The sequence below is a fragment of the Anomaloglossus baeobatrachus genome, chromosome 12 (assembly GCF_048569485.1).
Source record: "Anomaloglossus baeobatrachus isolate aAnoBae1 chromosome 12, aAnoBae1.hap1, whole genome shotgun sequence".
NCBI lineage: Eukaryota > Metazoa > Chordata > Amphibia > Anura > Aromobatidae > Anomaloglossus > Anomaloglossus baeobatrachus.
The window spans coordinates 47,687,042-47,751,173 of NC_134364.1; the positions used below are offsets into that span (position 1 = coordinate 47,687,042).

At 48.8% G+C, this 64,132-nt stretch overlaps 1 protein-coding gene across 1 annotated transcript; it reads right to left on the reverse strand.

Annotated features, from left to right (window-relative positions):
• Window positions 1–18,111: 18,111 nt before the first annotated feature.
• On the reverse strand, window positions 18,112–56,785 carry PSMA3 (proteasome 20S subunit alpha 3). Its single transcript, XM_075329554.1, has 11 exons — window positions 56,659–56,785; window positions 54,585–54,667; window positions 46,581–46,704; window positions 37,414–37,515; window positions 37,258–37,331; window positions 21,489–21,561; window positions 20,761–20,826; window positions 19,496–19,542; window positions 18,844–18,911; window positions 18,364–18,428; window positions 18,112–18,282 (listed from the first exon to the last, which is right to left on the reverse strand). Exons 1-11 carry the CDS (start codon window positions 56,677–56,679, stop codon window positions 18,238–18,240), a joined length of 768 nt encoding a protein of 255 aa, XP_075185669.1. The 5' UTR covers window positions 56,680–56,785; the 3' UTR covers window positions 18,112–18,237.
• Between the last annotated feature and the right edge of the window lie 7,347 nt (window positions 56,786–64,132).

Consider the following 64,132-nt stretch of genomic DNA (forward strand, 5'->3'; position numbering starts at 1 on the left):
ACGCCACGTGGGTACATAGCCTTACACTGTACTGGAGTGTGACCAATCCGGCGAAATATCGGATGTGTGAAACTGTTCTAAGATGTCAACATGGCAGAGACCTCTATGGCTTCCTTACACTATATCTTGTCCTTCTACACGTCTGGATGGTTTCTTGGTGTACACGGGCATTGTGTCCTTTGCGTGTGTCAGCACGCTGCAGAAACACCCCATATGCTTACATAGAACAACTTCTCGCTCGCTATCGTTGGCGAATAGGAGTGTAAAACCTCAGATGACCACAATCACAGTAGGAGAAGATGCTAGACAATCACAAGTTTTCACTGTCAACACATTACCTTCATCTTTCTCCTCAAGGTTGTGATTTTGAGTCTATCAGAACAGCACACCGATGACCTGAAGTTCGGATCTTTGTTGCTTCCATTGCTCAAGTCATTGGTCCCAATTTATCAAGAAATGGGGCATTTTTTTCCCTAGATTCTCTGTATGTCCTACTTCATCAACTTGTGTTTATCAAATGTCACACCTTGATGATCAGTTTTGGTGTAAACGACAGCAGCACAGCTATTTAAGCACAGTAGTATGCGTCCTAGTGAGAAGAGCTGGAGGACAGGGTGTCTTATCTTAACATACAATTTTGAATACATGACTTTGTTTGATAAAGGAACTCTTTAACCCTTTAGTGACGGAGCTAATTTTCACCCTAATGACCAGACCAAATTTTGCAATTCTGACCAGTGTCACTTCATGAGGTTATAACTCTGGAACGCTTCAACGGATCACGGTGATTCTGAGAATGTTTTTTCGTCACATTGGACTTCATGTTAGTACCAAATTTAGGACAATATTTTTTGCGTTTATTTATGAAAAAAATTAAATTGTCAAAAATTTAGAAAATTTAGCAATTTTCAACTTTTGAATTTTTATACCATTTTAAACCAGAGATTTCTGTGACACAAAATAGTTAATAAATAACATTTCCCACTTGTCTATTTTACATCAGCACAATTTTGGAAACAAATTTTTTTTTTTTTGTTAGAAAGTTAGAAGAGTTCAAAGTTTATCAGCGATTTCTCATTTTTACATCAAAATTTACAAAACCATTTTTTTAGGGACCACATCACATTTGAAGTGACTTCGATAGGCTTAGATGACAGAAAATACCCAAACGTGACCCCATTTTAAAAACGGCACCCCCCAAAGTACTCAAAACCACATTCAAGAAGTTTATTAACCCTTCAGGTGCTTCACATGAACAAAAGCAATGTGGAATGAAAAAAGAAAAAATTAAATTTTACCTAAAAATGCTGCTCTAACCCAAATTTATTCACTTTTAGAAGAAATAACCCAACAAAATAGACCCCAAAACTTGTTCCCCACTTTCTTATGAATGCACCAATCCCTCACATGTGGTCAGAAACCTCTGTTTGGACAAATGGGAGGGCTCGGAACAGAAGGAGCAATATTTGAATTTTGGAAAGCAAATTTGGCTGAAATAGATTGCGGGCACCATGTTGCATTTACAGGTCCGCTAAGGTACCTAAACAAAAGAAACCCCTCACAAGTGATGCCATTTTGGAAACTAGACCCCTCAAGGCTTCTATCTAAGGGTATAGTGAGCATTTTGGATCCACAGGTACTTCACAGATTTTGTTAACGTTACGTTGTCATATTGAAAATTTTAATAATTTTCTCAAATGTTGCTTTAACATCAATTTTCTCACTTTTTCAAGAGGTAATTCCAAAAATTTGACCTCAATGTTTGTTACCCACTTTTTTATGAGCGCAGTGATACGTCACATGTGGTCTGAAACCTTTGTTTGGACAAATGGGAGGGCTTGGAACGGAAGGAGCAATATTTGAATTTTGAAAAGGAAATTTGGCTGAAAAAGATTGTGGGCACCATGTCGCATTTGGAGGTCCCCTAAGGTACGTAAACAGCAGAAACCCCGCACAAGTGACCCTATTTTGGAAACTAGGCCCCTCAAGGAATTTATCTAGAACTTTGGGGAGTACCCTGAACCCCCAGGTGCTTCACAGAATTTTATAACGTTGAGCCATGAAAATAAAAAAATAAAATTTTACCACAAAATTGTTATTTCAACCAGGTAGCTTTTTTTTTTTTTTTACCAGTGTAAAAGGAAAAAATTCAGCATAATATTTATTGTCCAATTTCTCCTGAGTATGCTGATACTTTATGTGTGATGAAAATCAACTGTTTGGGTGCACAGCAGGGCTCGGAAGGGAAGGAGCGCCATTTGACTGCACAATTAGCTGGAATCATTAGCGGACGCTAAGTTGCATTTGGAAAGCCCCTAAGGTGCCTAAACAGTGGAGGTCCCCCACAAGTGACCCCATTCTGAAAACAAGACACCTCAAGGCTTTTATCTAGGTGTATAGTGAGCAGTTTGAATCCAAGAGTACTTCACAGGTTGCCATATTGAAAATTTTCATTTTTTTTCACAAAAATGTTGCTTCAGCATCAAATTTACTTTTTCAAGAGGCACCAACAAACCGTGGACCCAACAGGTTATCCAATGTCTTATGAGCACAGGGATACCCCACATGTGGCCAAAACCTCTGTTTGGATAAATGGGAGGGCTTGGAATGGAAGGAGCGCCATTTGAATTCTGGAAAAGTTGAAATAAATTGCGGGCACCATGTCACATTTGCAGGGCCCCTTGGGTACCTATACAGCAGAAACCCCCCACAAGTGACCCCATTTTGGAAACTGGATTTTATTCAGGAGTATAGTAAGCATTTCTTCAGCGCTCTATTGGGAGACCCAGACGATTGGGGTATAGCTACTGCCCTCTGGAGGCCACACAAAGCACTACATTAAAAGTGCAAGGCCCCTCCCCCTCTGGCTATACCCCCCCGTGGTATCACGGGTTCTCCAGTTTTAGCTTTGTGTGCGAAGGAGGTCAGACATTCCATGCATAGCTCCACAGATTTTAGTCAGCAGTAGCTGCTGACTGTTTCGGATGGAAGAAAAGAGGACACATATAGTGTCCCCAGCATGCTCCCTTCTCACCCCTGGATGGTGTTGTAAGGTTGAGGTACCTATTGCTGGTACAGGGCTGGAGCCTGACATGCTGTTTTCCTTCCACATCCCCTTGTAGGGCTCTGTGGAAGTGGGATCCTGCCGGCCTCTCAGCTCTGATGCCGGGCTCCATCCACAGACCCATTAGAACCTGATGGATTCGGAGCAGGAGTACGATCAGGGACAGGGCCCTGCATCATACAGGTACTCTGTGTCCCCGGCAGGCACAGACACACTCCGGGCTGGCTGGGTGTTATAGTGCGCCGGGGACCGCAACGTGGAGTTGGTGTCCCTACAGATTACTGGGGGATTGTTTGTGTTTGGGAACGCAGCGCCGACCCCCTCTGGACCGGGCGGCGCTGCTGTGACTTGTGGTGCGCCGGGGATCCGCCGTCCGCGCTTTTACGGCGGCGGCGGTTATAACTTTAGTCCCCGGCTTTTTGGGCCTAGGACGCCGGCAGCTCCGTTTCGTTCCCGCCCCCACCCTGTCATTCAGGGTAGGGGAGAGACGCTGTTCGCAAGCAGCGACGAGGGCTGGAGCCTGATTTACATGCTCCAGCCCTCACACTATGCACAGAGGGAAGCAGGCTTCCCGCTCTTGGCCAGGAACGCCCAGGGCCCGCCCCCCTTCCTCTCTCGAGACGCCGGCAGCCATTACATGCATGCCTGGCTGGAGGAAGGACGCAAGGCTCTGGGAGACCTGGACTAGGGGCTATCTGGCGACCACACACCCGCTTTTTAAGCGGGCGGTAAGCGATTTTTCTGTGCTGGTCCCTCTAGTGCCTCACTGTGTATCAGTGTACTGTACAGATATATAGATATTGTATTTCTTGCACTGTGAGGTGCGCTTCTGGCTGCATATCCCAGATCACTCTGTGGAAGCAGCAACATGTCATCCTCAAAACGCAAGGCGGCCAAGGCAAAAAGGGCTGTGTATACTGCGTGTGCTGCATGTGGGGCTAATCTACCAGCAGGCTCTGATGACCCCCATTGTGTGCAATGCTCCGACCCGGTGCTGCTTCGCCAGCTGGAGTCAGGAGAGGTGGCGACCCAGGCTGAGACGCTTGTAAGTTCTGCCCCGGTGACAGGGACAGACTTTGCAGTTTTTGCAGATAATATGTCTGTATCTATGGCAAAAATCCTTGAGACCTTGCAATCTATGCATGGGGCTCAGTCTCTGGGCACGGCGAGGCCTCTGTCCTCAGGTCCCCCTTACTTGGAAAGTATCCAGCCCACAGGGGGGTCCCCGGCTTCACAGGCCGAGGATTATGACTCAGATGATGGCCCCAGCCACCCTAAGCGAGCTCGCTGGGAAAGACCCTCGACGTCTTCACACTGCTCAGGGTCTCAGCGCAATCAGTCTCCCTGTGATGGGTCTGATGAGAGTGATCAGGAATCCACTCCTGGAACCCCTCTCAACCTGGATACCCCGGATGGGGATGCCATGGTAGACGACCTTATCTCAGCCATCAATAGGCTGTTGGATATTTCTCCCCCAGCCCCTTCAGCAGAAGAGGCGGCTGCGGAGCAGGAAAAGTTTCGTTTCCTTTATCCCAAGCGTAAATTGAGTGCTTTGTTAGATCACTCTGACTTCAGAGAATCAATCCAGAAGCACGACGCTCACCCAGAAAGGCGTTTCTCTAAACGATCTAAAGATACGCGTTTCCCTTTCCCCCCTGAGGTGGTCAAGCGCTGGACACAGTGTCCAAAGGTAGACCCCCCGATTTCCAAACTTGCAGCTAGATCCATAGTTGCAGTGGAGGATGGCGCTTCACTTAAAGATGCCAATGACAGACAGATGGACCTTTGGTTAAAATCTGTCTATGAAGCTATAGGCGCGTCGTTTGCTCCGGCATTCGCAGCCGTATGGGCACTCCAGGCTATTTCAGCTGGCTTAGCAAAAGTGGATGCTATCATGCATCCAGCAGTGCCGCAAGTGGCGCACCTTACCACGCAGATGTCGGCGTTTGCGTCTTACGCTATCAATGCGGTCCTAGAATCTACCAGTCGCACCTCAATGGCGTCCGCCAATTCGGTAGTTTTGCGCAGAGCCTTGTGGTTAAAGGACTGGAAAGCAGATGCTGGTTCCAAAAAATGTTTAACCAGTTTGCCTTTGTCTAGCGAGAGACTGTTTGGCGAGCCATTGGCTGACATCATTAAACAGTCCAAGGGTAAAGACTCCTCTTTACCACAACCCAGAACACCCAAACCTCAGCAGAAAAAGTGGCAGCAGAGGTTTCAGTCCTTTCGAGGTTCGGGCAAGACACCATTTACCTCGTCCAAAGGGACTCAGAGGACGCAAAGAAACTCAGATTCGTGGCGGACTCACACACGCCCCAAGAAAGCAAATGGAGGTACCGCTTCCAAAGCGGCTACCTCATGACTTCCAGCCCCCCCCCCCTCCGCATCGCCGGTCGGGGGCAGGCTCTCCCGCTTTTCCGGCATTTGGATGTCACAGGTCAAAGACCGGTGGGTGACGGACATTTTGTCTCGCGGGTACAGAATCGAGTTCAATTCTCGTCCTCCAGCTCGGTTCTTCAGAACCTCCCCACGGCCAGACCGAGCAGATGCTCTGCTGCAGGCGGTGGATTCCCTAAAAGCGGAAGGAGTGGTTATCCCAGTCCCTCCTCAGGAACAAGGGCAAGGGTTTTACTCCAATCTCTTTGTGGTTCCAAAAAAGGACGGCTCGTTCCGTCCTGTTCTGGACCTAAAACGGCTCAACAAACATGTGCACGCCAGGAGGTTCCGGATGGAAACCCTCCGCTCTGTCATTGCCTCAATGTCCAGAGGAGACTTCCTTGCCTCAATAGACATCAAGGATGCTTATCTCCACGTGCCAATTGCTACAGAACATCAACGTTTTCTACGTTTTGTGATAGGAGACGACCATTTTCAGTTCGTAGCTCTTCCATTTGGTCTGGCGACAGCCCCACGGGTCTTCACCAAGGTCATGGCGGCGGTGGTAGCAGTCTTGCACTCTCAGGGACACTCGGTGATTCCTTACCTAGACGACTTATTGGTCAAAACTCCCTCTCAGGAGGCATGCCAACTCAGTCTGAATGCTACGCTGGAGACTCTACAGTCTTTCGGATGGATCATCAACTTTCCAAAGTCGATCCTATCACCGACTCAGTCACTAACGTATCTTGGCATGGAGTTTCATACTCTAGCAGCGATAGTGAAGCTTCCGCTGGACAAGCAGCGGTCATTACAGACAGGGGTGCAATCTCTCCTGCAGGGCCAGTTGCATCCCTTGCGGCGCCTCATGCATTTCCTAGGGAAGATGGTGGCAGCCATGGAAGCAGTTCCCTTTGCGCAGTTTCATCTGCGCCCACTTCAATGGGACATTCTCCGCCAATGGGACGGGAAGTCAACGTCCCTGGACAGGAAAGTCTCGCTTTCCCAGACGGCCAAAGACTCTCTACAATGGTGGCTCCTTCCCACATCATTGTCTCAGGGAAGATCCTTCCTGCCCCCATCCTGGGCAGTAGTCACGACAGATGCGAGTCTGTTAGGGTGGGGAGCAGTATTTCTCCACCACAGGGCTCAGGGGACGTGGACTCCGCAGGAGTCCACCCTTCAGATCAATGTTCTGGAGATCAGAGCAGTGTATCTTGCTCTACTGGCCTTCCAACAGTGGCTGGAAGGAAAGCAGATCCGAATCCAATCGGACAACTCCACAGCGGTGGCATACATCAACCACCAAGGAGGGACGCGCAGTCGGCAAGCCTTCCAAGAAGTCCGGCGCATTCTAATGTGGGTGGAGGACAGAGCATCCACCATATCCGCGGTTCACATCCCAGGCGTAGAAAACTGGGAAGCAGACTTCCTCAGTCGCCAGGGCATGGACGCAGGGGAATGGTCCCTTCACCCGGACGTGTTTCAGGAAATCTGTCGCCGCTGGGGAGTGCCGGACGTCGACCTAATGGCATCCCGGCACAACAACAAGGTCCCGGCATTCATGGCGAGGTCGCGCGATCAAAGAGCTCTGGCGGCAGACGCCTTGGTTCAAGATTGGTCGCAGTTTCAGCTCCCATACGTGTTTCCGCCTCTGGCGCTCTTGCCCAGAGTGCTACGCAAGATCAGATCCGAGTGCAGCCGCGTCATACTCGTCGCTCCAGACTGGCCGAGGAGGTCGTGGTATCCGGATCTGTGGCATCTCACGATCGGTCGACCGTGGTCACTGCCAGACCGACCAGACTTACTGTCCCAAGGGCCGTTTTTCCATCAGAATTCTGCGGCCCTGAACCTGACTGTGTGGCCATTGAGTCCTGGATCCTAGCTTCTGCTGGATTATCTCAGGGAGTCATTGCCACAATGAGACAAGCTAGAAAGTCGAATTCGGCTAAGATCTACCACAGAACGTGGAAGATTTTCTTGTCCTGGTGCTCTGCTCAGGGAGTGTCTCCCTGGCCATTTGCATTGCCTAAGTTTCTTTCCTTCCTGCAATCGGGGTTAGAAAAGGGCTTGTCGCTCAGTTCCCTTAAAGGGCAAGTTTCGGCACTATCCGTGTTTTTTCAGAAGCGTCTAGCACGTCTTCCTAAGGTGCGCACGTTCCTGCAGGGGGTCTGTCATATTGTGCCCCCGTACAAGCGACCGTTAGATCCATGGGATCTGAACAGGGTACTAGTTGCTCTCCAGAAGCCGCCCTTCGAGCCTCTGAAGGAAGTTTCCTTTTCTCGGCTGTCGCAGAAAGTGGCGTTTCTTGTTGCAATCACATCGCTTCGGCGAGTGTCTGAGCTGGCAGCTCTGTCATCTAAGGCTCCCTTCCTGGTGTTCCACCAGGACAAGGTTGTGCTGCGCCCCATTCCGGAGTTTCTCCCTAAGGTCGTATCCTCTTTTCATCTTAATCAGGATATTTCCTTGCCTTCTTTTTGCCCTCATCCGGTTCACCGGTATGAAAAGGCCTTACGTTTGCTAGATCTGGTGAGAGCACTCAGAATCTACATTTCCCGCACGGCGCCCATACGCCGTGCCGATGCACTTTTCGTCCTTGTCGCTGGTCCGCGCAAGGGGTTGCAGGCTTCTAAAGCCACCCTGGCTCGTTGGATCAAAGAACCAATTCTAGAGGCCTACCGTTCTGCGGGGCTTCCGGTTCCTTCGGGGCTAAAAGCCCACTCCACCAGAGCCGTGGGTGCGTCCTGGGCATTACGTCACCAGGCTTCGGCTCAACAGGTGTGCCAGGCAGCTACCTGGTCCAGTCTGCACACTTTCACCAAGCATTATCAGGTGCATACCTATGCTTCGGCGGATGCCAGCTTAGGTAGAAGAGTCCTGCAGGCGGCAGTGACACCCCCGTAGGGGAGGGCTGTTTTGCAGCTCTGACATGAGGTATTTATTTACCCACCCAGGGACAGCTTTTGGACGTCCCAATCGTCTGGGTCTCCCAATAGAGCGCTGAAGAAGAAGGGAATTTTGTTACTTACCGTAAATTCCTTTTCTTCTAGCTCTTATTGGGAGACCCAGCACCCGCCCTGTTGTCCTTCGGGATGTTTTTTTGTTGTTTGCGGGTACACATGTTGTTCATGTTGAACGGTTTTTCAGTTCTCCGATGTTATTCGGAGTTAATTTGTTTAAACCAGTTATTGGCTTCCTCCTTCTTGCTTTGGCACTAAAACTGGAGAACCCGTGATACCACGGGGGGGTATAGCCAGAGGGGGAGGGGCCTTGCACTTTTAATGTAGTGCTTTGTGTGGCCTCCAGAGGGCAGTAGCTATACCCCAATCGTCTGGGTCTCCCAATAAGAGCTAGAAGAAAAGGAATTTACGGTAAGTAACAAAATTCCCTTCTTTGAATCCACAGGTACTTCACAAAAATGTTGCTGTAGCAACAAATTTCTCACTTTTAGGCTATGTGGCCATGAGCCAGCGACACGGCGTCTAGTACACAGTGTCAGCCTTCCTGCAGAGATGTGAGTGTTGTCCACGGGAGAACGCAGCTGCCATGCCCACGATTTGGGTTCAGGCTGCTGTGGAGCTCTAAGCTACCTGCAGAGAACACTCTTGTCTCCGCAGCATAAATGGACATGCTGAGGCTCGGGAAGCTGCGCCACAGGTCAGTGTATGCTGCGGAGAAAAGAAGCACATTGGGCACGGGATTTCTAAAAAAATCCTTTCACTGTGCTTCTACTGCACAACGCAGCGCTATGGATGCAGGGAAAACACTCTGCGCCCAAAACGCTGCAAATCCTGATTGTGGGCACATAGCCTAAAATGCTACAATGGATGAATGGATAGATGTTAAACAATTATAACGTCCCAGACCCTGCATATTCTAAGCTGGCGCCCTTTAGTGCCTTTCATGTGGCACTAATGGGTGCCTAGCCTTGTATTTAGCCCCCCCCAAAAAATAATTAAAATAAACGAGGTGGGGTCCCCCCTATTTTTGATAGCCAGCTAGGGTAAAGCAGACAGCTGTAGCCTGCAAACCACAGCTGACAGCTTTACCTTGGCTGGTGATCAATTTGGAGGGCTCCCCAGGCGTTTGTTTTAATAAAAAAAAGTGGGGTCCCCCCAAATTGGATCACCAGCCAAGGTGAAGCGGACAGCTGGGGTCTGGTATTCTCAGGGTGGGAAGAGCCATGGTTATTGGACTCTTCCCAGCCTAAAAATAGCAGGCCGCAGCCGCCCCAGAAGTGGCGCATCCATTAGATGCGCCAATCCTGGCGCTTCGCCCCAGCTCATCCCGCGCCCTGGTGCGGTGGCAAATGAGGTAATATACGGGTTTGATACCAGCTGTAATGTCACCTGGCATCAAGCCCTGGGGTTAGTGATGTCACGGCATCTAAACAGATACCAGACATCACTAACCCAGTCAGTAATAGAAAAAATAAAGACAAAAAAAATTTTGAAAACACTCCCCCGAAACATTCCTCTTTCTCCAATTTATTGAAAATAAACAAATTCCGGTCGCTGTAATCCATTTTGGAGGTTCCACGCCGACTCTGGACCTTCTAGAATATGGGGGGCACGTTCAGGGAACGTATCCCCCATTTTGTGGAAGAGCAAGCTCTCCATGAGCAGTGTGGGTGCAGTAATCTGAGAATACTGCACTCACACTGCCTCGGTCCAACCTAGGGCAGAGTGACCTGCAGTAACCTCATTCCAGAATATGAGGGGCACGCTCACAAAACGTACCCCCCATTTTCTAGAACAGCAGGCTCTCCATGTGAGGAGTGTGGCTGCAGATTACTGCACTCACTCTCCCCCGGTCCACAGTACAGCAGCATGTGCAGCAGCGAGGTCAGCGTCCCTGCTTGCAAGGATCCAGCTGACAGCCGCTGTGTGCACATGCGCCGCCAGCTTTCCAGAAGGAGGCAGCGTGATCGCGGGGACGGAGCAGAAGCCAGGTAACGGGGAAGACCGGGGGCTGACGCGGGGAGACCTGGCGGGAGAGCTGGGGACAACTTTTCTGTCGCATGTGACGTGTTGCATGCGGCAGAAAGAGCAGGATGAATGCGGCCGCGCGCTACTGTGCGCTGCTATCTTGCATGCTCTGGAGGGGGGAAGGGGGGCGGCTGTGGAGAACCGGAGGGCTCCGGTGGACCGGAGGAGGGCTCAGGGGGAGGACATTTCCCTGTGATCTGAAATGTTTGATCATTTCAGATTGGAGGGAAATTAATGCAGAGGCGGCGGCAGATTTCGGCGCCATTTTGGACGTTCCGGTGGGGGTGGTTGATATCTCCGGTACCGGGGGAGTTGGGGGCACTAGGGGCTTATTTCTTTCTCATCTGACATGTTTGATCATGTCAGATGAGAAAGAAACCAGTATTATTTGCCTTTTTTTTTTTTTATGTGTATTATGTGTTTTTATGTGCGCGGCTCTCTTTAGTTACTGCGTGGAACTGACGAGCGGCGGTGTCTGCTGCTTCTCCGGTCACCTCCATGCAGCAGAGCTGGAAGCGAAGCTGGACCATCCTGGATTACGCCGGACATGGAGGGCTTTGTCGGGCTTATTAAATGGGAGAACGAGGGAATGTTAGTGTTTTTTATTTCTAATAAAGGATTGTTCGGGTGTGTGTGTTTATTTACTGTCACTTACAGATTAATCATGGAAGGTATCTCGGGGAGACGCCTGACATGATTAATCTATGACTTATTGGCAGCTATGGGGCTGCCAATAACTCCTTATTACCCCGATTTGCCAACGCACCAGGGCAAATCGGGAAGAGCTGGGTACTGTCCCAGAACAGCTGCATCTAATGAATGCGGCCATTCTGGGCGGCTGCTGACTGATATTGTTAGGCTGGGGGGCTCCCCATAACGTTGAGCTCCCCATCCTGAGAATACCAGCCTTCAGCCGTATGGCTTTATCTGGCTGGCATTAAAATTGAGGGGGACCGCACGCCAGTTTTTTTAATTTTATTTCTAATTTTTTTTTTTTCAATTCAACAAGCTTTATGGGATTGTTTGAACTGAAAAATACATGAAACAATTGTTGACAAAACTGCAGTCAAAAACGCACCAAAAAAGCACCTACATTTTTGTTGACATTTCCAGGCTCTCTCTGACAAGGTGCAGTTTTGGCTGCAGTTTGTGAACACGAAAAAGAAGCAGTGTGCGCATGTAGCCTAAACCTGTAGTCTTAGATCCCTTTAAACATCTTAGAAAATTGGGGATTTGAGAATGAGATCTGTGAAAATCTGTCTCACTGATAGCACAGTATACTATCCAATTAAAAATATTATATATTTTATTTATTTAGCTCTATCTTTGCACTTCTGGAGATAAAGATTTATTAATCTCAAAATGCAATGTTTTAAGAAGGACTGGAGCAGCTTGGCAGGAGCAGGGTCACAGTATCCCCATGCCGCTTCTGATTTCTAGGCTCACCATGATGTCACTGATGTGGAAAGATGTGCCAGCGATTCTGGCAGGTAGGAGGAGGGCTCCCTGGCGGGGCCATTAATATGAGCTCTGGCTCAGAGTCCTGCCAGTTGCTTTGCTCTAGTAATATTACATGCATTGCAGAGCTGCTGACGTCTGCTTTTGGGTATATTCAGCACATGTCCAGTGTATACTGACTGTTCAGCTGCGTGCAGTTGTTTCTGTAGCATGTGCATGGATTTCTACAAGCCTCATCCAGAGAAGAGGCAGCCAGTGTCTGCAAGGGGTTTCGTCACAGGACGTTTAGTGTCTGCCAAACAGTCATGCGATTATCACTAACTTCCAACCATGATGATAACAAGCTCCATGTGACTTGGTGATTATGTAACACTAATACTTCATTTAAAAGCTCCAATCTAGTGGTTTTATTTTTATTACCACTGAACTGGTGCTTTTAATTCTAGCTCCCCAGACTTTTACTCCCTGTTGTGGAGTCTTTTGCCTTTTTATTAGCATCACTTTGGTACCATCTTGTCACAAGCCAGAATTCTGAGGTTACATCACAAGCACTCAATACAAGTCTATGAGGGCTGAAATTAGGCTCCTATAGACTTGTATTGGAGTTGTGACTGATGTGTTACATAAAAGACTGGAGCTGCCGGCAGGTCACAAGCTGGAGAAGACAGATGCATCTGCTTGATGGTGAGTATAACATGAGGGGCAGGGGCCTTAGATTACAAGCACCACTCCAGGGGTATATGCAGGAGAGGTGAAGTGGTTGATCTAGGATTCCAGTACAGACACAGCTGCTCTCTTGTAAAGAAGTGTCCGTACTCCTTGTGTGGTATCACACAAGCTCGAAAAACCACAAAGAACTATATCAAAAAAACGCCAAGACAAATGATATGTGCACACACAGAATGTGGTGAGCCTTCCTCATAAAGATGGCTGCAGCCAAGGTGCAAGATGCTGATGTCACAGCCACTCAACCTCCACACTAGAGGGGAGGGGCGGCTGCTTAGCATAAGGCTTGCACTGGGAGCCCATCATATAATGAGTGAAATGCGGCTGTGACATCAGCATCTTGCACCTCGGCTGCAGCCATCTTTATGAGGAAGGCTCACCACATTCTGTGTCCACATATCATCATTTGTCTTGGCTCCTTTTTGATGTTTTTTTGATATAGTTCTTTGTGGTTTTTCTAACTAATTCAGTGTAGGGACTCACAAGTCTGAGAATCCTTGAACGGATTGCGAGCTTACATATTTTGGGCCAAAATATAAACTAATATCTCACTTTCTTCAGCGCTCTATTGGGAGACCCAGACGATTGGAGTATAGCTACTGCCCTCCGGAGGCCACACAAAGCACTACACTAAAAAGTGCAAGGCCCCTCCCCTTCTGGCTATACCCCCCCCGTGACATCACGGGTTCTCCAGTTTTAGCTTTGTGTGCGAAGGAGGTCAGACATCCATGCATAGCTCCACAGATTTTAGTCAGCAGTAGCTGCTGACTATGTCGGATGGAAGAAAAGAGGGCCCATATAGGGCCCCCAGCATGCTCCCTTCTCACCCGTGGATGGTGTTGTAAGGTTGAGGTACTTATTGCTAGTACAGAGGCCGGAGCCCACATGCTGTTTTCCTTCCCCATCCCCATGAGGGGCTCTGGGTGAAGTGGGATCTTACCGGTCTCCAGGCACAGAGACCGAGCTCCATCCACAGACCCAAAAGAACCTGCTGGATATGGAGCTGAGTATCGTCAGGGACAGGGCCCTGCTACATCAAGGTACTCTGTGTCCCCGGGCAAGCGCGCACACACACACCAGCATTGCTGGGAGTGTTAGTGCGCCGGGGACAACAGCGCGGAGCGCTGGTGCTATTATTCACTGCAGCTTTGCTGAGTGAATTTATGTATTGAAAACGGCCGCGCCGGCCGCTGCTGATTGTTTTTTACATTGTGGCGCGGCTGGGACTTGTGGTGCGCCGGGGGACTTCGGCGTCGGCCGTGCACATAGACACTCTCTCAGCGATAGTGAAGCTTCCGCTGGACAAACAGCGTTCACTACAGACGAGGGGGCAGTCTCTCCTTCAAGGAGGCGCCTCATCCAGAGGCGAGCTTTTTTCACGCAGTTTCATCTGCGTCCGCCTCAATAGCACATTCTTCGCTTATGGGAGGGAAGTCGATGTCCCTACACAGGAACGTGTCACTTTTCCAGACGGTCAAAGACCGTCTTCAGAGGAGTCCACTCTTCAACTCAGTGGTCTGGAGCTCTGGGCAGTGTATCTTGCACTGCAAGCCTTCCTGCAGTGGCTGGAATGCAAATAGATCCGAATTCAGTCGGACTATCCACAGCGGTGGCATACACCAACCACCAAGGCGGACTACGCAGTCGACAAGCCTCCCAAGAGGTCCGGCGGATTCTGCTATGGGTAGAAGACAGAGCATACACCATATCAGCTGTTCATATCCCGGGCGTACAACACTAGGAAGCAGACTTCCTCAGTCGCCAGGGCGTGGACGCAGGGGAATGGGCTCTGCACCCGTTTGTTTTCAAGAAATCTGTAGCCGCAGGATGAAGACGGACGTCGACGTCATGGCTTCTCGGCAACAACAAGGCCCCGATTTTCATGACGCGGTCTTACGATCAAAGAGCTCTGGCGACAGGCGCCTTGGCTCAGGATTGGTCACAGTTCCAGCTACCGATTGCTGCCACACCATCCTCGTCGCCCCAAACTGGCCGGGGAGGTCGTGGTACCGAGATCTGTGGCACCTCACCGTCGGTCGACCGTGAGCACGACGTCATTGCCACCATGAGACGGGCTAGCCAGCCGCGGTCTGCCAAGATCTACCACAACTCGTGGAAGATATTCTTATCTTAGTGTTCTGCTCAGGGAGTGTCTCCCTGGCCATCGGCATTGCCTACTTTGCCTTCCCTCCTGCAATCTGGTTGGGAAAGAGGTTGGTCGCTCGGCTCCCTTTAAGGGCAAGTCTCGGCACTATCCGTGTTCTTTTCAGAAGCGTCTAGCACGTCTTCCTAAGGTGCGCACGTTACTACAGGGGGTTTGTCATATTGTGCCCCCGTACAAGCGGCCGTTAGATCCATGGGATCTGAGCAGGGTACTAGTTGCTCTCCAGAAGCCGCCTTTCGAGCCTCTGAGGGAAGTTTCCCTTTCGCGCCTGTCACAGAAAGTGGCCTTTCTGGTTGCGATCACGTCGCTTCGGCGAGTGTCTGAGCTGGCGGCTCTGTCATTCAAGGCTCCCTTCCTAGTATTCCACCAGGACAAGGTGGTGCTGCGCCCTATTCAGGAGTTTCTCCCTAAGGTTGTATCCGCGTTTCTTCTTAATCAGGATATATCCTTACCTTCCTTTTGTTCTCATCCGGTTCTCCGGTATGAAAAGGATTTACAGTTGTTAGTTCTGGGGAGAGCACTCAGAATCTACATTTCCCGCACGGCGCCCATGCGCCGCTCTGATGCATTTTTTGTCCTTGTCGCTGGTACGCGCAAGGGGTTGCAGGTTTCTAAAGCCACCATGGCTCGATGGATCAAAGAACCAATTCTTGAAGACTACCGTTCTGCGGGGCTTCCGGTTCCTTCAGGGCTGAAGGCCCATTCTACCAGAGCCGTAGGTGCGTCCTGGGCATTACGACACCAGGCTACGGCTCAACAGGTGTGCCAGGCAGCTACCTGGTCGAGCCTGCACATTTTTTCACCAAACATTATCAGGTGCATACCTATGCTTCGGCGGACGCCAGCCTAGGTAGAAGAGCCCTGCAGGCGGCAGTGGCTTCCCCATAGGGGAGGGCTGTCTTGCAGCTCTAACATGAGGTATTTCTTTACCCACCCAGGGACAGCTTTTGGACGTCCCAATCGTCTGGGTCTCCCAATAGAGCGCTGAAGAAGAAGGGAATTTTGTTACTTACCGTAAATTCCTTTTCTTCTAGCTCTTATTGGGAGACCCAGCACCCGCCCTGTTGTCCTTCGGGATTTTTTTGTTGTTTGCGGGTACACATGTTGTTCATGTTGAACGGTTTTTCAGTTCTCCGATGTTACTCGGAGTTAATTTGTTTAAACCAGTTATTGGCTTTCCCCCTTCTTGCTTTGGCACTAAAACTGGAGAACCCGTGATGTCACGGGGGGGGTATAGCCAGAAGGGGAGGGGCCTTGCACTTTTTAGTGTAGTGCTTTGTGTGGCCTCCGGAGGGCAGTAGCTATACCCCAATCGTCTGGGTCTCCCAATAAGAGCTAGAAGAAAAGGAATTTACGGTAAGTAACAAAATTCCCTTCATTTGAGGTATGGCACATTTTATCCATTTTTGCAGGATGTGTGTGGACCTTTGGCATTCAGGTGGTTAAATGGTGAGCCTGTCATGTGTTATGTACTCATATAGTGCTAACTAACCCGCCTGGACCTGGTGTTGTGCATCATTTATAGGCCTTAATTCAGACACTGTGCGTCTCGTGTATCCGTGCGAGATGCACCTATATAGTGCTGTTTAGCCCGCCTGACCTGGGTTTCTGGCGTCATTTATAGGTTACAGTTCAGACACTGCATTTCACTCATTATATGATGGGCTCCCAGTGCAAGCCTTATTAGTGTGCATGTCTTATGCTAAGCAGCCGCCCCTCCCCTCTAGTGTGGAGGTTGAGTGGCTGTGACATCAGCATCTTGCACCTCGGCTGCAGCCATCTTTTTGAGGAAGGCTCACCACATTCTGTGTGTGCACATATCATTTGTCTCGGCTCCTTTTTCGTGTTTTTGTGGTATCGCACAAGCTCTACTCACCTCCATAGAGCAGAGGACACATACAGCCTGTACACAGGTTTGGTGCTGGTTTTCGGCAGTTAGCAAGGTTTTCTATCCTTGTGGCTATTAGGACCTAGACAGTTTCTTGGGTCTATTATACTGATGCCCCACTTGGATTATGACTTTTGCCAAACAGGCTGGAAGCTAAAGTTTTACACCACGGAAATATAACAATGGCGATCCTTGTGCCGGAGCGGCTTTATCACGTGTGACTTATCTCGCAGGCGTCCTTCCAAGCCACATACAGGGGATTTATTTTTCCTCTTGCGTAGATATTTACAGTGTGAGTGGAGTAATGCTCGTTGGGTGGTGCTGGGGTCTTAAGCCTCCCAGTCGTCTAATGTAACAATAGTGGTTGTCATTGGTTTTCTGTAATGACCTGTGTCTCTACCCCTCCCCCACTAGTGCAGAACAAACGGCAACATTGGCCCTGAGCCAACTGGTTTTGACAGCAGTTTGAGCACTCGTCCACACCCACAGAACTGTGCTCTGCGCACAGGAGAGCACTGCCACCTAGTGGCTGATGGCAGGAAGTGGATTACTAGAGGGGGGAGGGAGGGAGAATCTGCCAACAAGGTGAATTAGGTTAGTTTCATACTTGCGTTGAATAGCATCCATTGCGTTGTGTGACGGATGCAACTGATGCGTTGCATATAGTGGCACAACAGTGGAATCTTTTTTTTTTTTTTTTTTTTTACAGTTTTACCGGCGGCAGACTATTGTGAACGATCAGCTAAGCGCTCTCAAAAGCCGACTGCCAGGCTATCAGCTGATTTGTCTCTCGGGGGCCGAACGATCAAAGTTTTTGATTTAAAGAAGAAAAGAAAACATAAAAAGGATTACGCTGCTCAAAAAAAAGCTACATGCTGCATTCCCTCCGCCCGACGGTCACTGACAATGGTGGATGCAACGCAAGACCATCTGTTGCAACCGCCCTTAATAGAAGCCTATGAAGGATAAACAGATTCCTGCAATGGTTACCGTAATTCCTCAAGGCGGCGGATTGTAACGGATGCCGCACAACGCAAGTGTGAAACTAGCCTAAAACTCTTAAATAAGACAACATCAAATGACTGAAGTAGCAAGCTATGCAGAGTTGATCCAACACCTCAGTAATAACTTATGACCGCATTAATGCCTGTTTTATTGAAACTAAATGGGTAGGAATAAAACATTCAACAAGGAACCCGTTTAATAAAGTGCACCAGATCTATCCAAAAAACACACATCACGTGTACAGAAAGCCTATCCAGCTATAACCTGGCATGATGCCAGTGCTGCAGTCACTGAACTAAAGGCCAGTCTGGGCAACTAGTATGGACCACCTTTTTAAAAGAGCATTATCATTTCAGTTACAAAACCCAATACCTTTACTTTCCAGTCCTGTGATAACAATGCCCATCTTCCCAGTAAGCAATAACAGTCCTAGTGCCACAAGTGGTGTAAACAGTGGGTTTTATTGCCAGTTGCCACATGTTTGACTCAGGTCCTTACATATAAAAACAGTAATCGTAGTCAAGTTCAAATCAATTAAGAAAAAAAAACTAAACAAAAAAACATTAAGTTACATGTTGTCATCATCAGAGTCGTCCTCTTCTTCTAAAGATTCCTGCCAAAGAGAAGACAAGATGCGTTTAGTACGAGCTCCGCTATAACCACAGCAGCAGACACAGTACAAGGCCAGTTTTACCTTTGCATATTTCTCCGCTTCTTCTCGGATCTCTTTTGGTACAATTTCATGTTTTCCATTAGTTACTGTCAGGAAATAAAGTGATTAGAAAAGTGATTTTACACTGCAGCGTGGTTATTTACAGGACATGGACAAACACTTAAGATGTTATTGGCATCATCAATGCAGTAATCAGAATGACCTGTAATATCAGGGTGTCTGGGAGAAAGTCCTGGATATGGCCACCGCAAGACCCACAATCTACATCCACTGTGCCAAAAATATCAATAATCAAATCAGATGGCTAAAAATTCACTAATTTGTGAAAAATAAGTTTGCAGCACAGAGTTGTGTGAGTATTGGTGCAGATCTCTTCAGGACATTAAACATGGAAGGGGCCACAACGCTACAATCAGCTGAGCCCAGGAGTTAGACCTGTGCTAAGGACATCACTAATGTCATTAATACTAGAGGTGAAAATCCAACCAGGCAAATTCTTACTTTCTCCAACCCAACTCAGCTCCAGCTCAAACGCTTTATCCTTTACTTCATCATGGACGATATAGATTCTGGGGAAATAAAAATAAGAACGGATATAGTATTGGATGATGTATGGTCCCTACAGCATTTTATCCCCTTTTTAAAAGGTTTTTCATTGCTCAAGACTAGAGTTGAGCGGATCGGTTATAATCCAGGTCCGGCGGATCCGGATCGGGTTGCCGCGGAAATCCGGATCCGATCCGGAATCCGCGTTAATGTAAATCAATGGGGAGCCGGATCCAGGGAGGAGAGAGCGCGAGCGAAACAAAAAAAAAAAAAAAAAAAAAAACAGATCCGGATCGTGCACTCCAAATCCCGGGTACTGGTCGGACTCTGATCGGGAACTCAAACCGTGCGGATCTGGATTTTGCCGATCCAGATCCACTCAACACTACTCAAGACCCATCAGCAGCAGCAAAGAACAGTGTTCAGCATGCCCAGGTTTTATATGTAAAGTGTTCAGCTCCCAGGCTGTAGAGAACTTTTGTTTCCCTCACCCTACGACTGCACCCTTATATTAGTGGTGCCGTCATGGGTTCGGAAAAAACACATCACCGGTAAGTAATTACGTATTTCCTGATGGAAAGCAGCAATCTCACAAATAAATACTTACATCTTTGCGACTTCTTTTACTACTTCCCGACATGTCATGTCCTTCATCTGTGGGGGGAACAAATAAAACCAATTAACCAGTAAAGGCCCATACACATTAGTTACGTATCCCAGCTTCCCCCTCACAGGGAACGTTCAGCCTAACCCTCCTAGGTGAGAGCTGACGCCGCTCCTCTTGTGGCAGCTCATCTAGAGAGCAAATGGATCAACTCTTTAGAATTGAACAGGTTAAATCCTTCCCTCCCACCAAATGATATAGCCAGAAGTCTCATACAAAAACTGTTGGCAGATAATGGCAGACTTCAGTCTTAATGTATATCAAGAACAACTGTTATTACAACTATCTGGCCCCTTTCACTTCTGCATGTGGGAAGTGAAACGGATGGGACAGGCATCAGCAGCTTGCCAGGCCTGGGGCACTATCTTAAAAGGGAACTTGTCAGGTCCTCTATGGACCCAGAACCACGTCAGTTCTGAGTGCATATTTCTATTCCCTGGCTAACCAGCCTATAGTAGCCTAGATAAAGAGATCTTTAGGAAACATATTTCTAAAGATACTATGTGATATGCTAATGAGGCCAGGGACTAGTTGCAAGGGCGTTAGTTCCCTTGGCTAATTGCCCCCCTCTGCATGTAAGCATTCCCCTGTGTGCGTGCTAACATGCTAATGAATGCGCAGCGTCAGAGGATGGTCATGCTCACCTCTCTGCTGCCATCACATCAGACACTGGCTTTCGGCTCAGTTCGCATGATTCCAGACTTACAGCAATGCGCACTACACAAGTTTGAAGCTAGGAAGCATGCACCCGGCTTCATAGTGGGCATGACTGAAAATCCCGGATCATGCGCACTGAGCTAAAATCCAGGAGTTGGATGCTATGGCAGCAGAGAGGTGAGAGCAACCATCTTCTGATGCTGTGCAATCATTAGCATAATAGCACAGGGTCCTGCTTACATGCTAAGGGGTCCGACTAGCCAAAGGAAATAACACCTTGCGACTAGTCCCTGTGCTCATTAGCATATCAAAGGATCTTTAGAAACACCTTTTCTAAAGATCTATTTATCTATGCTACTATAGGCAGGGACTGTTAGGCAGGGATTAGCAATATGCACAGAACTGTTTGTGGTTCTGGATGCATATTGCACCTGACAGGTTCCCTTTAAGAAGCTGGCGATTGACACACCTTCACCTCCAGATGTAGACAGAATGATGACCCCTAATCTTCTCGGTAGATTGATGCAGCCACATGTGCCAGTAACACAAACCTGAAGTTTTTCAATCTCTGTCTTGGCTGCTTGCTTTGCTTTCCCAATTGAACATCCCCAATAGCCCTGCAAGAGAAGTGAATCATTTAAAGAGCAAAAATGGACATATGAGATGACGGAGATCGAGGCCTAACTATAAAAGATCCTATTGGACAAAGTGTCAGCAGTGAAGCGCCACCTTTTATCATAAATCTGTCATTCACATTGGTGCAGAGAAGCCATCGAGTCATCATTATCCGATGGGAGGAAGCAAGCTGAGATTTTATAGACTGAGGTAAGTGCATTATTCGGTGCCATCAGCCCGTTCTGACAGCTCGCTGAGCGCTTCTGTTAATCACAGGGAATCCAGCGCTCACTCCCAAGTTTTAAGCCGAATCTTGACTCACCAGATTTGTCCACCACAGTCTGCTTTATTTGTACGTGAACTTAGTTTTACAAGGAAACTTGCATTCACTTGTATTTTTGTGTGAAAAATTGCATATAGCATTAAAGGATTTTGCAACCTACAATACTTCAAATGGACGCCTGGAATATTCTACCCTAGTTTGGGCAACAAATGATTTATAATACTGTGGAAGTCTATTCATTGTTACATTTTATGTCACAAGCAGCATAAAGGTCCAAGAACTCTATGGATAATGTGAATATTGGATAATTTGATGGGGAATGGACTGTCTAAAGAAGAGTAAAAATAGAAAGAAAAAAAATCTCAACTAGTTCACACTTACATAGGATACGCCTGATGGGTCCACCATGTACAACTGAGCGCCATCATCTTCATTGTAGGATCCCAACATAAAGCTGAAAAATAATGAATGGATTGTTAGAGTAGAAGGGGGGACTGAGAAATATAATAGAAATAAAGTACATTTAAATATTACAAATTTTACTAAAAAGTGTCTTTAGCAAAAATGTAGCAAGTATAGTAATATTTAGTTTGTGAACTATAATGATTTTAAATATATCAGCTCCCAACGTCCCTTGTCTTACAACAGGCTGCATAAAGACGTCTGCTGGAGACAGGACGCTGCCCTCACCCGATGTCTGCCAGGTATTGTGAACATATATTCCTCTGTTCACCAAACCTGACAGGACAAGAGGACAGTTTGTAGTTTATTCCACTAGCTCCATGACACCCTCCAATAAACCTGCCGGGCTGATGAGAGAAATATTCTGCACATGCTGGTCCTGCCCGCTTCGGTGAACAGAGGAATACACTGTCATGATAACTGACAGGACGCTGCCCTCACCTGATGTCTGTCTCCAGCCTGTCCTAAGACGAGGGACGGTTAGGAAACTGCAGTAACTAATGAATACCTTTTTGTTACAAGGTATTTAGTAAAATTTGTAATATTTAAATGTACTTTATTTTTAATTACATTTCTCGGAGTACCTCTTTAAAGATCAGATAATCTCGCTGTCCTACTGCTGAGACCCAAAGTTATAGAGAAAGCAAGAAGATTACGTGACACCCCAACTTAGAAAGAAAAACGAACAATCAAAAGAAGGGAATTTTGTTTACTTACCGTAAATTCCTTTTCTTCTAGCTCCAATTGGGAGACCCAGACAATTGGGTGTATAGCTATTGCCTCTGGAGGCCACACAAAGTATTACACTTAAAAGTGTAAGGCCCCTCCCCTTCTGGCTATACACCCCCAGTGGGATCACTGGCTCACCAGTTTTAGTGCCAAAGCAAGAAGGAGGAAAGCCAATAACTGGTTTAAAGACCAATTTAATCCGAGGAAACATCGGAGAACTGAACCATACCACATGAACAACATGTGTATTCGAAAAAAACAGAAAAACCCAGAGAAAACAGGGCGGGTGCTGGGTCTCCCAATTGGAGCTAGAAGAAAAGGAATTTACGGTAAGTAAACAAAATTCCCTTCTTTTTCGCTCCTAATTGGGAGACCCAGACAATTGGGACGTCCAAAAGCAGTCCCTGGGTGGGTAAAAGAATACCTCGTGATAGGGCCGTCAAACAGCCCTTTCCTACAGGTGGGCAATTGCCGCCTGAAGGACTTATCTACCTAGGCTGGCGTCTGCCGAAGCGTAGGTATGCACCTGAAAATGCTTGGTAAAAGTATGCAGACCCAATCAGGTAGGTGCCTGACACACCTGCTGAGCCGTAGCCTGGTGCCGTAATGTCCAGGATGCACCCACGGCTCTGATAGAATGGGCCTTCGGCCTTGAGAGAACCAGAAACCCAGTAGAACTGTAGGTTTCAAGAATTGGTTCCTCGATCCCCCGAGCAAGGGTGGATTTGGAAGCTTGCGACTGTTTACGCCGACCAGCGACAAGGACAAAGAGTGCATCCGGGTGGCGCAGGAGCGCCATGCGGGAAGTAGAACCTGAGTGCTCTCACCAGAACCAACAGATGCAAATCTTTCTGAAATTGGTGGACTGGACGAGGACACAAAGAAGGTGAGTTGATATCCTGATCGATATGAAAGTGGGATACCACCTTAGGGAGAAATTCCGGAACCGGACGCAGAACTACCCTGTCCTGGTGAAGGACCAGGAAGGGAGTTTGTATGAGAGCGTTGCTAGCTCGGACACTGTCCTAAGAGACGAGACCGTTACTAGAAGGCCACTTCCCGTGAAAAGCGGGAAGGGAGACATCTTTCAAAGGCTTGAAAGGCGGCATCTGGAGAGCAATTAGAACCTTGTTCAGATCTCAGGGCTCTAACGGCCGCTTGTACGGAGTGCTGAGAAGACAAACTCCCCGTAGGAACGTGCGTACCTGAGGAAGTCGTCGTTTCTGAAAAATACAGATAGCGCTGAGACTTGTCCCTAAAGGGAACTGAGCGACAACCCATTTTCCTACCTAGATTGCAGGAAGGAAGGAAACATAGACGATGCAACCGGCCAGGGAGAAACACCCTGCGCCGAGCACCGAGATAAGAATATCTTCCACGTCCTGTTCAAATGGAAGAATGGCCCTTGAGACAGCCAGTCTGATTGGTCTGGTAGTGCCCCCGGTTAGCCTACCGTGAGGCACCACAGAACCGAGTACCACAACATCCTCGGCCAATCTGTAGCGACGAGGATGGCGCGGCCGCAGTCGGTCTTGATCTAGCGCAGTACTCTGGGCAACAATGCCAGAGGTGGCACCTAAGGTAGCTGGAACTGCGACCAATGCTGAACTAAGGCGTTTGCCGCCAGAGCTCGATGATTGTGAAACCGTGCCATGAAGCTGGCACATTGTTGTTGTGCCGTGACGCCATTAGATCGACGTCCGGCCTCTGTCAGCGGCGCCAGATCTCCTGAAACCCGTCCGGGTGAGGAGACCATCCTCTTTCGGCCACACCTCAGCGACTTAGGAAGTCAGCTTCCTAGTTTCCACACTTGGGATGTGAATTGTGGATATGGTGGATGCCGTGTCTTCCACCCACATCAGAACCTGCCGGACTTCCTGGAAGGCTTGCCGGTTGCGCGTTCTTCCTTGGTGGTTGATGTATGCCACCGCTGTGGAGCTGTCCGACTGAAGTCGGATATGCTTGCTTTCCAGCCGCTGTTGGAAGGTTTGTAGGGCAAGATACACTGCTCTGTGTTCAAGAACATTGATCTGAAGGGTGGACTCTTGCTGAGTCCACGTACCCTGAGCGCTGTAGTGGAGAGAAACTGCTCCCCACCCTGATAGACTCGCGTCTGTCGTAACTATCGCCCAGGATGGGGATAGGAAGGACCTTCTTTTTTAACCAAGAGGTGGGAAGAAGCCACCACCGTAGAGATTCCTTGGCCGCCTGAGAAAGAACGACGACTCTGTTGAGGGACGTCGACTCCTCGTCCCATTGGCGGAGAATGTCCCATTGTAGTGGACGCAGTAAAACTGCGCGAAAGGAACTGCCTCCATTGCTACCATCTTACGTAGGAAGTGCATGAGGCGTCTCAATGTGTGCGACTGGTTCTTAAAGAAGAGCTTGCAGCCCGTAGTGAATGCTGTTTGTCTAGCGGAAGCTTCACTATCGCTGAGAGAGTAAGAAACTCTATGCCTAGATATGTTATCGATAGGGTCGGGGTCGGATCTGACTTTGAAAAGTTGATGATCCACCCAAAACTTTAGAGAGTCTCCAGCGCAACGTTCGGGCAGTGTTGGCATGTTTTCCAAGAGAGTGCCTTGACAAGTAGATCGTCTAAATACGGGATCACAGAGTGACTCTGAGAGTGCAGGACTGTGACTACTGCTGCCCTGACCTTGGCGAAGACCAGTGGGACTGTCGCTAGCCGGAAGGTAGAGCTACGAACAGAAGGTGTTCGTCTCCTATAACGAAGCGTAGACACGCTAGTGCTCTGGATCAATCGGCACGTGTGGATAAGCATCCTTGATGCCTAATGATGCTAGGAAATATCCTTGGGACCTTGAGGCGGAGTGATTCCATCCGGAACCGCCTGGTGTCCACGAGCTTGCTGAGCATTTTTAGATCCAGAACGGGATGGAACGGCCCGTTGTTATAGGTACCGCAAAGAATTTGGGGTAAAAACCGTGACCTTGTTCCTGAAGAGGAACGGGGGTCATCACTCTTTCTGCCTATAGAGTGCACCCTGTTTGCAGAAGAGCAGCGGCTCGGCCGGGAGGTGGAGAAATTCTGAAGAATCGAGTTGGAGGACGAGAAGTGAGCTCTATCCTGTACCCTTGAGACAGAATGTCTCACACTCAATGGTCATTGACCTATGGCAGCTAAATATCGCCAAGGCGGGAGAGCCTGCTACCGACCGAGGCCGCAAGTCATGAGGAAGCCGCCTTGGAAGCGGGTTTTCAGACTGTCGATTTTTTGGGCGTGACTGAGCCCGCTAAGAACCTAAGCTCCTCTGATCCTTTTGAGTCCACATTGGACGAGGAAAAATGGGATCTGCCCGAGCCTCGAAAGAAGGGAATTTTGTTTACTTACCGTAAATTCCTTTTCTTCTAGCTCCAATTGGGAGACCCAGACAATTGGGTGTATAGCTATTGCCTCTGGAGGCCACACAAAGTATTACACTTAAAAGTGTAAGGCCCCTCCCCTTCTGGCTATACACCCCCAGTGGGATCACTGGCTCACCAGTTTTAGTGCCAAAGCAAGAAGGAGGAAAGCCAATAACTGGTTTAAAGACCAATTCAATCCGAGGAAACATCGGAGAACTGAACCATACCACATGAACAACATGTGTACCCGAAAAAACAGAAAAACCCCGAGAAAACAGGGCGGGTGCTGGGTCTCCCAATTGGAGCTAGAAGAAAAGGAATTTACGGTAAGTAAACAAAATTCCCTTCTTCTTTGTCGCTCCATTGGGAGACCCAGACAATTGGGATGTCCAAAAGCAATCCCTGGGTGGGTAAAAGAATACCTCATGATAGGGCCGTCAAACGGCCCTCTCCTACAGGTGGCCAACCGCCGCCTGAATGACTTATCTACCTAGGCTGGCGTCTGCCGAAGCGTAGGTATGCATCTGATAATGCTTGGTAAAAGTAAGTAGACTCGACCAGGTGGGTGCCTGACACACCTGCTGAGCCGTAGCCTGGTGCCGTAATGCCCAGGATGCACCCACGGCTCTGGTAGAATGGGCCTTCGGCCTTGAGAGAACCAGAAGCCCAGTAGAACTGTAGGTTTCAAGAATTGGTTCCTCGAGCCCCCGAGCAAGGGTGGATCTGGAAGCTTGCGACTGTTTACGCCGACCAGCGACAAGGACAAAGAGTGCATCCGGGTGGCGCAGGAGCGCCATGCGGGAAGTAGAACCTGAGTGCTCTCACCAGAACCAACAGATGCAAATCTTTCTGAAATTGATGGACTGGACGAGGACACAAAGAAGGTGAGGTGATATCCTGATTGATATGAAAATGGGATACCACCTTAGGGAGAAATTCCGGAACCGGACGCAGAACTACCCTGTCCTGGTGAAGGACCAGGAAGGGAGTTTGTATGAGAGCGTTGCTAGCTCGGAAACTCTCCTAAGAGACGAGACCGTTACTAGAAGGCCACTTCCCGTGAAAAACGGGAAGGGAGACATCCTTCAAAGGCTCGAAAGGCGGCATCTGGAGAGCAATTAGAACCTTGTTCAGATCTCAGGGCTCTAACGGCCGCTTGTACGGAGTGCTGAGAAGACAAACTCCCCGTAGGAACGTGCGTACCTGAGGAAGTCGTCGTTTCTGAAAAAATACAGATAGCGCTGAGACTTGTCCCTAAAGGGAACTGAGCGACAACCCATTTTCCTACCTAGATTGCAGGAAGGAAGGAAACATAGACGATGCAACCGGCCAGGGAGAAACACCCTGCGCCGAGCACCGAGATAAGAACATCTTCCACGTCCTGTGGTCAATCTTGGCGGACGTTGGTATGCTAGCCTGTCTCATGGTGGCAACCACGTCCTGAGGTAATCCTGACGACACTAGGTTCCAGGACTCAATGCCACACCATCCGGTTGAGGGCCGTAGAATCCAAATGGAAGAATGGCCCTTGAGACAGCCAGTCTGATTGGTCTGGTAGTGCCCCCGGTTAGCCTACCGTGAGGCACCACAGAACCGAGTACCACAACATCCTCGGCCAATTTGTAGCGACGAGGATGGCGCGGCCGCAGTCGGTCTTGATCTAGCGCAGTACTCTGGGCAACAATGCCAGAGGTGGCACCTAAGGTAGCTGGAACTGCGACCAATGCTGAACTAAGGCGTTTGCCGCCAGAGCTCGATGATTGTGAAACCGTGCCATGAAGCTGGCACATTGTTGTTGTGCCGTGACGCCATTAGATCGACGTCCGGCCTCTGTCAGCGGCGCCAGATCTCCTGAAACCCGTCCGGGTGAGGAGACCATACTCTTTCGGCCACACCTCAGCGACTTAGGAAGTCAGCTTCCTAGTTTCCACACTTGGGATGTGAATTGTGGATATGGTGGATGCCGTGTCTTCCACCCACATCAGAACCTGCCGGACTTCCTGGAAGGCTTGCCGGTTGCGCGTTCTTCCTTGGTGGTTGATGTATGCCACCGCTGTGGAGCTGTCCGACTGAAGTCGGATATGCTTGCTTTCCAGCCGCTGTTGGAAGGATTGTAGGGCAAGATACACTGCTCTGTGTTCAAGAACATTGATCTGAAGAGTGGACTCTTGCTGAGTCCACGTACCCTGAGCGCTGTAGTGGAGAAAAACTGCTCCCCACCCTGATAGACTCGCGTCTGTCGTAACTATCGCCCAGGACGGGGATAGGAAGGACCTTCTTTTTGACCAAGAGGTGAGAAGAAGCCACCACCGTAGAGATTCCTTGGCCGCCTGAGAAGAACGACGACTCTGTTGAGGGACGTCGACTCCTCGTCCCATTGGCGGAGAATGTCCCATTGTAGTGGACGCAGTAAAACTGCGCGAAAGGAACTGCCTCCATTGCTACCCTATAGAGTGCACCCTGTTTGCAGAAGAGCAGCGGCCCGGCCGGGAGGTGGAGAAATTCTGAAGAATCGAGTTGGAGGACGAGAAGTGAGCTCTATCCTGTACCCGTGAGACAGAATGTCTCACACTCAATGGTCATTGACCTATGGCAGCTAAATATCGCCAAGGCGGGAGAGCCTGCTACCGACCGAGGCCGCAAGTCATGAGGAAGCCGCCTTGGAAGCGGGTTTTCCGACTGTCGCTTTTTTGGGCGAGACTGAGCCCGCTAAGAATCTTAGCTCCTCTGATCCTTTTGAGTCCACCTTGGACGAGGAAAAATGGGACCTGCCCGAGCCTCGAAAAGGCCGAAAACCCCGACTGCCTCTTGCTCTGTTGGGGTTTGTTGTGTCCGGGCTGAGGAAAGGATGAATCCTTACCCCTGGACTGTTTGATGGTTACATCCAACGCTCACCAAACAGTCGGTCAGCAGAAAAAGGCAACTGGTTAGGCAACCTTTTTTGGAAGCAGAATCTGCCTTCCATTCACTTAACGAGCAGACCAGGCTCTGCTTAAAAACACGGAGTAGCGGAGGCTACCGCCGCACGGTTCGCAGAGTCCAGGACAACCTGAATCGCGTAAGAAACAAATGCAGACATTTGAGAGGTTAAGGATGCCACCTGCGGCACAGATGTACGTGTAACCGTGTCAATCTGTGTAAGACAAGCTGAAATAGCTTGGAGTGCCCCAAGGGAGAGAATGCCGGAGCCAACGGTGCGCCGACAGCCTCATAGATGGCTTTCGACCAGAGATCCATCTGTCTGTCAGTGGCATCTTTGAGTTTGCAGTTCCATCTCCCACTGCAACTATGGATCTAGCTACAAGCCTGGAGATTGGAGGATGCCGCTCGGGACATTGGGTCCAGTCCTTGACCAAGTCAGGGGACAGGGATAGCGTGTATCCTAAGCCGTTTGGAGAAGCGCATATCTGGATAAGCGTGGTGTTCCTGGACTGCCTCTCTGAAGGCAGAGTGGTCCAGAAAAATACGTGAAGCTGACTCCTCCACTGGAGGAGTTGTGAGAAATAACCCACATTCTATAGATGGACGCTATAAGATTATTTACTATGGCGTCACCATCAGGTGTATCCAGATTGAGAGCGGTCTCAGGATCAGAATCCTGAGCCGCTACTTCCGCCTCATTACACAGCGAGTCCTTCTGTTAGGACCCTGATGAAACCGAGGCCGCTCATAGCGAGCCCACTTAGGCTGTCTGGGACTGACGTCCGTGCAGAGCCGTGACTCTGGGATGCGTGTGACATTCCCGGAGCTGTTAGTTATTCACACTGAGGGGGGCCATGGATCAATGATTCAACAGTGCCCATATTGTGAGAGACATGTCCGGACTGCTAGGCTTCTAGTATCATAGCCATAGTCTCAGAAAAACTGTCAGTAAATACTGCAGACACCGTCCTCATCCCCTGGCCATTAGTGCATACAATGGGAGTCTATGTACCTGCCGGCCGTATAGCCGTACATGCTGTACCAGCTGTATAGAAAAACATGTGGTTCTGCACCTTTGTTTTACACAGAGAATATGCTGATAACTCCTCCGCATAATCCAGGAGGGTATATACAACGTGCGACCAAACAGTGCAATGTATATAGTACAAGCATATCTATAAGTGCACTTCTGCACTAGTGGGGTTAGCACCACAGGTGCTGCTTAACGCCTGTTACAGCGATTGTGTGACTATCAGAATGCCAGGGTCTTCCACACTTGTCTCTGTATCGTACAGAAAACTGACACTAATGGCTGCCGGTGTCCTTGTAGAGAAGGAAGCCGTGGGCGTGCCTGAGAAAGTGCGGGAATCCGGATTCACAGTGCACACAGTGAGAGGGGTGGAGTATGCAAAACATACTCCAGCTCTCAGCTCTGCTCTATGCAGCGTCACGCCCCTACCCTGACTGTCAGGGCTGTGGGCGGTAACGAAGGGAGACTAGGCCCAGAAGCCGGGGACTCGAGTTAACAGCGCGGCCGCCGTAAAAGCGCGGGCCGCGCTGAAGTCCCCGGCGCACCACAAGTGCCAGCCGCGCCGCAGTCCCAGCGGCCGGCGCGACCGCCCTAGAAGTGGCCAGCGTCCCGCCCCTCTCCTGACTGGCAGGTCTGGGGGCGGGAACGAACTAAAGCAGGCCGCAAAAGCCGGGGACTCGAGTTATCAGCGCGGCCGCCGTAAAAGCGCGGGCCGCGCTGAAGTCCCCGGCGCACTACAAGTGCCAGCCGCGCCGCTGTTCCAGCGGCCGGCGCGCCCGAGTCCTAGACGTGGGCAGCGTCCCGCCCCTCTCCTGACTGGCAGGTCTGGGGGCGGGAACGAACGGAAGCAGGCCGCAAAAGCCGGGGACTGTAGTTATCAGCGCGGCCGCCGTAAAAGCGCAGGCCGCGCTGAAGTCCCCGGCGCACTACAAGTGCCAGCCGTGCCGCAGTCCCAGCGGCCGGCGCGGCCGAGTCCCATAAGTGTGCCTGCTTCAGCTAAGCTGAATGAGGCTATGGCACAGGCGCCGCAGCGCTGATGTCCCCCGGCGCACTACAACACCCAGCATGCTGCGGTGTGAGCGCCAAATGCACGGGGACACAGAGTACCTTGAGGAAGCAGGGCCATGTCCCTGATGTACTCCGCTCCATCCAGCATCTTCTCCAGGGGCTGTAGATGGAGCACGGTCTCAGTGCCTGGAGACCGGTAAATCCCACTTCACCCAGAGCCCTGTAAAAAGGGATGGGGAAGGAATCAGCATGTGGGCTCCTGCCGCCGTACCCGCAATGGGTACCTCAACCTTACAAACACCTCCGACATACAGTGGGGTGAGAAGGGAGCATGCTGGGGACACTATATGTGTCCTCTTTTCTTCCATCCGACATAGTCAGCAGCTGCTGCTGACTAAAAAGTGGAGCTATGCGTGGATGTGTTGCCTCCTTCGCACAAAGCACAAAACTGGTGAGCCAGTGATCCCACTGGGGGTGTATAGCCAGAAGGGGAGGGGCCTTACACTTTTAAGTGTAATACTTTGTGTGGCCTCCAGAGGCAATAGCTATACACCCAATTGTCTGGGTCTCCCAATGGAGCGACAAAGAAAGGCCGAAAACCCCGACTGCCTCTTGCTCTGTTGGGGTTTGTTGTGTCCGGGCTGAGGAAAGGATGAATCCTTACCCCTGGACTGTTTAATGGTTACATTCACCAAACAGTCGGTCAGCAGAAAAAGGCAACTGGTAGGCAACCTTTTTTGGAAGCCGAATCTGCCTTCCATTCACTTAACGAGCAGACCAGGCTCTGCTTAAAAACACGTAGTAGCGGAGGCTACCGCCGCACGGTTCGCAGAGTCCAGGACAATCTGAATCGCGTAAGAAGCAAATGCAGACATTTGAGAGGTTAAGGATGCCACCTGCGGCACAGATGTACGTGTAACCGTGTCAATCTGTGTAAGACAAGCTGAAATAGCTTGGAGTGCCCCAAGGGAGAGAATGCCGGAGCCAACAGCAGTTCCATCTCCCACTGCAACTATGGATCTAGCTACAAGCCTGGAGATTGGAGGATGCCGCTTGAGACACTGGGTCCAGTCCCTGACCAAGTCAGGGGACAGGGATAACGTGTATCCTAAGCCGTTTGGAGAAGCGCATATCTGGATAAGCGTGGTGTTCCTGGACTGCCTCTCTGAAGGCAGAGTGGTCCAGAAAAATACGTGAAGCTGACTCCTCCACTGGAGGAGCTGTGAGAAATAACCCACATTCTATAGATGGACGCTATAAGATTATTTACTATGGCGTCACGATCAGGTGTATCCAGATTGAGAGCGGTCTCAGGATCAGACTCCTGAGCCGCTACTTCCGCCTCATTACACAGCGAGTCCTTCTGCTAGGACCCTGATGAAACCGAGGCCGCTCATAGTGAGCCCGCTTAGGCTGTCTGGGACTGACGTCCGTGCAGAGCCGTGACTCTGGGATGCGTGTGACATTCCCGGAGCTGTTAGTTGTTCACACTGAGGGGGGCCATGGATCAATGATTCAACAGTGCCCATATTGTGAGAGACATGTCCGGACTGCTAGGCTTCTAGTATCATAGCCATAGTCTCAGAAAAACTGTCAGTAAATACTGCAGACACCGTCCTCATCCCCTGGCCATTAGTGCATACAATGGGAGTCTATGTAACCTGCCGGCCGTATAGCCGTACATGCTGTACCAGCTGTATAGAAAAACATGTGGTTCTGCACCTTTGTTTTACACAGAGAATATGCTGATAAGTCCTCCGCATAATCCAGGAGGGTATATACAACGTGCGACCAAACAGTGCAATGTATATAGTACAAGCATATCTATAAGTGCACTTCTGCAGTAGTGGGGTTAGCACCACAGGTGCTGCTTAACGCCTGTTGCAGCGATTGTGTGACTATCAGAATGCCAGGGTCTTCCACACTTGTCTCTGTTCGTACAGAAACTGACACTAATGGCTGCCGGCGTCCTTGTAGAGAAGGAAGCCGTGGGCGTGCCTGAGAAAGTGCGGGAATCCGGATTCACAGTGCACACAGTGAGAGGGGTGGAGTATGCAAAACATACTCCAGCTCTCAGCGCTGCTGTGCTATGCAGCGTCACGCCCCTACCCTGACTGTCAGGGCTGTGGGCGGTAACGAAGGGAGACTAGGCCCAGAAGCCGGGGACTCGAGTTAACAGCGCGGCCGCCGTAAAAGCGCGGGCCGCGCTGAAGTCCCCGGCGCACCACAAGTGCCAGCCGCGCCGCAGTCCCAGCGGCCGGCGCGACCGATTCCTAGAAGTGGCCAGCGTCCCGCCCCTCTCCTGACTGGCAGGTCTGGGGGCGGGAACGAACGGAAGCAGGCCGCAAAAAGCCGGGGACTCTAGTTATCAGCGCGGCCGCCGTAAAAGCGCGGGCCGCGCTGAAGTCCCCGGCGCACCACAAGTGCCAGCCGCGCCGCAGTCCCAGCGGTCGGCGCGACCGATGCTTAGAAGTGGCCAGCGTCCCGCCCCTCTCCTGACTGGCAGGTCTGGGGGCGGGAACGAACGGAAGCAGGCCGCAAAAGCCGGGGACTCTAGTTATCAGCGCGGCCGCCGTAAAAGCGCAGGCCGCGCTGAAGTCCCCGGCGCACTACAAGTGCCAGCCGCGCCGCAGTCCCAGCGGCCGGCGCGACCAATTCCCATAAGTGAGCCTGCTTCAGCGAAGCTGAATGAGGCCATGGCACAGGCGCCGCAGCGCTGATGTCCCCCGGCGCACTACAACACCCAGCATGCTGCGGTGTGAGCGCCAAATGCACGGGGACACAGAGTACCTTGAGGAAGCAGGGCCATGTCCCTGATGTACTCCGCTCCATCCAGCATCTTCTCCAGGGGCTGCAGATGGAGCACGGTCTCAGTGCCTGGAGACCGGTAAATCCCACTTCACCCAGAGCCCTGTAAAAAGGGATGGGGAAGGAATCAGCATGTGGGCTCCTGCCGCCGTACCCGCAATGGGTACCTCAACCTTACAAACACCTCCGACACAGTGGGGTGAGAAGGGAGCATGCTGGGGACACTATATGTGTCCTCTTTTCTTCCATCCGACATAGTCAGCAGCTGCTGCTGACTAAAAAGTGGAGCTATGCGTGGATGTGTTGCCTCCTTCGCACAAAGCACAAAACTGGTGAGCCAGTGATCCCACTGGGGGTGTATAGCCAGAAGGGGAGGGGCCTTACACTTTTAAGTGTAATACTTTGTGTGGCCTCCAGAGGCAATAGCTATACACCCAATTGTCTGGGTCTCCCAATTAGGAGCGAAAAAGAAAAGCTATTTAATAAATAAATAAAAAAAAAAGTAAAAAAAACTCATTTGTGTTCACCATGCATAGCAATATGTACTCGAATTGTGAATGTAATTGTGCCCCCCATTTAACTAAGGCTATCCCTATAATATCCTTATACTCTCAAAAATACAAAATCAGTGTCTCACTCCTCTTATATGATAATAGAAAGAAGGTCTTTATACAGATACTGAGCCATCTCAAAGGGAATGTCAGCAAACAATGACTGTTCAAAGTCTAGGTGCATCATGTGACCAATCATTGAATTTTACCTTTCCAACTATCTACCCCCTTCTCTACCAAAAATGTCAAAGAGAAGGTGGGGAAACAAGTAGGTGGGACGGTGCACTGAACTGTTTGGCCACACCAAGAGTGCACCTTAACTTGGTTTGAACAGTAATTCTGCACTAACAGAGTCCCTTTAATGACCAGTGGTCCCACTGGCCACCAAAAATCCATACATCCTTAGTACGAGGAGGACACAGATCACTAACCCACTTTTCTCCAACACATTGTAAGCCAGAATCACAGGGCACATGGGGACCACACAGAGCCGCAGAAGAAGGATCCCCTGTATATGGCATGACATCCATGCACAAGCGTGCAAGACAGGGCGTGATGTCAAAGCACGGTGACAGCACAGAGGACACTGCTAAGCTAGCCTAGTGCGGCATGTGAAAAAATAAAAGTGTTGCAATCACTGATTAAAATATGACTGAATAAAAAAAAAAAAAACACCCTGGAAAATTTAAGTTTTTGGCATACGTGAAAGAAAGAAAAAAAAAATTCACAGACCGATCAAAGTACTGTAATGCTTAGGTGCCAAAGGGCACCCACACAAAGCCCTGCCGAGGACAGAGAAAAGTGTGAGTGCCGGAGTGCAGTGGAGGACACTGGATGATGCAGGAGGCGCCATCCAAAGCAGTGACGGAAGACTGATTGCAAGAAGAGAGGAGGTGCCAGATCACGGTCAGCAACACACACATCAGATCGTACCACACCTTAAGTGAGTATAATATAAAAGGTCTGTGCTGTGCAGATTGGCTTGGGGGACATACAGTATATATACAGCTTTCTAGAATATAAAGGGGGGTGGCTGTACTTTATATGGGTAAGACCTGGTGACAGGTTCCCTTTAACTCCCTTTCTAAACATACAACCAGTCCTCTGCAGAGCATATTGCGATCCAACTAACTAAAATTTAAAGTGATAATTATCTGCCAAAGGCAGTTAGAGGCTTGCACATGTCTTGCTGGGAATAAAGGGGTATTCCTATCTGGGAGTGACACTGCTCAGATAGAGTGAATGGAAGCCGCACTACAGTCCATTTGCTGTGAAGATGTTTGGGTGTCTCAGATATATCATAACACAAGAGGAGAATACCTCTTCAGAGCAGATCTGGCACCAGAGGAGCCCCATAGACAACAGATGGCTGCTAGAAGAACAGATTGGCAATCATTCAGCTAGCAGCCATCTCTCCCATACGGGAACGCTCGCTTCTGTATTCTCTATGAGAAAGCTACTGTCGGATGGATCTGGCCTTGGCTTACTCTGTAGTTCAAAATTGGACGCAACAGATTCTTATTAGTGATGAGTGAGCATCAGGTGCACAGTACTCGTATCTAGTGACGAGCGGGCACAACCATGCTCGGGTGCTCAGTACTCGTATCTAGTGACGAGCGGGCACAACCATGCTCGGGTGCTCAGTACTCGTATCTAGTGATGAGCGGGCACTACCATGCTCGGGTGCTCAGTACTCGTATCTAGTGATGAGCGGGCACAACCATGCTCGGGTGCTCAGTACTCGTATCTAGTGACGAGCGGGCACAACCATGCTCGGGTGCTCAGTACTCGTATCTAGTGATGAGCGGGCACTACCATGCTCGGGTGCTCAGTACTCGTATCTAGTGACGAGCGGGCACAACCATGCTCGGGTGCTCAGTACTCGTATCTAGTGACGAGCGGGCACAACCATGCTCGGGTGCTCAGTACTCGTATCTAGTGATGAGCGGGCACTACCATGCTCGGGTGCTCAGTACTCGTATCTAGTGATGAGCGGGCACTACCATGCTCGGGTGCTCAGTACTCGTATCTAGTGATGAGCGGGCACTACCATGCTCGGGTGCTCTGTACTCGTATCTAGTGATGAGCGGGCACTACCATGCTCGGGTGCTCAGTACTCGTATCTAGTGATGAGCGGGCACTACCATGCTCGGGTGCTCAGTACTCGTATCTAGTGATGAGCGGGCACTACCATGCTCGGGTGCTCAGTACTCGTATCTAGTGATGAGCGGGCACTACCATGCTCGGGTGCTCTGTACTCGTATCTAGTGATGAGCGGGCACTACCATGCTCGGGTGCTCAGTACTCGTATCTAGTGATGAGCGGGCACTACCATGCTCGGGTGCTCAGTACTCGTATCTAGTGATGAGCGGGCACTACCATGCTCGGGTGCTCGGTACTCGTATCTAGTGATGAGCGGGCACTACCATGCTCGGGTGCTCAGTACTCGTATCTAGTGATGAGCGGGCACTACCATGCTCGGGTGCTCTGTACTCGTATCTAGTGATGAGCGGGCACTACCATGCTCGGGTGCTCAGTACTCGTATCTAGTGATGAGCGAGCACTACCATGCTCGGGTGCTCGGTACTCGTATCTAGTGATGAGCGGGCACTACCATGCTCGGGTGCTCTGTACTCGTATCTAGTGATGAGCGAGCACTACCATGCTCGGGTGCTCGGTACTCGTATCTAGTGATGAGCGGGCACTACCATGCTCAGGTACTCTACCTGTAATTAGTGATGAGTGGGCACTACCATGCTCGGGTGCTCTACCTGTAATTAGTGATGAGTGGGCACTACCATGCTCGGGTGCTCAGTACTCGTAACTAGTGATGAGTGAGCACTGCCATGCTCGAGTGCTCTGAACCAGCAGGCAATGCTTAGATGGGCACGACTCATGTACTGAGTATAATGAAAGTCAAAGGGGAACTTAAGCATTTTTCTGGCAAATTTTCCAATAAAATGCCTAGTTCCCTATTGACTTCCATTATGGTCTGTACTTGGGTCGCACCCATCTGAGCATTAACTCCTCATTAAGAGTACCTAAGTAAGGTAGTGCTCGCTTATTGCTAATCCTTATATCTCCCGACATCATTTGTCAGCTCCAATGAGCAATGCATACAGGGTCTAACGGATCTATAAGAGAATCCCCCAGGGGCTCCCATGTGCTGCTCTCCAGCAATGATGTGTGGACACTGACCGGTTCATAATATCTGCAGAAGTGATTGGTATTAATGCTTACACAGGGCCAGTGCTGCCAATGTCATTGCTCACCTGCATCCGAATGGCCTGACCGCGCTGTATAGGGTATAGGCATGTACATACATGGCCACTCTGTCTGCAAGATGCTGTGTAGAAACAAAGGGCTGCATTAGTTATAATGTGGACCCACCATGAAGTAGGATAGACTCTCGCTCTGGACTATCGTACCTTTAATGGAATGTCATAGCCGTAGTTTGATCTAAAGTTGGAAGCTTCCTCTCGAGCGATATCTGCCAAGGAACGAGCGTCGGCCAGGAGCCCAGCGACAGCCTGCAGGTCACACAAGACAGGGGCATTGGTAAGACAACAGACAACATGAGGTTTGGATGAAAAGTTAAAAAGCGGACTTTAAATCTGCTGTAATCAGAAGTTGAAGTCTGCTGTCACTTGTTACATCTGGAGGCTGAAACCCGTCATATCTGCATGTATAGTTCTAGAAAGTCTGCTATAGTGTGACATGTCACACACAAATAGTAATGCAGAGGGAGGAAAACTTCCCTTTATCCGATCAACAAATACTGGACACACGGCAACTTTCAGAAAAATTATTTAGGAGCGATCTATTCACTGACAGCAAGAGATTTGTTGAGGATTTGTAGAATCTAAACTTCATTTACATACATTTTCTTTGACAATTAGAAGCCACGCCTGACATGTTTAATAGACACGATGGCTGCAGCTAATCGGTGTGCAGCCATCATATACAGGGGGATGTGGAGCTTATGCCATACACATTCTACTACGTCGTACGCGGCTCAGTGGTTAGCACTACAGTCTTGCAGCGCTGGGGTCCTGGGTTCAAATCCCACCAACGACACCATCTGCAAGGAGTTTGTGTGGGTTTCCTCCGGGTTCTCCGGTATCCACACTCCAAAGACATACAGATAAGGACTCTGGATTGTGAGCCCCAATGGGGACAGTGTTGCCAATGTATGTAAAGCACTGTGGAATTAATAGTGCTATATAAATGAATATTATTATTATTTCCTCTCTGACGGATTATTCCCATCTTCATAGATATAATAGTGTGGTATGGTGCTTGTAAAAAGCAAGCAATTTTGCAATTTACTGCTCTTGAGATAACACTTTTCAGCACGTAGTCCAGGAGACCGACCACCACTCTTAGCATTATGCTTTTGCCGCCAGAATTAGGCAACGGTGCTCTGCAGCGATCTGGCCAGCTTAAAATAAATGGTCACAAGCACAACCGGAAAAAGCTTGTAGGCACTGCACACCCAGCAGCGGTGGTCGGTCTCCAAGACAAAAAACTAAAGAAAAATGGTAATATCGCAAGAACTAGTGAAAATGTAAGAAGTTGTAAAGTGCAAAATGGCTTGCATCTGCGATCACCAACCGACAACAGCCATAAATCAGCGAGTGTCTCCACTGTGACCATGAAACCTAGTCAAGAAGATACTGTCTGCACCAGGGAAACACTTAATGCAAGGTAGGAGCGTCCCATACAGTGCACCGCTGGGGTATACAAGGGTATGGATCAACTGAATGATTTTGGGGTTTTTTTGTTTTTTTTTAAGCAATTGATGGGAGTCTTAGGCTGGGTTCACACATAGCGACAGCGATAACGACGTCGCTGTTACATCACCATTTTCTGTGACGTAGCAGCGACCTAGTAAGTCGCTGTTATGATCGCTGCTTAGCTGTCAAACACTGCAGACGCAGCCGCGATCATAACGTCGCTACATGTGCAGGAGCAGGGAGCCGCGCACACTGCTTAGCGCTGGCTCCCTGCTCTCCTAGCTACAGTACACATCGGGTTAATTAGTTACCCGATGTTTACCCTGGTTACAGCTTACCGCAGCTGCCAGATGCCGGCTCCTGCTCTCTGCATTTCGTCGCTCTCTCGCTGTCACACACAGCGATCTGTGCGTCACAGCGGGAGAGCAACAATAAAAAAACGAACCAGGGCTGTGTGTAACGAGCAGCGATCTCACAGCAGGGGCCAGGTCGCTGCTCAGTGTCACACACAGCGAGATCGCTAATGAGGTCACTGCTGCGTCACAAAAACCGTGACTCAGCAGCGATCTCGCTGTGTGTGAAGCACCCCTTAGAATCTGGGACTAAACTTTGGACATGTAGCCAAGTGAAAACAAAAAACCTTTGATGTGTAAATTCAGTTCCTTCTTTGAAGCAGCAACAAAAAACATCCCAGGTGTTGGTGTCATCTTGCTCCAAGGATCCTCAGTCCTCCCCTATTGTAACAGGATACAAGGCTGCACAGAGGTTTGAAGCAGCTGTGCCTCAGCCATTAAGGTATCCATTACTTAAAGGGAATCTGTCAGCAGGATTTCTCCTCCCCCATCCAAACTATTTATATGCACATGTAACTGTTTCAAAAGACAATTCCAACATTCCTTTACATGGCCAGTCTGTTCCTCCGTTACTGAGAAGTTAGGGGTTGAATAGATACGCACATGAAGCTGAAGAGCTATGGTAGATCTGAAGCCTCCGTCACACCAAATTCTATTCCCACCCAGTGCCACCTCCTGCTTGACTGACATCTCCTTTTCCCGCAGTCACAGCATAAAGGCTGTCAGTGAAGCAGGAGGCGGCAGCAATGGGCGAGGAATAGAGCTGGAGTGACGGAGGTTTCAGATCTACCATAGCTCTTCAGTTTCATTTGCATAACAAATAAATGCTGATTTCTCAGTAATGGAGGAACAGACTGGTCATATAAAGCTATTGCTGGACTTGAACAAGCTGCATGTACATACAAAAAATTATTTTTTTTTTTATATATCCTGATGATTTTAAAGTATCTGTTAGCATTAGGTTTTCCCTTTACAAACTGCTGCCACCACCTAATATACATTGTAATGCACGTCCCTACATTCCCTTTATATCACCACAATAATCCAACATAGTTTCTGCATGCTAATCTATGCCACATAGTACAATGACCATCTCTGCACCACCCCTCTGCCCACAATCGCAGCTCCGCCATCTTTGATAGACATAGCTGACGTCTCCGTACCATCTATAGGTGATGTCAATCAAAGGCAGAGGAGCAGCCATTGTGGGCAGACAGGTGGTGCAGAGCGGACAGCTCGGCCATGATGTGCATGCAGGTCAGAACCGTTATACTATTTTCTACAGGTATGCGATTATGATGTATATAATGTGGTGCAGCAATATATAATGGAAAAACTCTGATTACTAATATTTATATACAACACAAACATTTTTGATAAAACGGACACAAGTCGAACCAGATTTCTGGTACAAAACTGCTCAAAACGAAGGGAATTTTGTTTACTTACCGTAAATTCCTTTTCTTCTAGCTCCTATTGGGAAACCCAGACAATTGGGTGTATAGCTACTGCCTCCGGAGGCCACACAAAGTATTACACTTTAAAAAGTGTAACCCCTCCCCTCTGCCTATACACCCTCCCGTGCATCACGGGCCCATCAGTTTTGGTGCCAAAGCAGGAAGGAGGAACTTATAAATTGGTCTAAGGTAAATTCAATCCGAAGGATGTTCGGAGAACTGAAACCATGAACCAAAAGAACCCTTCAACATGTGTACTCAAAAGAACAACAGCCCGAAGGGAACAGGGGCGGGTGCTGGGTCTCCCAATAGGAGCTAGAAGAAAAGGAATTTACGGTAAGTAAACAAAATTCCCTTCTTCTTTGTCGCTCCATTGGGAGACCCAGACAATTGGGACGTCCAAAAGCAGTCCCTGGGTGGGTAAAAGAATACCTCGATAAAAAGAGCCGAAAAAACGGCCCTCTCTTACAGGTGAGCAACCGCCTCCTGAAGGACTCGCCTACCTAGGCTGGCATCTGCCACAGCATAGGCATGAACCTGATAGTGTTTCGTGAAAATGTGCAGACTCGACCAGGTAGTGCTGACACACCTGCTGAGCCGTAGCCTGGTGACGCAATGCCCAGGATGCCTCTGCGGCTCTGGTAGAATTGGCTTTCAGCTCTAAAGGAATCGGAAGCCCAGAAGAACGGTAGGCTTCAAGGGTCAGTTCCTTGATCCACCGAGCCAAGGTTGACTTAGAAGCCTGCGACCCCTTACGCTGGCCAGTGACCAGGACAAAGAGCGCATCAGAACGGCGCGGGGGCGCAGTGCGCGAAAGAAGAGCCGGAGTGTTCTCCCGAGATCTAACAAGTGCAATCCTTTTCACAATTGTGAACTGGATGAGAGCCAAAAGAAGGTAAGGAGGTATCCTGATTGAGAAGAAAAGGAGGATACCACCTTAATTAGGAATTCCGGGACCGGACGCAGAACCACTTCATCCTGGCGAAACACCAGGAAGGGGACTAGCATGACAGCGCTGCTAGCTCAGACACTCTCCGAAGTGATGTGCCTGCCACTAGGAAGACCACCTTCTGCGAAAGGCGTGATAGAGAAAACTCTGAGAACGCTAAGAGCCAGAACTCAATGGCCACCCAGTCAGGTTGAAGACCGCAGAATTCAGATGGACAATGGCCCTTGAGACAGCAAGTCTGGTCGGTCCGGGAGTGCCCACGGTCGACCCGCCGTGAGGTGCCACAGATCCAGGTATCACGACCTCCTCGGCCAGTCTGGAGCGACGAGGATGGCGCGGCTGCAGTCGGACCCGATCTTGAGTAACACTCTGGGCAGCAGCGCCAGAGGAGGAAATACATAAGGCAGTCGAAATTGCGACTAGACCTGAACTGATGCGTCCGCCGCCAGCGCTCTGTGCTGGCGGTTGATGTACGCGACCGCCGTGGCGTCGTCCGACTGTATCCGGATCTGCCTGCCGTCCAGCCACCGCTGGAACGACTTTAGGGCTAGCTACACTGGCCTTATCTCCAGGACATTGATCTGAAGGGAGGACTCTGTCAGAGTCCAGGTTCCCTGAGCCCTGTGGTGGAGGAAGACCGCTATCCACCCTGACAAACTCTTGTCCGTCGTGACCATAGCCCAGGATGGGAGCAGGAAGGACATTTCTTTCGACCAAGAAGTGGGAAGAAGCCACCACTGAGGAGAGGTTTTGTCTGACAGTGAAAGAGAGACGTTCCTGTCTAGGGACGTCGATCTCCTGTCCCATTTGCGGAGAATGTGCCGTTGAGTGGACGCAGATGAAACTGCGCAAGGGGAACTGCCTCCATTGCTGCCACCATCTTCCCTAGGAAGCGCGTGAGGCGCCTCAAGGGGTGAGACTGGGCCCGAAGGAGAAAGTGCACCCCTGTCCGCAGCGAACGCTGTTTGTCCAGTGGTAGTTTCACTATCTCAGAGAGAGAATGAACTCCATCCCGAGGTAAGTCAGTGATTGGGTCGGTGTCAATTTTTACTTGGGAAATTGATGATCCACCCGAACCTCTGGAGAGTCTCCAAAACAATGTTCAGGCTGTGTTGACGTGGCACCCGGGAGGGTGCCTTGACTTAGGAGATCGTCTAAGTAAGGGATCACCGAGTGTCCCTGAGAGTGTAGGCCCATCGCCACTGATGCCATGACCTTGGTGAAGACCCGTGGGACTGTCGCCAGGCCGAAAGGCAGAGTCACGAGCTGAAAGCGTTCGACCCGGATGGCGACACACCGGGAGCGTTGATGCTCTGGTGTAATCTGATGCTAGGAAGACTCCCTGGGACATCGAAACGATGACTGAGCGGAGAGATTCCATCCGGAACCGTCTGGTTCTCACATGTCTGTTGAGCAGAATGAGGCCTGGAAACGGACCGGAATGATCCGTCCTTTTTTGGTACCTCGAACAAGTTGGAGTAAAAACCGCGACTACGTTCTTGAAGCGGAACGGGGATCACAACTCCATCTGCAGAAACGAGTCGGAGGACGAGAGCTGAGCTCTATCCTGTAACCGTGAGACGGAATGTCTCTCACCCATCGGTTTTTCATCCAATTGCACGCCAAACAAACGGTCGCCAGAAAATGGCAAACCGGTTAAGAACTTCTTGGAAGCAGAGTCTGCCTTCCATTCGCGTAGCCCCATAGCCCTGCGGACTGCCATCGAATTGGCGGATGCTACCGCTGTACGGCTCGCAGAGTCCAGGACGGTGTTCATGGCGTAGGACGAAAAAAACGACGCCTGAGAAGTCAAAGACACAACCTGCGGAGCAGAGGTACGTGCGACCACATTAGTCTCAGACAGACAAGCTGAGATAGCTTGGAGTGCCCGCTCGACTGCGAAGGCCGGAGCAAAGGACGCGCCTATGGCTTCATAGATGGAATTCCTCATGAGCTCTAGTTGCCTGTCAGTGGCATCCTTGAGCGATGAACCATCTGCCACTCATACTACGGAACTAGCCGCCAGTCTGGAGACTGGAGGATCCACCTTGGGACACTGAGCCCAACCCTTAACTACGTCAGGGGGGAAAGGGTAACGTGTGTCATTAAGGCGCTGAGTAAAGAGCTTGTCCGGAAGTGCTCTGTGCTTCTGGACAGCATCTCTGAAGTTAGAGTGATCGAAAAACGCACTCCGGGTACGTTTGGGAAACCTACACTGGTGTTTCTCCTACTGTGAAGCCAACTCCTCTATAGGTGGAGTTGGGGGAAAAGGACTAGCACCTGGTTGATGGACGTTATAAGGTCATTTACTATGGCGTCCCCTTCAGGTGTATCCAGATTGAGAGCAACGTCAGGATCAGAGCCCTGAGCTGCGACCTCCGCTTCATCCTCCAGAGGGTCCTCATGCTGAGACCCCGAACCGCGTGATGCCGCCGGGGAAGGTTCCCAGCAAGCCCGCTTAGCCTGTCTGAGGCTGCGGTCCGTGTCGGAGTTCTCACCGTGGGATCTGGGTGCCACCCCAGGAGCCCTTTGCTGTACCGACCGAGAGAGCCTGGGGACGATGAACTCACGGTGCCCTGGCCCTGTGTTACCGGTCTGGACTGCCAAGCTTCTAGTATCTTAGCAGACCATCTGTCCATGGACTGAGCCATGGAATGTGAAGCGACTCAGAGAGTTTCTCAGTCAAAATTGTAAACTCTGTCCCTTCCATCTGTGCAGTGGAAACCGGCGGTACCTCCTGAGCCGAGGGTCCCACCAGTGCCGGAGACTCCGGCTGAGGGAGCCAAAAGCAAATAATGCTGCCGAATAGAGAAAATATATAATATATATATATATATTATATATACACACACACACTAAGGGACCCAGAGGGGTCCAGCACCTGACAACTGGTGTGGCTTACCAACCGCCCCAAGCGGTGGTGTGTCCACCAGTTCCCTGCCAGGGACTCTCAGAGCTGCAGAGCTCCTTCTGAAATCCCCCACCGGCAGAAGTGACTGACTGGCAAGCCCGGGGGCGGGAGTACCTGTACTAGGCCGCAAAAGCCTGGGACTAAAGTTAAAAGCGCGGCCGGCCCACAGGCGCGGTCGGCGCGGTAGTCCCGGCTCACAAAACACACAGCAGCCGCTGCGGCGTCTGTAACACAGGCGCTGCATGCACCGTCCCTAAGGGGACACAGAGTACCTCATGGGTGCAGGGCTCTGTCCCTGATGATATCCAGCCTCCTGTCCGTCAGATTCCCCCAGGGGCTGCGGAGGGAGCCCGGTCCCAGTGACCGGCGACCGGTTAGGATCCCACTTTTCCCAGAACTGTGGAGCCCGTTCTGAAATCCCCCACCAGCAGAAATGATTCACAGTGCTCAGTGAGGGGGGAGGAGGATACCAAGCATGCTCCAGCCCTTACTGCCGACGTCCAGTCGGCCGTCCCGCTTTTACCCCTGACTGGCAGGCCTGGGGGCGGGAGTACATGTACTAGGCCGCAAAAGCCGGGGACTAAAGTTAAAAGCGCGGCCGGCCAGCAGGCGCGGTCGGCGCGGTAGTCCAGGCTCACAAACCACAGAGCGCTGCATGCGCCGTCCCTAAGGGGACACAGAGTACCTGATGGATGCAGGGCCCTGTCCCTGATGGTATCCAGCCTCCTGTCCGTCAGATTCCCCCAGGGGCTGCGGAAGGAGCCCGGTCCCAGTGACCGGCGACCGGTTAGGATCCCACTTCTGTCAGAACTGCGGAGCCCGTTCTGAAATCCCCCACCGGCAGTATTGATTATAACAATGGCTGCCAGCGTTCTGAGGGGAGGATGGAGCCGTGGGCGTGCCTAATAAAGTGCGGGAAACTGGTGCCCCACAGTGCTCAGTGAGGGGGGAGGAGGATACCAAAGTATGCTCCAGCCCTCACTGCCGACGTCCAATCGGCCGTCCCGCCCTTACCCCTGACTGGCAGGCCCGGGGGCGGGAGTATATGGTACTAGGCCGCAAAAGCCGGGGACTAAAGTTAAAAACGCGGCCGGCAAACAGGCGCGGTAGTCCCGGTCTCACAAACCACACAGGAGCCGCTGCGGCGTCTGTAACACAGGCGCTGCATGTACCGTCCCTAAGGGGACACAGAGTACCTTATGGATGCAGGGCCCTGTCCCTGATGATATCCAGTCTCCTGTCCGTCAGATTCCCCCAGGGGCTGCGGATGGAGCCCGGTCCCAGTGCCTGGATGACCGGTTAGGATCCCACTTCTCCCAGAGCCCCTAAGGGATGGAGAAGGAAAACGGCATGTGGGCTCCAGCCTCTGTACCCGCAATGGGTACCTCAACCTTAACAGCACCGCCGACTCAGTGGGGTGAGAAGGGAGCATGCCGGGGGCCCTGTGGGGGGCCCTCTTTTCTTCCATCCGATACAATCAGCAGCTGCTGCTGACTAAAATGTGGAGCTTGTGTGCATGTGTGCCTCCTTCAACACAAAGCATAAAAACTGATGGGCCCGTGATGCACGGGAGGGTGTATAGGCAGAGGGGAGGGGTTACACTTTTTAAAGTGTAATACTTTGTGTGGCCTCCGGAGGCAGTAGCTATACACCCAATTGTCTGGGTCTCCCAATGGAGCGACAAAGAAATTGCTACATTTTTGTGCAACTCGTTGTTGCCTCTTTTGGCGTTTCACACCGGCTCCAGCAACTTTTTGAAATGTTTTTGGAAGGAGCGTGGTCAAGTGACGCAGACATTAATTGGAATTTACACCACAGAAGTGGCGCAAATCACAACAGGAAGGTTCTCAAGTCAACATCTTACTGCAACAGACAATACATATATATTTATGTCAGATTTCCCCTGTAACAGGCTGCCATATCAGCAGTGACCGAAGGAGCCTCCTTTCTTTGGTTAACCACTTAGATGCCATAGTCGCTCATGATAGTGGCACCTATGGGGTTAAGTGTGGAGCGCGATGCCAGCTGTTCTGATCAGAGCTGGCTCCTGCTGTTATTCTCACAGAAGCACTTGTCAGCGCCTGGAAGATCAACCTGACAAAACGCCTGTCATGGTGGAGGACCCAACTCCCAACTGTGGCGTTCATTTTTCTCCCAAGTTGGGAAGGGGTTAAATGAGCTTTCCTTACCATGCCGACGTGCCGGTCCACATTGAAGATGCGCTTGTTAGACCCTTCTTCGTAAAGTTTGGATAATACGAGCTTCTCTACACCGAACACAACGCCATCCTTACACCTGATGCCAATGGCCGTGCTGAAGAAAAAAAACGGATTGTGTGACAGGTTTGGGTTCTCTACATATAATGGTCAAAATGCATAGTGTTCTGTCCAGTGCTGGGCATGAAGGGGTGCTGCAAGACTAATCTCTTTGGGGAGTCTTGCATCATCGACAATACACAGTACTATTGGCCGGAAGTGTTCCTTTAGGCTATATGCGCACACAGCTTTTTTTTTTTTGACGCTGCGTTTTTGTGCATTTTTGGCCGCAAAAAAAAAAATGCATCGTACAAAACGCATGCGTTTTTACCGCGCTTTGGCTGCGTTATGGATCACTGAGTTTTGCTGTGTTTTTCCAATGTACTGCATGGGTGAAAAACACAGTAAGGCTGTGCGCACACTGCGTTTTTACCCACTTTTTTTGCGTTTTTGCTGCAGGAATTTCTTGAGAAAATGGTTGTAACTTTTCTGCAGACATTCCCCAGCAAAACGTATGGAAAAAAAAAATAAAAATAGCTGTGCGCACACTTTTTTTTTCTCAAGAACATTCTTTCTGCAGAATTTGAGAAATAATGTGCATATCACTTCTTTTCTGCAGGTACCTGCATTTTTTGCCATAGATAATAAAATAACGCAAGGACCAACCTGCTGAAAAACACAAATGCATCAAAAACGCTGTAAATACGCATGCATTTTTTTATGTGTTTTTTAATGCAAGTGCGCTAATCTTCAGACTCAAGAAATTTCATGAGAAAAATCCTTTTTCTAGAGCGCACAGGGCCCAAAACGCAGGAAAGAATTGACGTGTCCATTTTTTTTTCCAGCTCAAAAAATGCATTTAAAAAAAAAAAAAAATTGTGTGCAGACAGCAAACATAAAAATTCAGACTGCTCGGGAAGCAAAGTCATGCACTTTTGAGCTCAAAAACGCACCCGAAAAACGCTCAGTGCGCACATAGCCTTATAGGGTTACTCCTGTGTTCATTGATGGATATTGTTGGATGGAGCTCCTAAAAACAAACACTCTTGCAGTGTACTGTTTAGTCATATTGTTAGTCCTTTGAAATATTAACACTTCTTTTCTATACAACTCGTTACCTAAGAGACCGACCACCCCTTGTGCCTAGCAGCAATGGCCGAACATGCAAAATGCTTACAAGAACTTTTCTACTGAGCTTGTAAGCGCTGTTTTGAGGCTGACTAGGATTGCTGGAGTATCTCCTAACTCCACTGCAGTGCTTACTAGTAGTGTTGAGCGGACCCGGATCAAAAAAAAAAAAAAAAAAAAATCCGGATCCGCACAGTTCGAGGTTCCGATCCGAGTCCGACCACTACCCGGGTTCCGGGGTGCACAATCCGGATCCGTTTTTCTCCCTCTCTCCCTCTCCCTTCCATAGCCTCGGATCCGGACTTCGCCGGCAACCCGATCCGTCGGACCCGGATTATAGCAGATCCGCTCAACTCTACTTACTAGCCATTACATTTTGGCATTCTATACTCTTGGATCTAGTCCTGTATATTATGTAGCAGTACGTTTAGGTTTTGCCTCAAAGGTCTTGTTATGGGTGGATTTTTATTTGGACCAGTTGACACAAATAGATGGCTGAATGACACCAAAGAAGTCTATTCAGAAACAAAAGTGTAGGTTCCTCCCTTGAGGCTGCTATTTCCACATACAATGAGAACATAAAATCCTGGTGGGAGGTTCAGTCACTTGAGAACTAGATTAGACTAAATAAATGCCCCAAAGGGTCTTCGGATCCTCCTATCACCAGCACCGAGGTGTAGATCTGCCTCCTTACTAGCCAAGTGGGGAAATAGAAGGTCTTTTCTTCGTTGAGATTTATGCAAATCCTTCTCTAAGAGGAGAAAGTTACGCTTAAAAAGACCTCTCTAAAACTGAAGGGGCTTTAAAACATAGATCAGCTCCAGAGTTCAATAAGAGAAGAAAGTCTAAACTGTAGTTGAGAAAGCTCAAACAAATCTCAAGAGGTTCTTAAAAGGACCTGGCTGACTTTAGAGAGGAGCGAGCGTACCCTTTTATTTAGGCATCATGATCCGAAGCTCTATGCCCTCAGACACACAAAGAGGAACTTATCCTTGCAATATAAAGAGCTGCAAAACCTGCGTTCATGTAGAGACCAAAGACCGGATACAGATCCCTAACACACAGAAGGACTATAAGATTCCTGGGACATTCACCTGCTCCTCTTCAACGTGGTGTACGTAATCCTGTGCACTATATGTCCTATTGGGGGTCTCTATGTTGGAGAAACAGGACAGAGACTGAGCAAAAATGAGGGCTCAGTGTCACATAATTGCAGACCAAAAAAAAACATTTACCTGTGGCCAAACATTTCTGCGCTTCAGAACACAACATAAACCACATGAAAGTTGTCATATTAAAAGGCAACTTCAGATCACAAAATCATCAAAGGGTCTGGGAATACAAATTCATCACAATGTTTGATTCTGTCCACACAGGACTCAACCTGTCAGGAGGATTTATGACCCACTACAAAATCTAAGGGGTCTGCTCCAGAGACAGTGAGGGCACCAGACTTCTGATCCTACATGGATATTGGGACAATAAAAAAGTCACACCACTAATCAAAGCTTAATTAAGGATTCCCTTTCTAAGGGGTGCTTCACACATAGCGAGATCGCTGCCGAGATCGCTGCTGAGTCACGCTTTTTGTGACGCAGCAGTGACATCATTAGCGATCTCGCTGTGTGTGACACTGAGCAGCGATCTGGCCCCTGCTGCGAGATCGCTGCTCGTTACACACAGCCCTGGTTCGTTTTCTTCAAAGCCGCTCTCCTGCTGTGACACACAGATTGCTGTGTGTGACAGCAAGAGAGCGACAAATGAAGCGAGCAGGGAGCAGGAGCCGGCGTCTGACAGCTGAGGTAAGCTGTATCCAAGATAAACATCGGGTAACCAAGGTGGTTACCCGATATTTACCTTAGTTACCAGCCTCTGCAGCTCTCACGCTGCCTGTGCTGCCGGCTCCGGCTCTCTGCACATGTAGCTGCTGTACACATCGGGTTAATTAACCCGATGTGTACAGCAGCTAGGAGAGCAAGGAGCCAGCGCTCAGTGTGCGCGGCTCCCTGCTCTCTGCACATGTAGCTGCATTACACATCGGGTTAATTAACCCGATGTGTACTGTAGCTAGGAGAGCAAGGAGCCAGCGCTCAGTGTGCGCGGCTCCCTGCTCACACTGGTAACTAATGTAAACATCGGGTAACCATACCCGATGTTTACCTTAGTTACCAGTCTCCGCAGCTTCCAGACGGCGGCTCCGTGCAAGCGCAGCGTCGCTTGCACGTCGCTGCTGGCTGGGGGCTGTTCACTGGTCGCTGGTGAGATCTGCCTGTTTGACAGCTCACCAGCGACCATGTAGCGATGCAGCAGCGATCCTGACCAGGTCAGATCGCTGGTCGGATCGCTGCTGCATCGCTAAGTGTGAAGGTACCCTTAGTTCAGTTTATGTAAATATACTTTTATTGTTCCATCCCTCTGCTCTGTTTGTGCAGGGCTGTGGAGTCGGAGTCGGAGTCGTGGAGTCGGAGTCGGAGCTCATTTTGGTGGAGTCGGAGTCGGAGTCGGTATAAAATGCACCGACTCCGACTCCTAAAATATATAATAAATTGGGGACAGGAGTGCAATGCAGAATGTGCTGAATATTTTACTAAATAATAACATTTTAGTATAATGCTTATATTTAAGTGAAAAATTTATTGTAGTACAATGTGAACATCAGACATTTAATTGTTTTTATGATACAATAATCAAGATATTTGGATAGAACATAAAATATATTTATTGGAATACAACTTTAGAACACAAAAAACTGTAATAAATTGTAAATATGTAATACACTATGTAATATACAGTAGATTACATATATATCTTGTGTGTGTATATACACTGTGTATGTATATATATATATATATATATATATATATATATTATATACATACACAGTGTATATACACACACAAGATATATATGTAATCTACTGTATATTACATAGTGTATTACATATTTACAATTTATTACAGTTTTTTGTGTTCTAAAGTTGTATTCCAATAAATATATTTTATGTTCTATCCAAATATCTTGATTATTGTATCATAAAAATTATTAAATGTCTGATGTTCACATACACATATTCATGTACTACAATAAATTTTTCACCTAACTATAAGCAATATATGTAGGAGTCGGAGTCGGAGCCGGAGTCGGTGCAAGAGAATTTGAGGAGTCGGAGTCGAAGGTTTGGCTTACCGACTCCACAGCCCTGTGTTTGTGTATATATTTATTTGCGTTTCTTCAGATATTTTGTTATACCATGCCTGATGAAGAGACCTGAGAAGTCTCGAAAGCTTGCTTTGTAACATCATCTTATTTTATTTTAGTTGGCCATTAAAAGGTATCACAACTACAAAATTTTAAATTTTCTCTCACTGAGAGCAATCAACCATCTTCTTTCTCTCAGGACAGTGCCCCACAGACAGATATCTCCTCATCTGACCCAGAGACCTCAGATGTTGAAACTGGCCCTAAAACCACCAGGGATAGAAATCCTAACAGGTCAAGGGGATGCGGGAGGAGAAACTCTACATAAGGATGGCAGGATGGCCCAAAAACGTTCCACAACAATATGGGTGCGTCACCTTTCCTCGTTTTTTTTTTTTTGAGAACCAGAACCAACTATTCCACCATTTATAGGATTGAGATATCCCATTCCAAAATCCATCAAAGCACTATACAAATGGGGAGGAAAACCAGATCATTCATCTAACCTCCCTCGCACTGAGGCTGAGAGATCTGTGGTGTGTGCCAGCCTATCCTTTGTTCCTACAACGAGGTTTGACCCCTTTATTTGGATAAAAGATCTAAACCGCTTATCCAGAAAATTAAAGTGGAAAAGGTTTTTTAGTGTTACTGATAAAGAGAAGTGTCAGCAAATGGGGATCTCGATTGAGAATCTTTACAATTTTTGATGACTGTCTGGAGGAAGGACAGTGAAGTATTGGTCCAGGTCCTTTCTCTACCTTAAAAGGCCAAGAGCACAAGGATGCCACCCATGAGAGATATGAGTAGTATTGATATATTGCCAAAGCTGGTGATGAGGAAATTTGACAAATTAATCCCAGATCTGGAACAATAGGGTAAAACTTAGACCCTTTGTAAATGCTCTGCCTTCTTCCATCCCAGATACTACAGATCTGCTCCATAAATTGGAGGGACTTACAGTTGAGCCGAGGACGATTCTAACTTCTATAGATGTAGAATCACTCTACAGTAGCATCCACCATCAATCTGGACTCACAGCAGTACAGTACCATCTTCGCACTCGCACTAGAAGCATCCATCCGAGACCTCATAACCAGGGCTGTGGAGTCGGAGTCGGTGCTCATTTTGGTGGAGTCTGAGTTGGAGTCGGTATAAAATGGACCAACTCCGACTCCTAAAATATATAATAAATTGGGGACAGGAGTGCAATGCAGAATGTGCTGAATAATTTTTCATAGGAATTTGGGAAAGTTATGAAATGTCCTATAAATGGCTGTTCTATTTCTGTTCTTGGTCTAAGGCTACATTCACACACCGTGTTTTTGCTGCGTTTTTTGAGGATACGTTTTTCAGCTGCAAAAGCAGATCAGCTTCTTAAAGAACCACATCACTTGAAAGGTTTTTTAGCTCATAGATAAGGTTTTCAAATTTATGGCGACCCCTCAGGTAACCCTAAATGAAGGTCAATGGACACAGGTGACTGAATTGAAGGAATTGCTTAATCGCCCATTTACCATGACTAAAAAAAATTACAAGCTGAGGATTTAACTCCTGGCATTTTCATAAGGGAGTGGAAGAACTTGCTATTTTGCCTGTACCAAAGAGGAGGTTTAATCGCAGATGGCATTTCTGCTTCAATGAAAACGGAGAGAGACACAGCTATTTGGGCCTCATTCGAAAAATTTGTCGAACAAAGCATTCAAAATGACATTGGCCTCTTATTTATGAGGTCGGGGGAGAGAGGTTTATCTTTCTAGAGGTTAGCATTGTGAGACAGCATGATGGGACTTTTAAGACATCAATATTCCAGAAACTCACAGAAACCAATAACCTTCTTAGGTGGGAGAGCTACCACCCCATGCAATTAAAAAGGGGGATCCCCAAGGGACAGTTCTAAAGGCTGTGCAGGAACATTTGCTAACTGTAGGATGGATGGGGTGGGCTATTTATGTACATGTCTATGTCCAATGGATGTTGGGAAGACTAAGAGTGAACACCTAGGGGACATTAGACACAAACGAGACACCCCGCTTGCCAGGCACATAAACAATATGTATGGGGTGAGAGTAGACTGCATTACCTTTTGGGTAATTGAGGCTATTCCTCCCCCACTGAGGAAGGGGCACTGGAATAGTATAATCTTGCAGCGCGAAACAAAATGGATCTTTTTGGTAAAATCACTTTATCCTAATGGACTGAATGAATAATTGATCTTTACCAGCTATATTTAAATGTGGTGTCATCAGTCAGAAAACCGTGTACGAAAAAAAAAAAAAAAAGTGCGTCCCTGAGAAGTACCAGCCAATACTGTATTGTCCCAATACGAGATAACAGAGAAAATTTTAAGTCATTTGGGATCCGCCATATTCATTTATTATACTCATTACCTATCCCTTTTGCCGTCTAGCCCACGTGTCCTGATAAGGTATATTTATCTGACAGCAAAAACCCCTATTGAGGTATAGAAAATAATGTGACCAGTGTCCCTTTAATAGGGTAAAAGAGCCTCCCTGGTCGGGAGGGTATTGCCAGGGCTGTGAGGGTCAGGGTGTCCATAAATGAGTCACTATGGAACTGTGCTATATTACTTATCACATAACATCGATTGTGTATGTGCTATTGTGTGGCACACATTTGCGGTCCACACAATTGCCGGGGACAAGTGGATCATAGTAGCGCATGTGCGGTCCCCGAAGCACATCCTGCGTTCCACTTCCATCGGCCGAGGGCACATGCGCGGGCCTCTGGAACGCAATCTGTGCTCCACACTGTAATGTAGGCATACTCCTGTACAACTCTGCAACTGGCAGGACGCCCGCATCCATCACCGCGGGAGTTTATATTGCCCACCCATATAGGTATTATTCGAAAATTGCATGATGACCAAGGGCACTAATGACGTGCCTTTGGCAACCTTGGACGCATGGTGATTATGCACGTGTTTCATGCCTCATTTTGAACACATGCAGGGCTTTAAATGGCAGCCCCTGTGACCAACTCCGGTATTATCCGCAAGGAATTTTTATCTGCGAGACTGCATCCTACATGCTGGACTTCCTCCTCCATTTGTCCCCTGATGAACCCCAAATAATATGGGGGGGGGGGGGAGGGGGACGCTTCGGGACTGGTGATGTGGAGTAATATTCCTTTTCGATACATACTCCTGCAATTTTCAATATTTTCATTAGTTTATTATTTATATGGTGTTGAGAGTAGGAACTTTAATAGGGAGTCCTGTCGTTGAGGGGGGGCACCTCAAACCTTAGGGTGGCATACCATCCATTGCTAGCTAGGGCACTTGAGTGTAAAGAGGGGTCCGCTTCCCTCACAGTCTCCCTACTGTATTGCCCTTTTCTCTCATTAATACCACATTGTTTTGGATGTTTTACTATTGTGTCTTAATCCTTTTTATTTGGTTATGAAAAGATATTTTATAGGGGTCTATTCCATTTTGGTTTTCTAGTGCTTACTATCTAGACAATAGCGGTGGTCTGGTTCCTAGGCAACGAAATACATACAAACTGATAATACCCATAATGTGAACATTCTATTTTCGGTAATACCCAGAGTTGAAGGCTATTGATGAAAGAAATGTAAGATTTCATTACTTACCTACTGTTCTCCACTGCTTTAGCTGCGTACTCAACCTGAAATACTCTGCCATCCGGTGAGAATGTAGAGGCCGATAGATCGTACTGTAATCAAAGAGAGAATGGACCATAAATCCCGGCTTTACACCCGTGACCACGGATCCCCACCCGCCTCACTGCCTTAAAGAAACAGGAAACCGCAGAAACATCCATTCTCTGCAGTCAGACCCCCAAAGCCTGTACGGCCCCACCAGGAAAGCGCTGGACCCAGTGGGTCTTTTCTACAGACATTCGGATATATGGAAATCTGTGCTGCTTTCTTGTTTGGATGAAATGTGAAGGGAGCAGCGGTCATGTGATTCCCCCTCCCTGCAGGATGTCAATGATGAAAACCAGCATCGGCTGGGGGGGGGGCTGAGATGGATGGTTAATAAGAATCATCCAATCAGGGGCACAGTAACCTTTAACACACTTAGGAGGCAACCCCTTTAAAAGCGGCTCACCTTCCTAATCACCCAGCACTCCTGTCACAGTGCCCAGGCCTTTGCCAATTGCTACTTATTCATGCATGAACATGTGACCGCTGCACATAAATAAAATATATATATATATATATATATATATATATATATATATATATATATATATATATATATATATATATATATTTTTTTTTTTTTTTTTAACTTGCTTAGGCTAATTTCACACATCAGTTTTTGGCATCCTGCACAATCCGGCGTGTGTCTGATGCCACGGATCTGGCGCAGAATATGCAAAAACTGATGCACCTGATCCTTTTTTTTGATTGTTCCAATATACCTGATCCGTCAAAAAATGGATCCGGCGCATCCGTTTTTGCATCCTTTTCGTCCCTTTTTTTTTTTTGCTGGATCCGTTTTTTTCAATACATTCGCTCAGTTTACAAAAACAGATCCGGCGGCCGCATCCGTTTTTTTACCGCATCCATAGGCTTCCATTGTAAAACACGCCGTATCGCGCCGGATCCAGTGCAATGCGTTTTTTTTGCCGGACAAAAAAACGTTACAAGATACGTTCCCTCCGGCCGCCGCTTTAGGCAATTATGACGGATCCGGAAAAAGCCGGATGCAACGCAAGGCCATCAGGCACAATCCGGCGCTAATACAAATCAATGGGAATAAAACGGATCCGACGCCGGATCCGTTTTTTTTCCGGATTGTGCCTGATGGAAAAAAAACTGGTGAGAAATTAGCCTTACCTACTCTCCAGTCACAACTGAAAAACAAAGTATTATATACAAGGGTTCAATTCTAACGGTTCTCTGTGGGTGTCACATGGCTGCCACAACTGCACCGTCCAACATGTCACATTGTAGCAGAGCTGGGAAAAATTGCCCACACCGTGAGCCGGACATGAAAGCAATGGCAGAGTATGGGCTCACCTTCTTGGGGTACAATGCTGCCCCCAGTCTTTATTACAAGGCTGCAGCAGTGATGTCATGACTGTGTACTCCCTCACTGCAATTACCGGGCTCCATGGTGAGGTCACCCGGTGCAGCTCCTGTGACTGCTGCAGCCAATCACGGGGCTCCATGGTGAGGTCACCGGTGCAGCTCCTGTGACTGCTGCAGCCAATCACGGGGCTCCATGGTGAGGTCACCGATGCAGCTCCTGTGACTGCTGCAGCCAATCACGGGGCTCCATGGTGAGGTCACCGATGCAGCTCCTGTGACTGCTGCAGCCAATCACCGGGATCAGCAGCAAGTGCTGTTTTCATAAACAGAGTCCAGTGACTGGCTGCAGTGGTCTCGTGAGGTGTAGCCCACCAGCAATGACAGGAGACGTATCAGGAGGCCGAGTCACACAAGGGGGCGGACAGACCTCACTTTCACTTTCTCATACGCTCGGTGACTCAGCTTCCGTGCTGCCCCCTGCCGGTAGCGATATGAGGGCGGCCCCCGCAGCTCCTCCACCGCAGACTCTCCCGCCCTCCTCACCCCACAAAGAGGCACAAACCCCCCAGAAGCCCCCGCTGTAATAACTGCATCAGCAGCTTCATGTAGCTGCCCACGACTCTGCTGCGCCGCTCCGGTCCCCATCACCCCGGTGCGCACTCACCCCGGTCCCGATGGAGCTCATGGCTGACACTGCACAGCGGGGTCCTGCGGTGAGACGGCACTTTCAGTCCTGCACTTTCCTCCGCACACTCACCAACCAGTATTCTGCTACCGGATTGCTTAGTAATGGACCAATCACCGCCTATGTTCTAGGAGACATGCGCAGTAATTACCTACAGCCGCACTGGATAGTAGGGCTTTGTATATGTGAGTGGACTATGTAGAAGAGCTCCCTCTAGTGGTGGGAGGTCTGCTATGCGCCGCTTGTACTTTTTTCCTCTCGGCAGCAAACTATATCATTTAGCATCACGGTCCCCATTGGGGCTCACAATCTACAGTGCTGTGCAAATTAATTGGGACAAAGCAAAAAAAAAACGCATATTTTTGAATATTTAATAATAAAATGTTATAATGCACTGTTACATACCAATTTTAGTAAGATATGTCCTCCTTTGGCAGATGGGATTTTCCATGCGTTTTGGCATTGATTCTACCAAGTTGTTGCATAAATTCTTCATCATGGAGCCACACCTGTATGGCGCTGCTTATCATGCGTTCTTTGGTTGTACAGTCCATTTTGCCAAGACGTCTCTTCACAATGCTCCACACATTGTCTATAGGATGTAAAGCCAGCTTTATACGTTACAATTAGGTGTGCGATCTCGTATGCGATGTGACACGCCCAGGTCGCATATGCGATTGAATGAGATTGCACGTTGGTCGTTCATTTGCTGTCACACGTGCGTTAGTAGTCTATGTTAAATTGATCAATTTTGTGTGCGATCCTTTAGATCATGTGTTCTGTGACGTATGCATTGGGCACCCTTTTGTTTTTTTATTTATTGACTTGCCAAGCGTGTGTAATGTGTAGGGATGCGTTTTTACTATGTCATCTGCCATTCAGCTCTGCTACATGGCCGCTGACAGCAGACACAGACAGCCATGTAGCAGAGCTGAATGGCAGATGACAGCAGACACAGACAGAGCCGCACTGTCAGAATGAACTCGGGTGAACCTCACCCAACTTCACGGTCATGCTGCGGCTCTGTCTGTGTCGCGCCCTGATTAGCAGTCACCAGTGAAGGGCTCACCGGTGACCGCTAAACTCCTGAGTAACTGAATTGAGCAGCCCTCTCTCATATACTCACCGATCCCCGATGCTGCACGGCGTTCACACTGCTCCGGCGGCTTTTACTATTTTGAAAAAGCCGGTCGCTCATTAAACAATCTCGTATTCCCCGCTTTCCCCGCCCACCGGCGCCTATGATTGGTTACAGTGAGACACGCCCCCACGCTGAGTGACAGCTGTCTCACTGCACCCAATCACAGCAGCCGGTGGGCGTGTCTATACTGTGCAGTGAAATAAATAATTAAATAATTTAAAAACACGGCGTGCGGTCCCCCCTATTTTAAAACCAGCTAGATAAAGCCATACGGCTGAAGGCTGGTATTCTCAGGATGGGGAGCTCCACGTTATGGGGAGCCCCCCAGCCTAACAATATCAGCCAATAGCCGCCCAGAATTGCCGCATCCATTATATGCGACAGTTCTGGGACTGTACCCGGCTCTTCCCGATTTGCCCTGGTGCGTTGGCAAATCGGGGTAATGAGTTATTTGCAGCCCATAGCTGCCAATAAGTCCTAGATTAATCATGTCAGGCGTCTATGAGACACCTTCCATGATTAATCTGTAAATTACAGTAAATAAACACACACACCCGAAAAAATCCTTTATTAGAAATAAAAAACACAAACATATACCCTGGTTAACCACTTTAATCACCCCAAAAAAGCCCTCCATGTCCGGCGTAATCCAGGACGGTCCAGCGTCGCTTCCAGCGCTGCTGCATGGAGGTGACCGGAGCTGCAGCAGACACAGCCGCTCCTGTCACCTCCACACAGCAACTGAAGACAGCCGCGTGATCAGCTGAGCTGTCACTGAGGTTACCCGCTGTCACTGGATCCAGCGGTGGCCGCGGGTAACCTCAGTAACAGCTCAGCTGATCGCGCAGCACTCATTTGCTGCGTGGAGGTGACAGGAGCGGCGGTGTCTTCTGCTGCTCCGGTCAGCTCCATGCAGCAGAGCTGGAAGCGACGCTGGAGCATCCTGGATTCCGCCGGACATGGAGGGCTTTTTCGGGCTTATTAAAGTGGTGAACCAGGGTATATGTTTGTGTTTTTTATTTCTAATAAAGGATTTTTTCGGGTGTGTGTGTTTATTTACTGTCATTTACAGGTTAATCATTGGGGGTGTCTCATAGACGCCTGACATGATTAATCTAGGACTTATTGGCAGCTATGGACTGCCAATAACTCCTTATTACCCCGATTTGTCAACGCACCAGGGCAAATCGGGAAGAGCCGGGTACAGTCCCAGAACTGTCGCATCTAATGTATGCGGCAATTCTGGGCGGCTGTTGGCTGATATTGTTAGGCTGGGGGGCTCCCCATAACGTGGAGCTCCCCATCCTGAGAATACCAGCCTTCAGCCGTATGGCTTTATCTGGCTGGTTTTAAAATTGGGGGGACCGCACGCCGTTTTTTTTAATTATTTAATTATTTATTTCACTGCACAGTATAGACACGCCCACTGGCTGCTGTGATTGGGTGCAGTGGGCGGGGAAAGCAGGGAATACGAGATTGTTTAATGAGCGGCCGGCTTTTTCAAAATAGTAAAAGCCGCCGGAGCAGTGTGAATGCTGTGCAGCGCCGCGCCGGTGATCGGGGATCAGTGAGTATGAGAGAGGGGGGGAGAGGGATACACTGACATGGACAGAGAGTGAGGGACAGAGAGAGTGACCGACTGACAGAGATTACTGAATGACAGACATTGTGAGGCGCTTCAGAACGCAGCTTTTCAGCTGCGCTCTGAAGCGGACCTTTTTTAAGCTGCGGTGCAGAGCGCACACCTGCGCACATAGCATCAGACACCAAAATCGTATGAGGGATGTCACACGATACAATTGACTAGGTTCATACAACAAAACGCTCAATTCTAGACAAAGATACAATGTGTTTGCGATCAACGGTTTTGCGTTCAATCCTGATCGCAAGTAGATGTCACACGCAGATACCTCACAAACGATGCCGGATGTGCGTCACTTACAACTTGACCCCAACGACGGATTGTGAGATATATTGAAGCGTGTGTAGCGTGCTTAAGTCTGGTGAATTGCCAGTCCAGCACTTTCACTTTATTTTCTTTCAGGAATTTCTTCACACACTTGGAATTGTGGCGTGGAGCCAAATCTTGTTGGAATGTCCCTTGCAATTTACGCATGAATGGCACAATAAAATGTTTTAAAACCTCTATGTATTTGGTTGAATTCATCATACCATCAACAGGAAATAAGCTCCCTGCACCATCAGCTGTAAAAAAGCCCCAAAACATGTGTTATTGAGGGTGTTTTACAGTTTGTTGAATGTGATCCGCTCGCAATGGTTCATTTTTGCTTCTTCTAACAACCCTTGCTCTGTACCCTTGAACAAAAAGATGGGTTTCATCACTGATAATTTTTTCCACTGGCTACTTATCCAAGATTTAGATTTTTTGCCCATGCGAGTCGTGTTGCCTTCATTGGAGATGTCAGAAGTTGTTTCTTTACTGGCTTTGTTGTTCTCCGACCATCTTCCAGAAGCCTGCGCTGTACAGTCGAATCTCTAATATCAATACCTGCAGCGAACAAGTCTCTTTGGAGGTCTTTACTTGTTTTTCTTGCATTAATTTTACTATTTCTGATAAGTGTTTTATCAGTTCTTGGTGTTGTTTTCCTTTTTCTTCCACATTTCCCTTTTCGTTTTGGAGAAAACGATCTAGTTTCATTGTATGTGCGAATTATTCTTGAAACGGTAGATTTCTCGGAAGCGATTTCTCTTACAGACTTGTATGTTCATTAAGAGTAATAATTCTAGACCTCTTCCATGGAGTAACAAATTTTTACAGTCACGAATCACACTGAGAGAAAAACTACACTAAACCACTCGCCACAGAAACAAGCTCTCAACTGAAGCTGAGGGGGCAGCTAGCTGTTATTTTCTGACTAAAACCAGTCAAACCACATTTTTTTACTCAAGGTTGTACACTCACACCTGTTCAAAGCAGTTAAAACTGGTTTGAATCACTGACTGGTAACCATCTTATGATTTTACTTAAACAATGCTTTGTCCCAATTAATTTGCACAGCACTGTACATTCCCTATCTGTATGTCTTTGCAGTGTGGGAGGAAACCGGAGTATCTGGAGGAAACCCAGACAAACACGGGGAGAACATACAAACTCCTTACAGATGTTGTCCTTGGTGGGATTTGAACCCAGGACCCCAGCGCTGCAAAGCAACGCTAACCACTGAGTTATGCTAACCACTGAGAGCATAGAGATAGGGAGAGATACACAATGCAGCACACAGACTCCTCACAAACATTAAGTGACCGTTAGATATTTAGCAGGGAGGAGAAGCTCTGCATTGGGGGGTGTGGTGCTCAGAATATGGGGGACGCTTGCACATCACAGTGAGACCTCAGATCAATAAAACTTCAAGGATATCAACACCTGGGGTCACATTGAATTTTTTTTCCTGTAATTGCAATATGGCTGTGACATTTTGTGGCAATTTTGATTAAAAAAATGCAACTCAAGTACAACGTGTGAGAACCGGCAAAGCCATTGTAAATCAATGATGGCAGGTGCGCTGCCGAGGTGCGGCCAGAGGAGGCCTAACATAAGAGGATGGCAGGCTGTAGCCACATTCCTCTCCTTATCCTTCCTGCTTCTTCGCTAGTTTTCGGTTTTACTCCTGTCCTTGTTACCGCTGGCAGCATGAGGCGATATCTCAACCTATTTGGATTGCATGGGTCGGCCGGCTCATCGAGGATGCCTCACATGTCATCATAAGACGTCATCAACCAAGCAGCAGGAATATCTGGTCCTTTACGCTTGAATGCAAATTGGCTCTTCAGAGAGGAATAAGACTTGACCTTTAGCGTCAACTATTGGAGATAGAAGTCAATATGGAGCCTTCAACAAGCCTTGCCACATGACTTAGGATAAAAGCCAAACCACAATCTCAATATGGAGACGTGTTTCGGTGGTGTTGCCCCTCATCAGTGCATTTATGTAAGGAGAACAGGAGTCCTGCAAAGCCCTAAAAATGACCTTCTGGTATGCATAATCATGACCAAACTGTCAGTACAGACCCCGTGAGTGAGGCAAGAGGGTCTGATGTCCTGTAGTGGGACCAGTGTTCATAGCCCAGCACTGTGCAGATCTATGTGCATCCAGCAGACAACACCAGCACTGGCAGGTCCTCCGTGGACGCATTGTTTTCATAGATGAGCGCAGGTTCACACTGGGTATGTGACTGATGTGAATCTCATGATGAACGTTATGCTGCCTGCATCATCCACCATGACCAGTGTGCCGGTGGTCAGTAATGATCTGGGAGGACACGACTAGTGCAGCACATATAAATGTGACTATATATGAGCGGATGTCCGTATTACACTCACAAATACTCTACATACATTCACTAAAAATTCTGAAAAATAGCAGCACTCCTCCTGGGCTCCAGCCTCCACTACTAGGGATGGTGCTGACCCTTTCTTCCAAATAGTTCTTGAACCTCACAATGTTATTTGTCTGGAGTATTCCTACAGTATTAGAGAACTGACTTTTTATAGTCATCTTCTACAATTTATGACAAAGAGGTCAGTTGTTGGGATTGATGGGATCCATGTGCGCACTCCACCACCAATACCTTGTACACAGGGGAACGGGCTTTAACACTGTTCCAAGCATCATGGGGTCACATTGCAGCCCACACAGTACTGCAGCCACCATTAGCAAGTCGCATGGAATAACTAGGTTTGTGCACTTGTTACGTTCTGTTACATTTGTAGGATTGCCATTAGATTTTGGATTACTGCCCCAATTTTAAAAGGCACAAAAATAAGTTTTCAAATTTAAGAAGTCAAAACACATTATTCCGATATTGACAGAAGCGAATTATAGTATTAGCGCTTCAGCTAACTGTTATCCAGCAAATGTGAGAAAGATCAGGCTAATGAGTTTTCATCTGCCCAATCCTTTGTTCTGAAGGGAGATTTTTTATTTGGGCAGTGGAGTGGGCATTCTCCAAGCATGCAGGAGTATCAGGCCGGTTTCACACTTGCGGTGGACGGCTTCCGTAGCTTTGCGTTGCATATAGTGGCACAACGGATGCTACGGATCGTACAAAATAACGCAATCCGTTATAGCTTTTTTTTTCCCCTCGACTTCACACATTTGGGCATGCGCAGTTGTGTAAAGACTGATGCATTAACTGAATCCGCCACCATAGGCGTCATTTATAAAAACAACAGACGCCAACGGATTCCTGCAGGTTGCATTTTTTTGACACTCCGCTGAGTGCAGAAAAACGCGACATGCAACGTTCCATCCGCCCGACGGTCACTGACGGTTAGCGACAAAACTGATGCGCCGCGGGGCGGATGCAATGCAGGGCCATCCGTTGCTATCCGTAGCCAACAGAAGCCTATAAGGAATAAAACAGTTTCCTGCAACGGTTACCGTAATTCCTCAAGGCGGCGGATAGCAACGGAAGCCGTTCAACGCAAGTGTGAAACCGGCCTCAGGGAGGGGAATAACTTCCAGCCAAGTGCACATTTTGCAGATGATTATCTGTTGAAAAGTGTAAGAACCAAAGAAATGAGCGGCGCATGGACGTCCCTTCATTTCAGGCAGTGCAATCTAGGCTTTAAGGGGGCCAGCAGACTACCCAATGTGCATTAGGACGTCCCATGTTTTCCCTGTCGGATGTCAGGGAAGAAATGTCAATATATTAATACACCCAGACCTTTTGTTTTCCCAGGAGATATGATGCCCCCCACCAACAGTGACAGGCTAAGTACACACTGTCTGTGCTCACTGCCAGGCAAATATACACAGGAGTCATGAAGCCACAGTCCAGATGGATGCAAAGTAATGATGAGTACCATGCTCAGTACTCGTAACTAGTGATGAGCGGGCACTACCATGCTCAGGTGCTCTGTACTGGTAACTAGTGATGAGCGGGCACTACCATGCTCAGGTGCTCTGTACTGGTAACTAGTGATGAGCGGGCACTACCATGCTCAGGTGCTCTGTACTGGTAACTAGTGATGAGCGGGCACTACCATGCTCAGGTGCTCTGTACTGGTAACTAGTGATGAGCGGGCACTACCATGCTCGGGTGCTCAGTACTCGTAACTATTGATGAGCGGGCACTACCATGCTCGGGTGCGCTGTACTCGTAACTAGTGATGAGCGGGCAGTACCATGCTTGGGTGCTCGGTACTCGTAACTAGTGATGAGCGGGCACTACCATGCTCGGGTGCTCTGTACTCGTAACTAGTGATGAGCGGGCACTACTATGCTCGGGTGCTCTGTACTCGTAACTAGTGATGAGCGGGCACTACCATGCTCAGTACTCGTAGCTATTG

Excerpts from the sequence above, each read along its gene's own strand:
- PSMA3 (XM_075329554.1), bottom strand. The coding sequence starts at position 56,679 with ATGAGCTCCATCGGGACCGGG. Across the intron at positions 37,516-46,580 it reads TGGACCGGCACGTCGGCATG|GCTGTCGCTGGGCTCCTGGC; the intron begins GTAAGGAAAGCT and ends TGTGACCTGCAG. Across the intron at positions 18,283-18,363 it reads AAGCGGAGAAATATGCAAAG|GAATCTTTAGAAGAAGAGGA; the intron begins GTAAAACTGGCC and ends TCTCTTTGGCAG.